Below are 72,089 nucleotides of genomic sequence, written 5' to 3'. Positions count from 1 at the left end.
AAGGCTAGTTATCCCTATACTATGTACATTAGTGGGTAGATATTCAAAAAACAAAAGTTTAAGTGAATTAGCTGCATAAGACTTATCTAGCTAATTTCCACAGGATATTCAGAAGCATGGCTATGCTGCTGAATGTTTGTTTATTTATTTATCATGCTTCTATTCCACCAATAACTTCTTGAGCTAATTATATTTCATTATATATATGCATACAATAACAAACATATCAAAACAAAACAATAATAATATTTCATAATACAAGCATAAAACAGCAATAAAAACCATCAAACCCTAAGGCAGATTCCTCAAAAATAAATATCCCTGAATGAGTTTCTACTTAGCCAGATAAGTCTTTTCTGGCTAAATTTGGACCTACTATTAAGCAGGTCTAACTTATCAGAATATCAGCACTTAACCAGCTATGTTAGTAGGATAAGTAACTCCTCCTGAAATTCCCATTTCCCACCCACCACTTAAGCAGATAAGTATGTATCCTGCTATGTATTAATATGGATAAGTAGCAGCCACTAAACATGGTCAGATATTCAGGCAACATTTAGCTGGATAAGTCCTTATTTATCTGGCTAAGGGGGTCATTTTCGAAAGTTTTCGCATGCGATAGCTAAATCGGGGCGGAGTCCGCACCAGAAGGGGAGGAGTCGGGGTGGCCTCGGGGCGGACTCTGCGACAACTTCGCTGACGGTGCCCCCCGCTTCACCACCCCCGCCCCCCATTACCGCCGGATTTTCTAAAGTCTCTGACCTTAGAAAATCCAGCTCTAAGTGACTTAGAATATCCATCTCCAAGTCAATTGAATATTTACAACTAGGTCGTTTATTCAAAAGCCATTTAGACCAATAAAAGTTTTGGCAAAACTTGCAAATTCTGGGGAGAAATGACATTTACTGGATAAGTAATCTGGCCGGGTAACTTATCCAGCTAATGCTGGTCGGGCCACAGACCTGTCCTAAAGATTACTAGATAAACTTATACAGCTATCTTTAAGATAGCTGGGTATATTCAGCGGCACAACCACACCGCTGAATATATCCTGCTAGTTAGCCGGATAAAAATTATGTGGCTAACCAGCCAAGCTGCACAGCAGCTTAAAATGCACACCATCATTACTACCCAGGTCACAATCTTTCTAAGAGAGGACTTTGGTAATTTTCTTCTGAAATGGGACCGATGGTGTTCATTTTAAGTTTGTTTTAAATTGAGTATTTTTTATTGTCCTGTTTTTATGTATTGGGTGATTATATATATTGCTTGTTACCCACCTAGAACTGAGAATAGAGTGGGATATAAATCTTTTAGAAGATTAAGGAGTCCCATTGTAAAATATATATATATATATATATATATATATATATATATATATATACATATACACACACAGAAAGACTTCTCATAATACAATCATGTTGACATTAGACAATAATTGATTCTATGTTCCGTCAAATGATCTTCTCTAAAGCAAGCAGAAGTCCCTTTATGAATGTAAGGGTTCACAGTGTTTGGAGGAAGCACTGTGGAACATCTCAGATAGGGTTGATGGCATGTCCATCTACACTGGTGTGGTCTACCTGACCTCTAACCCAAATGGAGGAACTAGATAGAGATCTGGCCAAAGACAACAAAAAGGTGGGACTAAAGGGATAACTGTTATTGGTAGGAGACTAACTTTCTGGATGTGGACTGGAGTATCCCATCTGCAAAATCAGCTAGAAATAGACAATTTTTAAGGGACTCTGCTCAGACAATTGGTAACTTGCATGGAGGGGTGTTTACTGTTTACAACTCTTAATAGAAAGCAGAAAGGTAAGCTGCAAACCTAAACAAAAAGTATGGGGGGGGGTAGACTGCACAGTGGTAATTGCAACCCTAAGACCTTCGCTGAGTAGACTGGATGTGTTACAAGTGTGACCTCCGTTGGCCGTCACGCTCCGAGGCACGGAGGCGCAGTCATCTCTAAACAGGGTTGTGAGCCCTTGGGCCACGGCATGACCCAGGGAGGAGCCCCAAGCCAAACCGTGGGAGGTGAGCTGGTGCGAGCATGGGTACATGGCCAGACATGGCAGGCGCAAGGACTGGGATACAAGGTCTGACCCTCAACCGGACCTGCACACCCCGGACAACCAACAATGTTGATTGATGAACAGTCCTCAGACCGTTCCAAGCCCTTTTGGACCTGCTGCTGGGTACGGCAATGGGCGGCAGGCCGGAACGAGGACGAGGGCAGATGGAGTCCTTGGAACATAGAAGACGAGACTATGACTGATGCGATGGCATCGCTGACGAGAGGCCGATGTGACGGCATCGCGAACCAGGGTCGATGTGACGCCATCACGGACCAGGGTCGATGCAAAGACATCGCTGACGAGAGGCTGATGCGAAGACATCGCTGACGAGGGACTGATGTGATGGCATCGCTGATGAGGGACCGATGCGATGGCATCACGGACGAAGACATCACAGGGGAGAGCTTGATGCAACGGCATCCCAAACAAGACGAGAAGCTGGGAAGGTAGACAGTGGCACTGTCTCTCAGGGCGCCCTACTCAGCCCACCTTCACGGGCGGACCCAATGGGCTGGTTGCGGACCACCCTGTCCCACTGCACACCCTACACAGCCCGAGGAGGCTGGTCATGGACCACGCGGAGAGCGGGACAAGCGCAGGGAAGAATCCAGCTGAGGCAGAACTTCGATGGAGCCAGATGTCATCTGGAGCTCCACAAGGGCTTGTAGGTCATGAAGCTCAGGAACGCAAGGACCGGAGTCCACTGCTGGCATCTCCCAAGATGAAGAAGCTTCACCTGGAGATCCATGGCCAGCAGAACAGAAGGCTCAAGAGCACAGGGACAAAACATCCGGAAAGGCTGGAACATCAGGAAGGCTGAGACATGAGGAAACCTGGACAAGGGACCTCTGAAACATGAAGACATGGAACATCAGGTACCGAGAACTTGAAGACATCTGAAAACAGGGACAGGAGACGTCAAGAACCTGAAGACGCTGAAGACCAGGACGATGGACATCTGAAACATGGAGACAGCTGAAGGCAAGGACATCCGGACTTGGCCAACACCAGATGTCCTTGCCTTCAGCTGTCAGGAACATGAAGACACTGAACACGAAGCCATCAAAGCAAGAAGACCATGGAGGACTTGGACCGGTCTGAAGACACAGGCAACTGTGGAACCCGATCCGAAGGCAGACATCAGGACTGAGGACAAGGAACATGAAGACACCGAACACGAAGCCATCAAAGCAAGGAGGACCTGGATCGATGAGGAGCACAGACTACTGTGAGACTCAATCCGAAGGCAATGAGAGACTGACAAAGAATCCCTTTTATAGGGCTGGAGCAGGAAGTCATCATGAGGTGGAGCCAGCAACACTTCCTGTGGCTGACCCTTTAAATGCTGAGAAGAGGCGCGTGCCGGCGCCTAAGAGAAGGCTGAAGCAAGAAGCAGGGCCACGGACAGCGGCGTTCTCCTGCACTCGCCATGGAGACCGAGGAAACCAGCAGGCAGGGCTCAAGACAGCCTCCTGCCATCCAGCGAGGACCCCAGACATGACGACACGGCTCCCTGCCGCGTAGGCCGACCCGGGGCGGCACCAGGCCGCAAAGAGGAGGCAGACAGGCAGGGCCTCCAAGCCGCGGGTCTCGGCAGCGGCACAGGCCGCAGCAAGATGGCGTCTGTCCTGCCGCGAGGGACCCGGCATGGGCTTCGGCGGAGACGGCTGCTCGGCGGGGCCGGTCCTGCCAAGCAGGGCAGGAACCGCTGCGGTCTCCGGGCCGCATTAAATGGGGTTGGGGCGCCCGACTGCGCCAGCAACATCAGGTGGGTGCAGAGGCCTGCTCGCAGAGAGTAGCTCCGTGGGCAGGAATCATAACAAGATGGGCCATTTCAGTCTTTTTCTGCCATCATTTATCATGTTACAAATAAATCAATTAATGTCTGGCTGTCTGCACAGGAGTATGTGCTATTATTTGGTGAGTTGCCTTCCTACCACTTTGGCCTCTATCACTCAAAATATCTGAACAACTATCCAATGACTAAATGTCCAGAGATATTTGATCCACACTTGTACACACAGAGATATGCAGACCTGTCTGTTGCACTGAAATATACTACTGTTCAAACATTTTTGCATGCCTTTGGAATTTGCAGAACAGAGGTCAATGTGTCTGAAAAGTATTAATCTGAATGTGAGTGCCGTGTCAACTGTTCTCAGTTTTTCACTCACTGCAAGACATTTGAATCTGTCGAAAATGCTTCCTGCAGTGCCTTAATCTTATTCAGCCGATAGAGCCATTGCCTTCTACTGTGGCTATTGCTTAGATTGAACCTGAAATATCCATTACTCTTCTACTCTCAAATATATTTTGACAAATGGTCCGTGCCAGCAGAGAGTGAGATTCTGTTTTGTGCGGAGTGCTGTCTCATGCAACAGAACAAAAAGGACTCCCATATACCTAACCTGCAGTTTTCTAATCTTTGGAACAGCAAGAGGAAAACGTGTGGCAAAAAGTAATGCTCAGCTGGAATCTATATAGTTATTTTTAAACTAGGTTTATTAGTCGTTATGAAAACAGCAGTCGTCTGGTCATCAGTGGCCAGAAACAGCTAATTATTTTACTATTCATGATCCGCACACTCATAACAAATAGGGATGGGCAGCCCAAAAATGGTTTGGTTTGTTTTTTGTTTGTTTCAGGGAAGAGGAGGGGTTGGGTTTTTTTTTTTTTGGTTCTTTTAATGTTTGTTTTTTTAATTTGGAAAATGAACTGAAGCAAATTAAAACATTAAAAAAATAAACCCCTAAAACAAACAAATAAAAAAAACCTCGAGCCCCTTCCGATCCCATTTCTGCCACCAAAAGATCTACAGGACCTGATTGTACCTGGCTGGTCTCAGCTGGGCCCTGCCAGAGCCTCTCTGGGAGCCTCTTGCTCTCCCCCTTCCCCATCGCCCTGAAACATTGACCAGGATCAGGGACCTCCCCGGCCCCCAATAGCCCCTTTCCATAGAGTTGGGAATGCGAGAAAGGCAGGAGCGCGATGCTCATTCCCTGTTGCCCTGCCTTCCGTAGATTTAGAAATTGCACTGGTGGCCCGGATACTGGCACCGAAGTTGTATCACTTTGGCACCTGTCTCAGGAGGGGCCGGCGCCATTACGTTATACAAATGCATATCCCTATTAACGCATTAGTCAGAAGGGCAGCAATTTTCAAAACTAGGCAGATGGTTGCAAAGTCCAGAGGTTCTTTTCCCTGCAGACTTGGTGGCAGTTTGCAGAAGGTAAGTATGCATGTACTTTACCTTTGAAAACTGCCGAGAATAAAAGCTCACACAGAAATTGTCACCTGCTTTTTCTGAGGATGCTTTCTTTCGGAAAAACATGCATACGTTTTGAAAACCCATAGCTAAATGTGCTGTTGCCTCCCCAAATACCACCTGCTTTTAGTGCAGGTAAAAACAAACACGCATGTTGTTGATCCCCCATGCATATTTTTACTGGCATACAAGACGGACAATTTTCAGATTGTCCTTTAGACCACATACATAACTTTTCAAAATAGCTCTCCTCATGTGGTATCTCATGTGTAGCATGTGCCATAATACAAGAATAAATAATACGGACAGAAATGTTTATTTTTAGAAGACAGAGTATAGCTCAGTGGTTAAATCACTTTATTTTGGTTTGCAACATCCAACTTGGTGTCTCCATACCTCCACTTACTGTATGATGTTGTACACAGATTTAGATGGTACATTCTCTTGATATGAGACCTGCTAACTGTTGCGTCCTCTTGCGCAGGAGGTGGACACTTGAGCCGAGGTACAGTTGACGCTACCCGCAGGACAAGCCGTATGAGTCTCCACCATCGGTAGGCGGAGCTGGCGAGGCTGGCTGGAGCTTCGCCAATACCAGCCCTCATTCCCCGCAGGTCGAACCCTTGGATACCGGGGCCGGGTGGAGTTAGGTGGGCCTCTGTCTAACGTTTTCTGATGGACGAGGAGGAGGTCAGCCAGGGACCAGCAGTGATACGAATAGCAGGACTGATCTGGAAGAGGCGGAGTCCCAGAGATCCGGGCGCCAAATGGAACGAGAGGCAGACAGAGGGCGCCCGAGTAAGAACAGGCCGAAGCCTGAGAAGCCAAGTCCAGAATGAGTATAGCAGAAGCATCATTGAACAAGCTGGAGTCAGGGCAGGCGACAGGCAATGTAGAGCGGTGAGGCAAGGCAATGGTCAAGTCCAGGAGATAATTAATAGAGATGTGCATTCGTCGGGGGACGCGAACCATGAAATCCCTCCCGCCGGCCATTCATTGCTCCTGCCATGTGACAGGGGCCGACCAATGGTACCGGTGGCCCCTGTGACATCGTAAGGACAAAGGGCCATCAGCACCATTTTGATTCATAGCAGGCCCGACAGCCCAGAGGGAGAGATTGCTAGCAGGACCCCGCTGCTCCACCAGGGCTTTTAGTAAGTCTTGGGGAGGGATCGGGATGGTGGGGAGGGGTTTTAATACAGTAAATTTGAAGGGTTGGGGTGGGTTTTTTTCCCCGATTCGGATTTTTTTTTTTTAATTCATTTTTCCGGGTTCGGGTTCCAGCTTCATTTTTGCCAAAAAATGATCCGTGGGACAACAAGTTTTCCCACGAAGCGCCCAAACTGAAACCTGACCCTACCCAGAAAAATGAAGCTCATCTCTAATAATTAATGGTGTAGTCAGACAAAGCAGGGGTCAGGTCCAGGAAAAAGCATCAATAGTGTGGTAGGGCAAAGCAGAGGTCAGGTCCAGGAGATGATCAATAGCGTGGTCAGTCAAAGCAGAGGTCAGGTCCAGGTGATCGGTAGTGTTGTCAGGCAAAGCAGAGGTCGGGTCCAAGAGTCAATCCATAGAACAAGTAGAGTAACGCAGGATCACAGGAACAAAAAGAATACCAGAACTAGAACACGAACAAGACAGGAACCAGGAACACAAAGGAGTCACCAAGGGAAGCAACGAAGTACATGACCAGCGTGGAGACCTGTTGCAAAGGCAATTAACTGTGGCGGGGCCCAGCCTTATATACCAGGACCCAGTGACGTCATCATCCAGAGCCGCGGGTTAGTTTCTCGCGTGGCCCCTTTAAAAGAAGAGGAGATGTGTGAGCGCCTAGGGAGGAGCGCGGTGCAGAACGGTGGCGTCTCCCCGTGGACCGCACTGGGAGGCCTGCCGTGGAGCATGGACGTCCATCAAGAAGATAGGAGCACCGGGGTTGGCCCAAGGTCGTAGGCAGCGGCCCATGGCCGCGAGAGAAGTGGAGCCAGATGGTGGAGTAGGCAAAAGAGGGTAAGAGGGCCTGGCCGCGGGCCTGCTGCGGCCGGCACACACAACACTAACATTAAAATATTATATTTGCATTTCTAAATCACCTTTCCAATTTTAGCTCAAAGGGGTTAACATGGTTCAGGTATGTTAAGTCCCTGCCCCAAAGAGCTTACAATCTAAATGGATGCATGAGGCAACATGAGATTAAAATGATTTGCCCAAGGTCACAAGTAATGTCAGTGGCATAAATGATATTTGTATCCCGGTTTCCTTTGTTCACTGCTTATTTCTCTAATCACTAGGCCATTCCTACTTTCTTGTTTGTAACAATCTGCTAAAATGTGTCTACGTATATAAGGGTAATTTTGTAGCAGCCCACATACATTACCCCAATTTTTAAAGTGCATAAGTTCACTTTGAAAATTATCCTGGCTAAGCTCCCCATACGAGTTACACCTTCTAATTTGTGCAGGGAAGTTTTTCAGACACAAATCGAAAAGCCTGCTTGGAAATGCAAGCCCTGCGGAGACTCTAGCTCCTGGAAAGCTTTCCAACCACACACGCAATTTTACATGGCTAATGATCGGGCAATTTTCATCAGGGGCCATTTCTGTGCGTAAAGCTCTGTTTTACCTTTGAAAATTACCTTCATAGTGAAAGAAGGCTTTAGACACCTAGATTTGATACTTTAGACACTTTTCTGGCAGAAAGATGTTCTGTGACTTTGGCACATAGAAATAATCAGATGCTAGTTAGAAATAGTGTCACAAAGGTCCAATATATCTATCAGCAGCACTGTACATCATAAAGGAACCGTCCCCTGGCAGGCACCACATTCCCGCTTTTTACTGCTCTGAGGCTTCAGCTTGCCCTTTATCCCTCTTCGGATAGGATGCCTTGACAGCTCAGAGATTATTATCCAGAGCAACCAAATACAAGGGTGGAGAATGAGAAAAGTCATGCTCGTTTAACTCGAAGGTGTCATCCTTACTCTTCAACGTTTCACTGCGACTGAGACACAAAACCTTCAGGAGAAGCACATTGCAAGCTTGATGACTCCAACATAAACATATCCATAGGAGCCAATGTTTCAGAATGATTGGGGATGCTAAATTAAAAAAAACCAATTACCCCTCCTTGGTCACAGTGAAGGAGTTTGCTCAATATTGGAAGTGCTCGAGCACCCACTGTACCCACACAGCTGGCAACCTCTGCACAAATCCCTTCCCCATAATCTTGAAGAGCTATAGATAAGCAATAAAAAAAAAGTATTAAATATTTTTTTCTGTAAATAATTTGTTTATATCATAAGCATATAACATAAGATTTGCCATACTGGGTCAGAGCAAAGGTCCATCAAGCCCAGTATTCTGTTTTCAATAGTGGCTAATCCAGGTCACAAGTACCTGGCAGGATTCCAAGGGGTAGGTAATTTCCATGCTGCTTACCCCAGGTATAAGGAGTTGATTTCCCCAAGTCCACCTTAACGGTTTAAGGACCTTTCCTCTAGGAACTTGTCCAAGCCTTTTTTAAATGCAGTTTCACTAATACCTTTCACCACATCCTCTGGCAATGAATTCCAGAGTGTAATTATGCATTGAATAAAAGAAATATTTCTCTTATTAGTTCTTTATGTATAACTTAGTAACTTCATCATGTGTCCCTTAGTCTTTGTACTGTTAGAAAGAGTAAACAACTGATTAAGGTTTATTCGTTCCACTTCACTCATTATTTTATAGATCTCTATCATACCTCCCCTCAGCCGTCTCTTCTCCAGTCTGAAAAGTCCTAACCTCTTGTTGCGCCGGAGATGGACCCTTGGGCCGAGGTGGGGTTGACGCTACCCGTAAGAGGGATCCTATGGGTCCCTACTGTCGGCAGGCAGAGAGGGCTGATGGACGGAGGCCAGCTGGCGTTTCACCAATACCAGCCCTCGTTCCCCGCGGGTTGAGCCTTTGGGTGCCAGGGCCGGCTGGACTTAGGTGGCCTCCGTCAGCAGTGGTCATCGATGGGTGGATCGAGTACATCTCTACTCCAGAAGGTGGTAGAGATGAACTCCTGCAGTCTTAGTTAGTGTGTTTTATTTTTTGTTAGATAGTGATTTTTTTCTTTTCTGTCAGCGCTTCCTGAGGTGTTAGGCACCTTTGTGGGCCATCCCTCAGTGGAAGCCGGCGTCCGGGGGATTGGATACCCCTGCCTAGGTTTCGCCCACTGCGGCTCGATGGGTGAAGGCCAGGGGCTCCTAGTTTTTTTTCCCCCACCAAAGCCCCTTCATCTGCTCCCTCGAATTTCCCTGCACGAGGCTCCATAAAGTTTAAAAAAAAAAGGAAAAAGTCTAGCGGCTGCATTTCTTTTTCTGAAGGTAAGGATTTGGAGCAGGGAGGGCCTCAACGGCTGTTCAAGGAGTTGGTCGGTGTTTCCTCTCAGCTCCTGGGGCTCCGGGTTGCCTCTGAAGGAAGAGGGTAAGCTGTACTACAAGGCCCGTTTGCCGGCGCGTTTCGTCGCGTTTGCAGGCTCAGCTGTTTTTAATTAGGCCTGCCAGCTTCATTTTCTTGCATCTCCAGCGGCGCGTGCTTTTTTCACTACAACAGCCATTTCTCCTTAAACTTCCACTGCGTGGCGGCGCGGTTTTTTTTCATGGGCCCCCGCACTAAATTGGCGGCCTGCCGCGTGTGTGGGGTGTGCGGTCAGGTGCTCGATTCGGCTAATGTTTGTTCCGTCTGCTCCTCCAGGATGGAGGGCTCATCGGCCCAGAGGCAGCAACTAGTTATAAGATGGCATTAGTTATAAGATGGCACTTGAATGTGATCTTGCTATGTTTGACTTGATTAGATTTGATAACATATTAATTTAATCTTAATGTATTTTATTTTATTAATATGAGATTTTTGTAATTTTTAGTTATGCTATTTTATTTTATGATTTAAATCTATGTACACCGTTTTGACTAAACTTTGTAAAAGCGGTATAGAAACATGTTTAAATAAATAAATAGACAAGGAGAAAGTCAAAAGGATGGTCAGACGAATCAGAACTCTAGGGCTGGAGAGAAGCAACGGCATAGTCAAGCAATGCAGAGGTCCGGGGCTGGAAAGAGGCAATGGAGTAGTCAGGTGATGCAGAAGTCCAACCAGGTCAGCAATCCGAAGGAGAGACGAAGGAACATGGACGCGGCTATTTTATAACATGCTCGCATCGCCACATGTATGTTATAAATAAAATATGATTCCCATGCGCACATGCGCAGCTGATTTTAATATTGGCGCGTACATATGTGGGCGAGTGTCCTCTAACGCGCACAACGGGGGGGAGGGGGAAATTTTCTAAAGAAATGCACAGCAACACAATAGGGCCTTCCCCAATTCCCTATCCCCCTAACTACCCTTCCTACCTTTTCCCCTCTACTCCCCAACCCCTACCTAGCCATTTAAAATATTTTGTTTTAATACTTACTACTCCTTCAGAGCAGAAGTAACTTCCATGCACCGGCCAGCTACCAGCGCACGCTTCCCTGGGACAGGGCCTAATGGCTGCTGTCCCAGTCAGCCCCCCTCCCCGTCCAGACCCCATCCCCTGGCCTGCCCCTTTTGCATGGCCTGGCACTTCTGTGCATATCGGGAGATATGCACATGGCCAGGCCGCTTTGAAAATGTCCTCGGCCCGCACAAGGCTCGGCCTCGCGTGTATCCCCAAAGCTTTACGCACGGGGCCTTTTTAAAATTTGGGCTTTTTGCCTGTCACATGTTCAAAAGAACTGTATATGGCAGAAAATTTGCAAAGCTAAAAGGGATGAACATTGAAGAAGGGTGTGAGAGATAAGTGTACATTAGCTTGAGTGATGGAAAATTGTCTTATGTATTAATACTATGAGTGGTAAGTGTGAGCAAATTTCCTTACTATAAATGTGTGGTTTATGATAGACAGTAAAATGTTAAATGTATGCACATAAAAAGTGTATGAAGTTCAAGTCAGAGTTTCTAAGTGAGAGTAGATATAAAGTTGTGAATGAATAGAAAATATGCTTAGATTAGGATAAGAAGATGGTATGAATTTTGTATTGGGTGATAAACAGTATGCACACATGAGAGTAAAAGCAGTACTGGCTCTTTAAATGTGGCCTTTGGATAGGAAAGGAAAAGTAATTCAAATATTTCTAGGTATCTAATATGATAGAGAAGAAGATTTGTTCCAGCTTTCCCCAAGTATATTGAACTAACTATCCAACAATCCTCGAATAATAATAATAACAAGCTTTTTCTGATTCTTCTAGAAAGATTATTCAAAAGGTTGACAAGGATATATAATGAAACTGAGAACTTGAAGGGTCAGTTGTGGAATTGGAATCAGTCTGGATCAAATTCAAACTCACATCTTCAAACAAGTAGATGATTTCTTGAAGCAGTTATCTTTATTTTTCTAGGATGATCAAACTGGGGTTCAAATACTAGATGCCGTAAAAAAAATTTTATCTATAGTACAGGAGAACTTTTCTTCAACACTATAATCCTTCAATTCTTACTCGGATTTTGCATTTTATAACCACAAGAATAAATAGTAGTCTTTTCTTTTTTATTTGAAATCATATTTTTATTATCTCTATGCCCAAGGCAAGCTTGCAACAAGAATAAAAATAATTGTATTAGAAAATTAAAATAATGAAGCAATATAAGAATAGCATCGAAATCAATTAACACATCAATCAAAAATGAGTCAATTAACCAAAAGAAAACCCAATATTCCATCCTTTTAAAACCCTCCCATAGCCCTACTGCACTTTATCTCAAGCAGTTTAGAAATGATTATCAACATTAACCAAAAGCCAGATGACACATCCGGGTTTTAATGGCTTTCCTAAAGGATATAACAGATCTCTTGAAAACCATCTAGCCTTCGAGAGCTGGCACTATGTGTAGCCAATTACAGAAAGTGTTCTTTTCCGTGTCCTTACATTGGATGGTGCAATGAATTAAAGGGGTCAATGCAATACAGTGCGCTCAGCCGAGCGCACTGTTTAACTCGCTGTCGGACGCGGGTTAAATGGGCGCTAATCCACCCCTAATGCAATAGGGGGGATTAGCACCTGTTTAACGCGCGTCCGACGTGGATTGAATGAGTTAGCGCTCATCACATGCAAATGCACGTGAATGAGGCTATTACTCATTCACCCCAAATGCAAAAAAATAAATGTGCGCCTCAGACGCACCTTTATCGCTCAGATATTAACGCCTGCCTGGAGCAGGCGTTAATAGATGAGTGCACTGAAAAAAAAAGTGCAGAAAAGCAGAAAAAACAGCTTTTCTGTACTTTTTTTAAAGTTAAAAAAAAACGAAAAAAAAAAAAAACCTCTGCCTGCCGCTTTGAAGACCAACGCCGATATGCTCGGCATCGGTTTTCATAAACGGCAGACCGCCGGTAACTGCAACTCTAGCACCTCCTTGCTAGCGCAACCCCCCCTAATTTGTTTATTGCATGGCGCCCCCCCTTGCGGACGCCACGCGTGCGCTAAGAAAGCGCCCACTTTCCGCAAATTTTATTGCATCGGCCCCTTTGAAAGGAAATCCTTAGCACTGGACTGCTCCCCTTCTTCCACAGAGCCTGAAATTACCAGGACACCAGCAATGCTCTCAATCGACCGACCACAAAACTACTGACCTTAGCTCAGGGGGACCAGAGTCTCAAGACACCCGAAAGAAACCACACAAGCAGTAAGGAAGATCTAAACCACCTGAATCAGGAGCTCATTCATACAGCACTGCAAGCAGCCGCTAACCTGCCCTTCCACGTTCTGTGGAATTTCAATGGCTTGATAATTAGAGGGCAATATATTACTTTATTTTCAACCTTAATTATGCAGGGTACTCATAAGAACAGTTCTTTGGCTCTGTTTTCAAATGCAAGCAATGCAAGAGAAAGTGAACAGTTTCTATATTCACAGTCAGTCAAATAACGCTAATAAAATTGCATGCTTAGGAAAAGATTTGTGCGCAAATGGTCAAGATAAATATATGCTTTGGAAACTGTTGAAACATTTGTTTTCCTTCCTTAGGAAATTGGATCTTCTTTCGCTTTTATACTCTTCAGTTCTGCATTTACAATGTGTCCTTGTCTAGTAACTCGTACTGTGGCATTTGTAAAGTATACATCCTGCTAGATATGTTTAGATATGTTATTACTGAAATGCAGATTGTGATTGTTTTATTGTATGGTTTTCTTACCAAAGTATGCAGTTCCAATTTACTCAAAAGCTTTAGGTCAGTCGCTGTCTTGAAGTGACACAAGGCTACTACCAATAATGCTCTTGACTAAAGAATTTTTCAGGCAGTATGCAATATTTTTCAACTCAGAAAAATCCAAGAAGCCATTACACATCATAGTCAAAAACTTATAAAACTGTTATTTCTTCCTTGTTCTTTTGTTTCTTTTTTTCTTATACCTTATTTCTTCTGATCAATATGAAATATCAAACTCTTCAAAAGACTTTTTAAAAAAACTTAACTTCCCATAACTACTTATGTCTTCATAATTGCTGAATTTATCACACCTCACAAAAATGCTTAATATACTGTTGCGCATCCCGGCCTGCTCACCTGGCATTGCCATCCACGAGTGCAGGCTTACCTGCTGCCCCTAACCCCCGGCGCCCCTGTCGCTCTCTGTGGCCTCCCTCGGCGTCCCCATCTCCTCAGACCTCACAGCGGAGCTCCCATCGGAGCTCTGTGTCCTCGGCCGGCTCGGCCCCGCCCTTTAGGTATGTGTGGCTGACCTCATCCTACTTAAAGGGCACAGTGCGGGAATTCTTCGGGAGGCTCGCCCTGATGACATCATCAGCCTTCCATATATAAGGCAGGGATCAAACCTCTGATCCCTGCCTTGGCAATTGGGTTGACACAGCTTGTGTAGTGAGTTTGCCTTCGTGTTCCAAGTATCTCCTGTTCCAGCGTCTCCTGTTCCAGTGTCTCCTACTTCCGTGTCCTTCTCAGGTAGTACCTATCCAGACTGACTTCTTGATACTGACCCTGTGCCTGCCTGACCATTCTTCTGCCTGCCGCTTGGAACTGACCACTGCCTGCCTGACCATTCTTCTGCCTGCTGCCTGGAGCTGACCACTGTCTGCCTGACCCTTCTTCTGCCTGCCACCTGGAACTGATCCACGCTTGCCATGACTACACACGGACTGACTCTTGTATTGACCCCTGCTTTGGCTGACATCTCTTGGACTGATACTCTGGCACTGACCCTTGCACTTCACTCAGACATTCTCTTCCGGCTCCCGGTGACCTTCGGGCCTATGTCCTTGGATAACAACCATGGTTTCCACGTGGCTGGACCAGCAGGCGCTGCGCCTGTCTCATCCGGACGACCTCTACGAACTGTTGCCTTCCCGAGGTCTCCGGAGCTTCCGGTTCTGGGCTAGTCCACTCGCTCTGCATCAGGCGTGCATCCTTGCTCGTGGTGGGCACACCTCTCTGATTCCTCTCTGGAAGACCACCAGAGGTCCACCTAAGTCCAGGCGGTCCGGGTACCTAAGGGCTCAACCTGTGGAAACCCCGGACTGTTATTGGCAAAGCTCCAGCCAGCCTCTGTCTCCTTGTGTGCTCCACCTCCTGGGGACAGGTGCTCAATGGGTCTGACCAGAGGGCCGTACCAATCCTGCACCAGGCCAAGGGTCCACCTCCAGCACAACATATATATATATGATGTGAGAAAGAAGAAAACAAGAATAAGAAAAAGAAGAACAAAGAAGAAACAAAAAAAACAAAGAAAACAGATGTTTTTTTAATATGAGGGGTAATGGTTTCTTGGATATTTCAGAGCTGATATTTTGGGTCACACGGCTTGGCCGATAATGCACTGTATGCATTGTGCATATAACGCATCGGTATTTTTCTATGATTGATGATAATAGAGATGAGCTTCATTTTTACGGGTCTGGTTTCGATTCGGGCGCTTCGTGGGAAAATTTCGTTTTCCCGCAGGTCATTTTTCGGCGGTACGGATCGGGAAAAACGAACCTGAAAAATGAATTGAAAAAAAAAATGAATCAGAAAAAAAACACCCAAACCCTTCAATTTTACTTTATTACAACCCCCCTGGCACCCTCTTAGAAAATGGCGCGGGCCATCCACTGCTCCTTCCATGTGACAGGGGCCGACCAATGGCACCGGTAGCCCCTGTCACATGGTAAGGGCAAAGGTCCATCGGTGCCATTTTGATTCCTGGCAGGCCCGACTGCCCGAGAGGGAGAGATCGCTCACGGGACCTCGCTGGACCACCAGGGCTTTTAGTAAGTCTTGGGGAGGGATCGGGATGGTGGGGGAGTTGTAATAAAGTAAAATTGAAGGGTTGAGGTGCTTTTTTTTTTTTTTTTAATGTCCCTCTCCCCCGCACTAACCCGAAAAATGAATTTTCCCCGAGGTTCAGGGAAAATCCGTTTCGGGGTTCAGGTCCCCCGAACCAGGACGAATTAGGCAATTTCGTTGAAATTGCCTGATTCGTGATAAAAGAGTGCACATCTCTAGATGATAATGCTTTTTTTTTTATTGTGAATGAAGTTATTGGCAAAGACTTTACATCTGCAAAATGCTTAGGGCCTGATTTAACTTTCCTATATGTTCAGGGCTAAAAAAAAAGTACAGAAAAGTCAGTCAGTTTATGTGTACCATTTTGAAATAGAATCTTTTGTCAAAAAATGCACTAATTATTGAAATTAATGGAAGGGTTAAAAAAAGGTGGTGCAAGCAAAAACATTGCTACAAGGAGCAGAGACAGGATATGGTCAAGGGTGCTTTCTCTGATGGTTTATATTTTTATATTCTTTTTCTGCAAAAAGGTTGAGAGCCGCGTGTCATCTTCTGCCAGTACCAGAGAGAGGACTTGGGGTCCCACAGAGTCAATAGAGAGAAACCCTGAAGAAGGATAGTGGGCAAGGGTGGATAGCAAGAAAGAAGAACAGTCATTTTGGGGTTTGTTTTTGGGTGGGGAGAGGTTTAAAATGTAACTGCTCCTTAAGGTACAAGTCGGGTATGGAGGGGGACATAAAGTTATTTGTAAGTTCTTTGGGGCAGGGACCCTGGTTAGCTTCTTCTTCCCATCCCAAGGTGTAGATCCTTTGGACCAGGGGTGGCAAGGAGTCCTCTCCAGTCCCACTACGGGGGGGGGGGACTAGTGAGCTGCGATGGAACCATACTCGGACCCCGTAAGCAGAGACCAAATTAAATGTAAATAACGCTTTACTGGTATGGTTTCCATGAATGGCACAATTAAATATGGTAATTCACAGACCACAGTCCCTGCAGTTTCTCTCGGAATTACAGTTCTTTTCTCCTCTATCTGTGCATCAGTCTTTTATTAGGCCAGGAATCCATCCACACTTCTGGATTAGATTATGCGGTGGTCCCTCTGAGCTAGGTTCCCTTGGATAGGCGGGAAACCCCTCCCAATGGCACAAAAATCTATCTTGGCACAGAGTCAATGTCTCAGGATGTGTTCAGCTAGAAAGAGCTAGCTGGCAAAACCCTTTTCCATATAAGTTTTTTTTACAATATTCATGTCAGTTTCCGAGCACACCTCTGAAACTCCCCCTAGAATGCCTCTGTGTGGCCAAATGTAGGTGCTTTATGACACTTGCCCAAATACGGCTGATTTTCCTGACATAACTCTAGTTTGTTCCACATAAAACATGATTAAGGGACCGATTCACTAAAGGCCACTAAGTTATAGTACACAATGAGGAATATTTAGCATGCATGATAAATAACATACTATTCTCTATAACTTTTGCACGTATGTTAAGGTCACCTAGTAATACTTTAAAAAGAAGACAGTAAACTTTAATATCTAGGCACATGTTAATGAGCATAATAAGCTTGGCAAATCATCACCGTATTCATTAACGGGCAAATTTTCAAAGCCCAGTGCGCGTAAATATTGGGGGGATATGCTCATGGCTGGGCCCTGTGCTCACCAAGCGCTTTTTAGAAATGGCTCAGGCACGCGCATATCTCTGGGTATGTGCAGAAGTGCCAGGTTGTCTCAAAGGGACGGAGTGGGGGGCCTGCTGGCACAGCGGCCATTAGGCCCTGTCCCGGGGAAGTGTGCACTGGCAGGGGGCCGGTGAGCGTAATTTACCTCTGCTTCGAAGGAGCAGTAAATAATTTAACAAAAAAAATTTGCCTAGATCGGAAGAGGTTAGGAGTCAGGGGAGGTCAGGAGAAGGGATAAGGTAAGAAGGGTTGTTAGGGGGATAGGAAAGTTCACTCCTTAATTGTAGTGGACTGGGAGGGAGCTGAGAAAGGCTTGCTACCGTCGCAGTGCGTATTTTTAAAAAAATCCCTCCGTTGTGCGCGTGACACAACACCCGCCTGCACTTGCGCGCGCCGATATTAAAATCGGCGCACAGGAATCGTATTTTAACATTTGCGTGGCAACGCGCACGTGTTATAAAATCTCTGCATCCATGTGCTGGGAACCACACACGCATGCGTTTTTGAAAATCTACCCCAAACCATGAATAAACTAGCAAATGCACACAGCAGCTCGCACCACTCATTAGGAACTGATTTTGCATGCTACAGACACCACCAGCTGGCCGGAGATGGGGAAAATGGAGCCACACTGACTGCTGCAGCAGGAAATGCTACAGTAAATAGGGTGAAGAGAAGGAGAAAGAGAGAAGATGGAAGAGGAGAGGAGGCGGAGGAAATGACGAGACGGGAGAGGGGTTTGATAGAAGGGCAGCAGTAGAAAGTAAGGTGACAGCTGCATTCCTAAATTTTCTAACCCACAAAAATCTGCTGCCATCAACAATTCATTTTCACCTTTATATTCTGCTACTTGCAGTACTAGGTAAATTGCAATTGAGCATAAATAATAAAAATCAGATCTTTTAAAAATAACAAAAGCATGCAAGAAAACATTCTTCAAATTTAATGACTTTTTTTTTTCATTTACCACATGTGCTCTCTCACTCCCTGTCAGATGATTTCTTTGTAATTTGCAAGCATGAACCTCTGCCAAGTGGCAAAATCATTACATAATATAGCAACACTCCACAGGGAACCCATGGGGCCGTATCCAGTTGGCAATGATGCCAACTGTTGCAAGTAGATGTGATGTCCTATGAACGTCGGCATAAAAAAGCCATAAATAAATAAATAAATACATAAGTAACAGACTCCTGCTGGTGGACCATACACAGATGTTGTCGACGAAAGCTTAACAGTTCAGTTTTTAATAAGAAATCTGATATGTGACAGGAAATGTCTAATATTTATTTCACAATTGCAGCTTAGAGCCGTTCTTGATAGGAAAATGCAAGAAAACAATACTATTTTAGCTTGGTATGTTTGTCCTAGCCTCAAATGTTCTACATCTCCCTTCTGAACAACCACCATGGTTGCAGACTTTGATTCGCCCTTTCTAACTCATCAAGTCGTCACGAGGTGGAAGAAGAAGACAAGAGTGGGACCTTGTCCGGAAGCTTTTATCAGGGTTGGTGTAATTGTATTAGGTGCCCAAGGTGAACCGTACAGCCTTGCACCCCTTTCCCTTCCTGGCATCATCCTCCTCACACTTAATTTAAAAGTATGTACTTATAATAGATTTTACATAGAAAAGCACATTCAAAGTGCAGTCTTCAGAGACAAAGGTAGCATTACAACATGTATGTTATTTTTATATGCACAGCTGTATTGCCAACCTGAAAACCCAGCAAAAAAAAGCAAATAAGATACTTGGAGCCCATATGGTGTTAGGCCTCTTTTAACAAGTGTTGTTGTGTGGACTTGGCCCTAAGGAAGCCATGAGTAAACTGAATTATGATTACAATATTGTAAACTTCCCATACCAAAACAGCACTAACTTCCAGCACTCAAACAGTAACAACCCTATCCATTAAAGAGCAAAAATGCAAATATTGCACCAGGCCCTAAAGCACCAATACACTTTCTATTAGGAAAACACAACAAGCCAAGCTACTATAGATCTCTACACAAACAAAAACTACAAGCTAACAGAATATCTCACTTCAGTCACAAATGCAGAACATAGACAGACCCTCACCAAATACAGAATAAAGAGACCATAAAATATAAATAGAAACAAAAAAAAAAAAAAAAGAACTGGATTCCGCAACAAGTCAGATCCTATATACAGTGCAACAATGGAAAAACAGAAACATTACCATTTCTAATAAAACATCAAACAAAATCAATATAAAACATCAATAATAATAATAAAGAATACATATTTCAAAACAGCTGATAAATGGAATAACTAATAATTAAATAAATCATTTTTTTTTAATTTTCCAAACATCAGCAAAATATTTCAGATCAGCAGACACATTAAATAACTCCCAATAATTAAAGCTAATAAGGATAAGCAAGGGATGGGGATATTGTGCACAAACTTTCTCCTCTCTTTCGCTCGCATATGCACATACATATGCTTATACACACATGCACACTCTCTCACATGCTCACTCAGACACATGCTCACATATTCCCACTCACTCTCACACTAGCTCATTCACATACACACAAATACACACGCAATCTCACTCATTCATACTCAATCATATGTACACATGCTCAGTTGTACACATAATCTTTCACATATTTTCACTCACACTCCCTGTCTCACATATACTCTTTATTACTCACACATACACACATGCTTATTCGTGCTCCCTTTCTCACACATGCTAAATCCAACATGGAAACATGCTCTCTCTTTCACACATGCTCACTCACACTTTCTCTCTTACTTGCTCAGTCATATACACATACACACACACATGCCATCTCTCTCAGTAGCATATTCCTGATTAAGCCCCTTGCCCAACAGGTTAATTCCTTCTTTCTGCAGAGGCTGATGCTGCTCTGTCTTCTGTTTTTGCTCTTTTCTTTTGGTCCATGCTGCTCCTCCAATGCCTCTTCCTTTCAGCCCATGTGGGCTGATGCTGCTCCATCAAGATTTCTCTTTCTTTTGGCCCACACAGTGGATACTGCTCCACCTCCTGCTCCTTTCAGTCCATGCAGCTGACTCTGCTCTGCTGCCTTCTCCTCTCAGCCTCATGGGCCCTGCTCCTTCTGCTGATGGCAACGGCATCTCCTTCTTCCCACCTGAGCAGGCCCAGAAAAGGAAATGGTGTTGCATGAGCCTGTATGGGCAGTAAGAAGGAGATGCCGTTACCACCCCCAGAACCATGGTGTTCTAAGCAGCTGCCTAGTCCACCTATTGTTTTCACTAGCCCTGGCTGGTAAAGAGTTGGGATGATAGGAGGAGTGGGTAGCAGCCACTGCTACCCACTCCTCCTATCTGCATACCTGAGGTAATCTCTACTCTACTGGAACATGTCTGGCATACCCCACTTTGGGGGCCACTACCGGATCGTCACTTCTGAGGTATTATCCCGGGTATAACCCACAGCTCAAGAACTATACTTGACAGCATTTCCCGCTCCACGAGTTCTGCTCAGAACTGCACCTTCATTGCATTCCCCGCTCCTCGGGTTAGGATTCCTCTCTCTCTTTTTTTCATAATAAAGTCTGTCTTACTGCTGTGTCCTGATACTGAGACCATGCCTACCGACGGTGAAACCCACATGGCTCCTCCCTGTAGGTGGGGTCATCTCTCACCTTGGCCCAGGGGCCACATCCATTACAAAACATAACACTACTTTTGGCTCTAGCTCAAAGATATCTACCAGGTATGGGTCTGGCATGGGGAATATGGGGGGCTCAGTGGCACCATTTCTAGAACATGAGACTGATCATCTTTCTCTGATTTGCAAGGATGGACTGTATTTTGCCTGCTTCACTTGCATCCTTCTGTATTTGTATGTGATGTGTGTGATCTGGATACCAGTAGTATACCTACTGAAGCAAGAAGAAGCAGCTAAGTATAGAAGATATAATTATAGTCTTGTGACTTGTTCATCTGACACCTACCACACCCACATCCAAGGTTGTTCCCTTTCTGAATAATTTGTCCACCCTCCCTCATCTGCCCTTTCCAGGGAATGAAGCCATCCCAACTGTTAAGAAACACAAGGCTTTGTCCTTGTTTAGGGATAGCAAATTATTGACTTGCTCCCCTTGTGCTAGCCCCATCCCTCATCTTACCTACTCACATTATCAGCACTTGTACCCCTGTCAAGCCCGTGCATGCAACAGTCACATGGCCACGTGCCATGTTCCATCCTCTTCACTGACACACACTGCCACTTCTCTCTTGGAATCCCTAACACTGAGACTGATACCACTTGAAACTGACAGAGCCAAGCAAAAAGACACAGAGACAACAGGACAAAGATCAAGCAATAAGAAGGGAACCAGAAGCAGAGGGCACCGTACCACAGCAAGCATCTTCACTGTCACCTGTCTGACTCCATGCTGGTTACAGCTGTTCTCCACTTTCTGCATGCAGCACTGACAGCTTCCCTTTTATATGTTTTGGAGAGAGGAGGAGGAGGAGGTGGAGCTCAGAGAAAAGCAATACTACATATGCACAAAATAGCATGTTCAAAATATTATTGTTTTTAAGGTAATCAGGAAGGAGAGCCCTAGTTATCTGTCCAGTCTGGTTTGTACATATGAGCCGTGACTAGTCAGCACACGAGTTGATCTTAACAGTGCTTGGTATTAGATAAATATGTCTTTCTCAGGCTCTCTGTAGTCAGTCAGCCTGCTCAGCTATGCTCTATTTCAGATATCAAAATGTTTTTCAAACACTTAAAGGCCATGCTGTTTTGTGAGGCATTTGCAAGAGATACAAAGCAATTGATGCAGTTTCTGATATAGTAAATGTTTATGCAAAGTATATAATTTTATAATTATTTTTGTTCTATTTGTGTATTAGTTGTTTGCTGTATGTATTTTATAAATATTTATGTTATATTGTTATCCAAATAGCATAAATGACTCATTATAAGCGGGCTATACATATTTTAAATAAATAGCCAGTAGATAGAGTGCCATGCAGGCTGTATTACCATTCAATCATTAATTTCATGCTAGGATGCATGATAAACATCAGTGTGCATGTTAAAAAATAACACTTTTTTAAAGAATATGTGCTCTGCATATCATCATCTTAGGGCCTGATTTTAAAAAACATTAACATGCTTAAAATTGGGTTTTACACGTGTAAATGCACATTACTCGAGTAAATGGCTTTTGAAAACTGGTATGATAATACATTACATTTGCTCAAAGAATGCCTTTGAAAATTTCCTTTGAAAATAGCACATTAAATAAGATTTTTAGTGACTTCACGCTAAAATGATTTTAGTGAAAACATTAGTGACTTGGCTGGTGTGTATACTTTGGTAGTAAAGAGAATTCAATAATTTCCTATGTTTCACTTTTCTAGAAAATTCTCTGCCATAGAATTTAATGTAAAATGCTAAGCAGTGAAAATCTAGCAAACTTTTTTTTTTTTTTATAGAAAGTGAAGCTTCATTAGCAAATTGGCTAGAAGAAATGTGGGAAACACAGAATTATGGAGAAATGTAATGCAAAATTACTTGAGGGTTGATTATCAATTGGACCCCCAGCCCCCTAAGGTGCTGGCAGCCATCTTAGAGACATTTTCCGTAGCAACAATTTTCGTCTAAACGCCATATGCAGTAAAGTTTACTGTGCACGGCAAGGCCCTCTTGTGCAAGCTAAAAACAAGAAGCTATGCAGGAAGATCTTACCATGCACATACTCTGTTGGCTGTTCAGAAACAAGGTGCAGTAAGTGGTCCTAAGAGGTGTTAGTGTGAGCATGCACAAATAGGCATGCCTGTGCATGCAAATGAAGGGATGTCATATGCAAATGAGGGGCTAGTGAACTGAAGCTACATAGCTTGGTTTGCTCATTCTCCAGGTTATTTGCTGAGAGCTCACTAAATAAATGCTATTTTAATACCTGCTGGGACCTAATAACTTACTAACTTGACCATGTACAAAAGTGCATGCCATTGCCAAATACTGTGAGCAGGCTAAACTAAGCTTACTCAGTTCTCCACGTCTCTTGGTTCCTCTTGCTGACTTCCAAGTGGTAAACATCTACATCTAGCACCTGGGAATTCCTTGTCAGTATAAAAGACAGAAGTGGAAGATCTATTACACTCAGGGACAGATTTAAGATTTTGCTGGCCCTAGGTACTGTTGGTGCTTTCACCCATCTCCATCTTCTTTAAAGGTCTGTTCCAGAGTAGCAGAGGGCTATTCTCCACTAAGTGAGATTCAGCAGACCTGGAAGGCAGCAAATCTTAGCCAGCCCAGTCTGCTGCCCCTAAATGTTTGCCCCCCCTGGGCACAGTAATAATGGGTGCCTATTGACAAATTCAGGTTATGATTACATTCCAGGGGTGAAGGCGAAAAGAGAGAAGAAAACTGACATTACTGCATGTTTAGACCCTCTGTCTTATGCGTTACAGGACGTGGTTCGAAATAGAAGGGAACATTCTGGAGAGGAATGTGGAAGCCCTGACTCAGAAGGGCTCCACCATCTGACCTTTCTGAGCTCTGTTACCACCCTGTAGTGTAGCCATTGAATTGACTGCGCCACACAGTCTGATACTGCCTCAAACATTCTGACATTTCTATTGCTTATTTTTCTATTACCTAATCCAAGAGTGAAAACATGCATGTGGGCTAAACTTCCTCACAAGCCAGTTCTTTGAAGATTAAAATAATTGGTCCCATGGTTTGCAAATGGACCATGCATGTCATATGACTAAACTTTACCTGTACCAAAATGGTAGATGTGAATAGCTCAAGCTAGAAACAGAGAAACGTGATGGCAGATACAGACCACATGGACTATCTTGTCTTCCCATCCACAACAACTATACAGCTTTACAATCCCTACCACTCTCTCAGCGATCCTCTGTGTTAATCCCATGCTTTCTTCAATCCTAGATAAAAACAAGTGGCTGCTAGCAATTAGCTGCTGTGTTTTCATGTGAAATGTTGAATGCATGCAAAATTGTTCAAAGATTTTCAAGCTGTTTACTTATAGCTGCATAAACTTAGAGGAGCTATCATTTGTAGACTGTTAAACTGCAGAATGGCTGGAAAATTACACCACAATGCAGCAGCCTCGCTTGCCAAACAAAAGGAGGTGATCCATGAAAGGAATGAACAGGCCAAAACAAAAATGTGTCCTGTGCACATCCCTATTAAGTCATGCTTCTGCTATCTCGTCACATTTTCGGAGCTAAGGATCCTCTGGGTCTAGACAAATAACTTGTAACAACAATAGTATCCCAGAGCAGAAGGAGCATTTTCTCAAGCCTCTCACAGCTCTTCTTTAACTAGCATCTGTGTCCTGCCCTATATTCAAAAGAGGGTTTTTGTTTTCCATTCTTTGCCCATGGTAAAATGTGGGGGTTCATAGAACAGCACTAGGAGTTCACACTGCTATTCTTGTATGAAGAGCAGAATGTAAATAAAGTCACTATGGTGGGGACTAGCCCTACTGGGCACTGTGGCTGAGAGCCTAGACATTGTTGGTGACCCCCACCAGCCTCTGAGTAGCACTGACACAGAGGAGGTACCTCTCTAATCCCGTGGCCAACAAAGGTAATTTGAATCATCTGGTCATGTCGCCTTCTGGGGAGAGAGTGAAAGAGACCACTGTGGGGAGAAAATCAGTGTGATAAAAAGACAAAAACAAAACAAACTGCCATTATGAATTTCTGTTTTCCTTAATTTCTCTTTAAAATAAAAAAAAAGAAGAGGTTTGTGAATTAGTGAATGGTAGGTTGGTCGAGGACTATTTTTGATTCGGTAAATAATTTTAAGTCCATGGCATTGTTGACAGTGAGGGGCAGAGTTCCATATTAGCATTGACATGATTCAAAAAGATGCACATGCAGGTTGGGATCCAAGACAATCTAGAACCGGGCCTAACCGGAACTCAGCTGTCACAATTCAAAAACTGTCACGTCTCTAGTCTTCAGTCCAGTAATAGGGCGTCTTGTTCTTTCAGCAACCTTACTGCTGAACAGCGGCATTAGGAAACACGACTCCAAAGGAATTTTGGCAACAAGATCATCTGCTGTAGCAGACTGCCTTTCTACTCTGTTGATAATGTGTGTGTATAGTTAACTGAAAGGCTAACAATGCTTTGCTATTTTAAGGTCATTACATATCATTGAATTTTTATCTATCCTTGATTAAAAAATAATAAAGTATTGATTTTCTGAAGCCTTAATAACTGCCAGCCATGAGCGCATTTGTGATTTAATAACAGCTCAAACATCATCTTTCATTAGAAGTATCATTGTAAGGCTTGCGTGTAATGCTCAGCGAGGAGGCAAATAAGGTCATTTAGCACAATGGTAATTTGCTTTGAAATTGGGATTTTACCAGAAACTCAAGGGTGAGGCGACACGTCTTAGGAAAAGCATGAATTCTGGGATACTAACCCATGCTATAATAAGATAATGATTGATTGGGACCATGTAGTTGAGGACCATGCAGATGGGAACTGAAGCTGTCGGGGTGTAGCATGGTGTCTCCCTGTGTCTGGAAGTGCTAGCCCTGATGGGTATTTGTCTCCTGGGTATTGGACCTGCTTCACTGCATGTGTTTATCTCAGCTCTATATTCCCAAGGTGCTTCCTAGACCATTACACAATGCGACAAGATTTGTCTTCTTAAAAATAAAAGCACTGCAAATGCAGCAAAGGATGGTGTAGGTTTGTTCAGTAGATGCACAAGTGTGTGAAATTACATTAATTCACAGTTTCCCAGCATGCAGACTCAAAACCATAAAGCTTCCATGTAGCAGGGGAAAAAAAAAAAAATCTGAAAATGCAACAAAGCAAGGACTGTGAAGAATGAATTAAGTTGACGTAACCCCACCCTGGGGAGCTGACTGCACTCCGATAGGGCCATAAAAGATTGAAAGTTTCTTTGGGGGCCTGGAACCACTCCTGGCCTGCTCTGTTACTCTCCCTCTTCCCCAGGGTCTGGAGTCTTTGTAGATGGGGGGGAAGAGGGAAAAAAAAAGCTTTCAAGGCCCGCTGTGACGAGGATGGGTGTGCTTATGTTCCCTGGGAGAGCGGCTCTTTCCCCTACACTGTGGACACTGTAAGTGCCGAAAAACAACTCGGGTGAGGGTGCAAAATTCATCTTTTCTGAAAGAGTTCTTTGAATGCTAAATGGCACAAAGGCACATAATCTCTTTTCCCACTGGTGGCTGTTACTGTTCTCTCTCACTCACCATCCAGGGCTTGAATAAACGAGGCTCCCCAGTGAGTAAGGGCATCCTTGCTGGAAATGGATAAACCCCCTCCAGTTGACCAAAAATTTTAATAAAATCTATTCATCTCTGCACAGAACCCCAATTGCCTCTCTCCCAGGCGTGAAGACTCCATTTGGTGATGTCCACGGTTCTCCTTTTCCTTCTTGATCTCACTCACGTTTCTCGAATCCTACGCAGCTCTCGATGTTCCTTCTCAGGGCAGGAAGAAAGGGCAGCAGGCTCTCCCAGATCTTCTAACCAAAAGGTCTTTCTCCCAAAAATATATTGCAAAACCTCAGAAGATATTGCTGTGAGTCACCACCTTCCCTGGGCCCCCCCCCCCCCCCCCCCAGGGAGAGGGTTCCCCGTGCCCTCACCCAAAGCAGCACCCAGGCTTCTTACAAAAATGATTCAAACCCAGCCAGCCAGTTAGTGGACTGGGAGGGCAGATCCCCAACCTTGCCCAGGAACCGCGGCAGGTGGTACCTGCAACCAAGAGCAGGCCCAAAAAAACAACGAAGGCAAAACTCCAACAATTCCTGCAACTTCCAAACGTAAGTCATCCTCCACAGCTCTCAGGAGAGAGCTGCTTGTATTACTTCCCAGGGGACAGCCCTTCCAGCTGCATCTGAACAGCTCCTCCCCTATTCCCCAACCTATGCTGCACTATCCCTCACCAATGGATTTCCTAAGGGCCCTACTGGTGATGAACCCAAAGGCTCACTACACTGATATTAAAGATTCTTTACAACAGTTACCTCATTCAAATTGTAACCTGGAGAGTTTAATGTCTTTGTAGTTTTAAAGTAGAAGCGGTACACCCGAGGAAGATCCCTAATAAAACATGAGAATTATCGTTCTGGGTCAGAACAAGGTCCACTGAACCCAGTACTGGGCAGACTCCTAATAGCTGATCAGTTTCTAGTATCGTATTCCTAGGGATAAGCGCTGGCTTTCCCCAAGTCTATCTGGTTAATAATAGTTTATGGACTTTGCCTTCAGAAACTTGTCTGACCCTATTTTGAACCTCACTAGGGGCGGGATTCATCTTCCCTCGCGGAATGATGAATCCCGCGAAAAAAAAAAAGAGGGCGGAGGCGAAGGGAGGGGTGAGCGTGCGAAAGGCTGCAGCCTTTTGTGCAAATAGTGCCACCGTAAAAAAGTTTGTGCTATTCGCCGCGCTACTGCCGGCGATAATGTTCCTCGCATTATCGCCGGCAGCGGTGGCCATGGCCGACTCCTCCCCGCCCCCTCCCCTCCAGCCTTTTTGCATCCTATCACACGCGAAAAGGCACTTTTCGCATGCCATAGGGCCTAACACATTCGATAAACCACTAACGCACGAGATAAACGTTTAGAAAATAACCCCCTATGTTAGTTGCTTTGACCACAAGCTCTGGCAACAGATTCCATAACTTTATTGTGGTTTGAGTGAAAAAAATACTTCCTACAATTTGTTTTAAATTTGCCAGTTGCTAGTTTTATGGAGTGTCCCCTAGTCTTAGAATTATTTGCCTATTTACTCATTCCACCACTTTCATGAATTTATAAATCTCAATCATATCCCCTCTCAGTGGTCACTTTTCCAAGCTAAAGACCCTAATCTGTTTAGCCTTTTTCCATAAAGGGAGCATTTCGATCATCTTTACCATTTTTCTCATCCTTCTCTGTACCCTTTCTATGTCTGCTTTGTCTTTTTTGAGACGGAGTGACCAGAACTGCACACAAAACTCAATTTATGCTCACACTATGAATCTATACAAGGGCATTATGATTCCTTTCCAGATAATTCCTAACATACTATTTGACTTTTTGACAAGCACCACACACTGAGTCAAAGATTTCAAGATATATATTTATAAAAATTATAACCAGCCTATCAAAATTCCTAGGTGAGGTATTTCACATATATAATCTTAAAAACAAGACTAAACTTACCAACAGCAGCAAACACACTAGTAAACTAAAACCAGACAGCCATAATAAAAAAATCCATAATTGAAAATCAGCTAACGAATGATCTTCTTAAATAAAATATCTTTGACATTTTTCAAAATTGTTTGATGCTCCCCTCATATCGACTATCATTAGATAAGAAATACCACAGTTCTGGTCTAGGATTTGCAAAGGTCTGTTCTCTTGTCTTATAAAGGCAGAAATATTCATTTGATGGAATTTCTAGCAAATTCTTTCCCTGAGATCTTAAAAACCATGGCAAAGTATACATCTTCAAAGAGGTGTATACTTCAAAGAGACCAAAATGATAAAGGGGATGGAACGGCTCCCCTATGAGAAAAGGCTAAAGAGGTTAGGGTTGTTTAGCTTAGAGAAAAGACGGCTGAGAGGAAATACGATAGAGGGCTATAAAATAATAAGAAGACTAGAATGGGTAAATATGAATCAGTTATTTACTCTTTCAGATAATAGAAGGACTAGGGGGTACGCCATGAAGTTAGCAAGAAGCACACTTAAAACAAATCAGAGAAAACTCTTTTTCACTCAATGCACAATTAAGCTCTAGAATTCATTGCCATTCTAAATTAAGACATTTAGAATAACTGGGTTTAAAAAAGGTTTGGACAAATTCCTGAAAGAGAAGTCCATAAACTGCTATTAATCAATAGGGAATAGCCACTGCTTATTGCCGAAATTAGAAACATAGGATTTATTTACTGTTTGGATATTTGACAGGTACTTGTATCCTAGATTGGCCACTGTTGAATGGGCATGATAACCTTTAGTCTAACCCAATATGGCTCATCCATGCTGGAACTATAATGCTTTATAAACCAGGCCTTAAACTTCACATGCCTTATCACTGGCAACCAGTGTAAGATTGCAAATTTGGAGTAATATACTGTTAACTGGATGGCCCAATTACCTTATTTGCTGCTACATTTTGTGCTATTTGAGGTGTTCACATAATAGAGGTAGGAAGGCCCAAAAGGACCACATTACAATAATCAAGCTCATTTAACACTGTTGCCTGAATAACTGATGAAAAATCATCTGATATCAACATCAGCCTCAGCTTCCACATTATATGTAGCTTATAAAAAGAATTCCCTATACATTTAACTACATGTGGCTTGAATGATAATGCTATTATCACCACTCCCAGATTCCTGACTTCAGTTGCAATCAGGAGCTTATGCCTCTCAACTTCTATATTCTTAGGGGCGTCTTATTTTGGACAATGAGCTAATACCATGGTTTCCGGTGAATTTAGAATCGATTTATTAGAGAAGAGCCACATCTTAATCTTACTTATCCCTGACTGTATCTTGGCAATGGTACACTCTATTGAATCCCCAATAGGGAATATAAATTGGATATTGTCTGCATATAGCTTATAAACAAGATCTATATCAGACAACAGATGACAAATAGGTCTTAAATAAATCTTAAACAGAGTGGTTGAAAAGATTGAGTCCTGTGAAATACCAGTACAGAGAGTAAAACTTGTAGAAAACCCATCAGTAATAGCTACTCACTGAAATCTATTCTTTAAATACAAACAAAACAAGTTGTGGGCTTTTCCCTATATTTATATTTATTTATTTTTTAAAATGTTATATACTACCTGTAAATCATGTTAGCCAAGCAGATGTACAATTAAAACACACATGAAGTAATAGTAAGATCAAAATTGCAATTAAAATCTTAATCTGCTAATAACAAATCACAACTAATAATAAAAGGGTAAAATTAAATAAAAAATATAAAATTATTAAAATTATCTATACAATCAAACAAATTGGAAAACTGGAGTCATTACAAAGTGCTATCAAATGCCTAAGTAAAAAAAACAGATTTTTACTGCCTTGCTGAATTTGGCATAATTTGCTTCTGAATTTATTTATTTATTTATGTATTTATGTTTAAAATTTTCTATACCGTCGCTTAGTGATACACCATCACAACGGTTTACATTTAGGCATGAAATAGGTTTGGTTAGGTTCTAAGTTATCCATAGTGTGCCAATATTTTACGGTTACATAGTTCAGTAATATATTCTAAGTAAGAGATGGGTTGGGGTTACTATTTATATGATTTTGTGATAATCATATATGTGTATACTGTTTTAATTTAATATTTAATTACGGGTAAAAAGTAATAAAATTGTCGATTCTTCTTTTTTTTATGGTGACTTTCAGTTGTATATATGTTGAATGAATGTTGAATGTAAAGCATTCCAAAGAACGGGAGCCTGGTAACTAAAGGATAAATCTCTAGTCAACTCCAGGTGAATCACGGATGGTGGAGGAAGAGAACAAACCTTTCTGAGAAGAAAAGAATGAAGGGGTTAGGAGGGGTAAGGGGTTAGGAGTCTAGCAAGATAGAAAGAAAAGTCAGTGCATAAAACTAAAAAAGGCATAGTATTTTGAATCTTATATGGTAGTTAATTGGAAGCCAATGAAGTTGTTGCAATACAGGCATGATGTGATCAAACGTCTTAAGGTTGTAAATCATTCTAAGCTGATGTATTTGAAACAATTGTAATATTTTCTATTGATAGCTATGGAATTCATTGCCAGAGGATGTGGTTAAGGAAACTAGTATAGCTGGGTTTAAAAAATGTTTGGATAAGTTCCTGGAGAGAAGTCCATAAACTGCTATTAATCAATAGGGAAGAGCCAATACTTGTTGCCAGCATTAGTAGCATGGGATCTACTCCACTCCCTCTCCTGCCCAAAACAGGATTTGTGAAAAATATTGCAAATCCCATTTCAGGCATATCACACAGCTTAATGCCAGAGAAAAAAGTGTAGTTAAAGCATACAATAACATGTGTTACACTAACACACACACACACTTAAACATCCTTCATGTTCATAAACCCCACCCAAACTCCTCCCTTTTGACTGAAGTGTCAACATTTGCATACACATCTCGTGATGTGATAAATAACACATGCGTTATGACTTTAGAGCTCTAACGCCCTCGAAAACGCTCTAACACACTTTGCTGAATGACCCTGATAGTGATTTGAATAGTGTCAGCATAAAATGAGGGTCAGCATCCATAATCCTGAATGAGAGTGGCCAGTGTGATAAGAAAATATTAAATAAAAATAGGGAAATTATGAAACCTTGAGGGACCCCTGAAGACAATAACAGAATATTAGACTACTGTTCAGCCCATTCTACTTGAAATGAACAATCTGCAAATTAAGATGCATACCATTTTAAGGCACTGACATAGGTGGAGTAAAGCATTCACACATGAAACAGCCAACACGAGCAATGATGTGTGAAGTGAAATTAAATCCTGTTCGGTCTTTGAACTATCAAAAGGAGAATATTGGAAGCCTCAAAATACTGGCTGAGAAAATTTATTAGACTAAATATTCACATCAATAAACTCCATTTACTATTTTCATTTGTCGCCTCCCACTCAGGCAGTTTCTAATTCAGTCACTCTAGGTTCTCTACCAAGGGTGATCAATTTATTTATAAGCCTCCTGTGTGGAACTGCATCAAAGGCCTTACTGAAATCCAAGTACACAACGTCTAGTTCTCTCCCTTGACCTAACTTTCTGGTCATCCAATCAAAGAAATTGATCAGATGTGTCTGACAAGATTTACCTCTTATAAAATTATTGCTGCCTCAAATCATGCAAGCCATTGGATTCCAGCAACTTCACTATCCTCTGTTTTAGCAGCAATTCCATTAATTTGCTCACCACAGAGGTCAGACTAACTATCCTGTAGTTCTCAGCCTCCTCGTTACTTTTACTTTTATGAATAGGACCCACATTCGCACCGCTCCAGTCCTCCAGAACTACTCCTGGCTCCAAAGAAGCATTGAAACGGTCAGCAGTGGAGCTGCCGGGACTCCTCTAAATTCCCTTAGTACCCTCGGATATATCCCATCTGGCCCATCACCTTATCTATTTGAAGTTTAGTTAACTCTTCATGAACACACAATGTTCTGAAAAGTTTTCCCTCACGTCTAATCTTATTTGTGTTTGTTTTAGGCGGTCCTGCTCCTGGCCCTTCCACAGTGAACATTGAGCAGAAAGATTTGTTAAGCAAGGTAGCTTTGTCTTCATCAGCCTCTACCTATTCCTCCCCTTCACCAGAGTCTCACAGTGCCACTTTTTGCACTTCCTTCTATCATTAATATATCTCCAAAATGTGTTCCCTCCCCCCCAATTTACCATATTTACTATTTTTCTTCTATTTGAGTTTTCACATTCCTGATTCATTTCCCAGCTTTCAGCTTTTCTACTTTCTGCGATCTCTTGTAGTTTATGAATGCTAACCTTTTCTCCCTTACCTTTTCAGCTACTTCTTTAGGAAACTATGGCATCCTCTTTTTCCTCTTTCCTTTATTTACTCTCCTAACAAAAAGGTTAGTTGCCCTTATAATATTTCCGTTTAGTTTTGCCCATTACTCTTCTACCTCCCCTAGATTTTCCCAACCAGCTAACGACTCCCTGAGGTGCTCCCCCATTTTAACAAAGTTGGTTTTCCTGAAGTCTAGGACCCTCGCCTTGGCATGAACCTTCATCTCTTCTGCTCTAATACAGTGGTTCTCAACCTTTTTTCAGCCAGGACACACCTGACAGATGGTTCTCACATGCGTGACACACTGAACAGGTAACTGTCATGGGGCTATATGTAAACTTATACTCTGCATCCACGGGAACCCCCTCGACCCCCAACAATGGGTGCAGAACAGAACTAGGTCATTACCCGTACAACTCACCATACAAAAAAGATATTCTGGTTTTGGTGACATCTCAGTAAAAGCAAAACAAACTCCCTTTACTACCACGCACAATAGCCTTCCTTATGAAAAGACAGTAATTTACCACTAATGCATATCCTATTGAGAAAACACAACAAATAAGATTGATACAAATGCCTAATGCTAGTAAAATACCTCACCTCGGTCACACACATAAAGCAGACCTTCACCAAGGACAGAAAGACCACAAATTATAAATATGGAGACAGAAACGGGAATGGAAAACCAAAAAGGCCACTCTGCATGCAGTGCAGACCTCAAGAAATGGAAACAAATATAGCACCTAACATAGTCCCAGGATCTGCAATAATGCACACAAACTAATCTGCACAAAGTTACACCTGCATTATGGCATGCACTCCAACAGTAAAACCCTATCTATGAAAAGGTAACACTACAAATATTAAACCAGGCCCTAAACACCAATATACTTCCTATTAGGAAAACAGAATAAGCCAAGCTGCTATAGAACCCCACGCAGAAATAATTGTAAAACTATACTAATAATAGTTGATGAACAGAATAACATCCAACAATTAAAAACTCATAAAAATGTTTTAAAAATTGTCCAAATACCAATTAAATATTTCAAAACAGACAGATTACATAATACCCAATAATTAAAATGGTAATCAGTCAAGAAAAATAAACTTTAAAAGACATCGTTACTTACCATCTCCAGCAACTCTCCTACTCCTTTTTCTTGCAGACCAAAATCACTCACCAGAAGTAGCAAGGGCTGCTGAAGCTCTGTCCTCATGATCCTCTTCTTAGGGCCCACAACCAGTCACTCACTCACACACACATACCCCAAATTACAAATTAGACCCCATGACCAGTCTTGGTCTCTCACGCACACACCAGTCATCTTCCTGACCAGTCTCTCCCTCTCACCCAGAAACACATCACCTCCCTGACCAATCTCTCTCTTAATCACACACATGCTCTCTCTTATATACAAGCTCAAAATCACACACAAATGCTCTCGCACCCATTCACACCCACACACAGCAGCATGCACCCATTCACACCCACTCACACCAGCCTTCACCCAGGCACCAGCACGCACCCACTCACACCAGCCTACACCCAGGCACCCATTCACACCCATACACACCAGCCCTCACCCAGGCTCCCATTCATACCCACTCACACCAGCCTTCACCCAGGCACCAGCACGCACCCACTCACACCAGCCTACACCCAGGCACCCATTCACACCCATACACACCAGCCCTCACCCAGGCTCCCATTCATACCCACTCACATCAGCCCTCACCCAGGCACCCATTCATACCCACACACATCAGCCCTCACCCAGGCACCCATTCACTCCCACTCACATCAGCCCTCACCCAGGCACCAGCACGCACCCACTCACACCAGCCTACACCCAGGCACCCATTCACACCCACACACACCAGCCCTCACCCAGGCTCCCATTCATACCCACTCACATCAGCCCTCACCCAGGCACCCATTCATACCCACACACATCAGCCCTCACCCAGGCACCCATTCACTCCCACACACATCAGCCCTCACCCAGGCACCCATTCACTCCCACACATACCAGCACTAACCCAGTCTCCCATTCACACCTACACCCAGGCTCCCATTCACACTCACACTCAGGCTCTCATCCTCACCACCAAACATCTTCTTCCTTCGCTGCAGGAATGGGTTCCAGTTCCGTCATGGCTTTACTCCAGCGGGACTTCTTTTTCACCGCCATGGGAATGGGATCCCGTGGCAGCCTTGCTTAGCTGGGGTCGGACTCCCGTGGCGGTCTTGCTTGACCAGGGTCAGGCTTTCTCTTTGCCACTACGGGGATGAGCTCACATGGTGGCCTTGCTTCATCGGGATTGGGTTTCCTCTTCACTGCCATGGGGATGAGCTCCCGTGGTGGCCACGCTTTGACACTGCCACTCCTCCCAACCCCCCACCCCCAGCCTATGCTATGTTCCTTCTTCCTGCCTCACCAGAGGCCTCCTCCCTTCTTTCTACTCTCACTGGCAGGTAGAAGGGAGGAGGCTCCAGATTGGCCTGTGCAGGGGAGGAAGAATGGAAGAGGCTTGTCATTGGCCCACGGGGGCAGGGAACGAGGAAGCACAACCGGGACAGTGGGACACAAGGAGCTGCGACACACCTGCCGGTGCTTGGCGACACACTGGTGTGTCGCGATACACCAGTTGAGAATCGCTGCTTTAATATTGAACTACATCATCCCATGATCATTAGAGCCCAGATAATCTTCAACTAAAACATAAGAAATACTTTTCCTGTTGGTAATCACTAAGTTCAGTATCACACCCCCCCCCCCCCCTTCCCATGTGAGTTCAGTTATTAGTTTACAAAAAAAGGTGTCCTTGCATAAAATCCAGGATCTCCCTGCTTCTAGAAGAGCCACGGCTTGGATGTCCCAATCAACATCTGGCATATTGAAATCCCCTAACAATAGCACCTCCCCTTTCATAGTGATGTTGTGCATATCCTCCATTAAATATCTGTCCTTCTTCTTTGTCTATTACGGAGCTCTATATATTTCACCAATATACATAGATATTCCATTTTCTGTTTCCAAATTAACCCACAGGGCTTTGTTAGCCCTGCAAGTCTGCTGCTTTAATATTTTTTTTATGTATAGTATTCCCTTCCCTCCTATCCAGTCCTTCTTGAATAGATTACAGCCCCATATAACTATATCCCAGTCATGGTTTTCTATGTACGAACTCTCTATGACAGCCACTGTATCTAAATCAGCTTCTTCTATGACTGTCTCTAGATCCGGGACATTATTTCCTATACTATGAGCATTTGAATACATAGCTTTCCAAATATTGCCTTTTTTTCCATTTCTATATATACAAGTGAATTTTTAAAGAAGTTATGCATGTAACTAACATATTATAATAGCAATTTTCATAAACCATTGACCCACGTTAAATGCACTTATCATGTGACAGCCAATGGCGCCGATTGCCTTACCATGTGAAAGGGGCTAAGGGCCATCGGCGCCATTTTGATTACTGGCAGCCAACGGCCCGAGAGCAGAGGATTGCTCTCCCGGGACCCCCGCTGGACCACCAGGGACTTTTGGTAAGTCTTGGGGGGGGGTTTGCAATTAATTAAATTTGAAGGGTTGGGGTGGGTTTGGATTTTTTTTTTGTTTTCTTTTTTTACAACCCCCCTGTCTGCCCCCCCTCGGGTTTCGGCTTTGTTTTTTTGGGAGGGCCAGACGAAATAAAATCGGCCTGAACCACGGGAAAAAAAAATTTCCCGCGGCAGGCAGATAACAAATGCCGAACCCAAAGGTTCGGTCGAATCACATCTCAAATATAGGGAGTATTATAATGTAAGTATTGTTTTCTGTCAGAGGTTTAGTCTCATTTGAACCTGCTGCTGTAAGGAGAAATAAAGTAAAGACAGACTGACGAGAAGCACAGCATTGCTAGACTGTCTAGGTTTTTTGTGTGTGCTAAAAAGGTTAGCAACAGGGCTAGTGCTAGCATTTTTGCTGCCCTCTGCAAACAGGTACTTGTGATGCCCCCCCGTCCACCCCACCCTGATGCTGGTTTTTTTAATGTAGAATTTTTGTTGTTTTCCAAATAAACAAAACACAATAGAAAATATCAGTCTCATGCTCTGTCTCAGACTCCCTTTCCTCAACTAAAAAAATCCATGCTCCCTCCAGTATTCCAAGCATTCAAAATTGACCCATGTCCCTGAACATATCTTACCCCAGCCACAGGTTCAAAATTCCTAAATTGTGCAGGAATGAACCCCAGGTGTTCTTGCCCCACCTGCCGGTATGTAAAAATGGCACTGGATGGGCCCTGCAGCTGGCACCATTTTGTTGTACAGAAAAACACGCACTGCAATAGAGCCACCCAGAAAACCCTGTAAAAATTGACACTTGAACTAGGCCTATTGTGACGCGTGTTAGGTATATGGTTTTTTTGACAGCCTTGAGTAAACCGAATGAAAACAATATAATAAACTTCCCATACCAAAACTCTTACTGCCAGCACACAAACAGAAACAACCCTAGCTCTGAAGAGGCGACATTACAAATAATACACCAGGCCCTAAAACACCTCCTATTAGGAAAGCATAACAAACCAGGTTGCTATAAATTCCTACACAGAAAATACATGCTAATTGAATACCCCACCTTGGTCACACATGCAGAACACAGACAGACCCTCACCAAATACAAAATAAGTTGGCAATTCCAGCCGCATGGGTGCCGTGACTGGGCCTGCTCACCTAGTACTGCCTTCCACGAGCTCCAGCCTCGCCGCTGCTGCCAGCTCTCAGCGTCCCCAATGCTCACCGAGGCTCTCCCTAGCTTCCTCTATGCCGCAGGCCTCGCAGTGAGCTCCCGTCGGGGCTCCGTGCCTTCGTCCGCCTTGGCCCCACCCCTAGGTGCATGCGAGGCCGACGTCCTCCGTTTTAAAGGGCCAAGCATGGGGAAACCAAGGCGGGCACTAATTGATGACATCACCTAGTTGCTCCATAAATAGCGAGGTCCTGTCCCCAGGACCTCGCCTTGGCAATCGGGTCGACACCTCAGTGTAGTAGTTTGCCTGTTCCTTGTTTCTGATCCTTGTTCCAGTGTCTCCTTGTTCCAGTGTCTCCAGTGTTCCTGCGTTCTGTGTCCTTCCTGTGTCCTTACTCAGGTACTACCTTCTCTTCATCTGCTGCCTGGAACTGACCACTCCCTGCCTGACCATTCTCTTCGTCTGCTGCCTGGAACTGACCCTCGCTTGCCTTGACTATGCTCAGACTGACCTTGGTATTGACCCTTGCTTTGGCTGACCACTTCTGGATGGATACTCTGGCTGTGACCCTTGCGCTTCACTCTGACACTCTCTTCTGGCCTACCGTGACTACCAGACCAACCTGCTTGGAATCTACCCATGGCCTTCACCTGACTAGACCTGCAGGCGCTGCCTGTCTCACCCGGAGAACCTTCCTGAACTGTTACCTCCCTGAGGTCTCCGGAGGTTCCAGTTCGGGTCTAGTCCAACCACTCTGCATCAACTGTGCACCCTTGCTCCTAGTGAGCACACCCCTCCGCTACCTCTCTGGGAGACCATCTGAGGCCCACCTAAGTCAGGCAGTCCGGGTACTCAAGGGTTCAACCTGTAGAAACCCCGGACTGTTATTGGCGAAGCTCCAGATAGCCTCTGTCTCATGTGCTCCACCTCCTGGTGGCAGGAGCTCTCTGGGCCGTTCCAATCCTGCACTAGGCCACGGGTCCACCTCCAGTGCAACAAAATAAAGTATAAATAGATCCATGTAGTCAGAAACTGAACTGGAAACTGCAACAAGCCAGACTCTGCATACAATGCAGCAATGGAAAAACAGAAACATCACCAGACCTCATAAATCAAACAAAATCAAGAAAAGAAAATCAATCATAAGAAACCATACTAATGAAAATAATTTTGCCAAAGAGCTGATGAACAGAATAACATTCAATAATTAAGAACACATATGAAAAAGTTTTAAATTTTCCAAACAGTAATAAAATATTTCAAAATAGAAGACACAAATACCCAATAACTAAAACTAAGGATGGAAAAGTCCCCTGCTCCCCATACCTTAAAACTTTTCTTTTCCAATCACCTTGAGCTTGCCATGGAATACAGGGGGTAGCACAAACATTTTTCACACACACACACACACACACACACACACACATCCTAGGCTGGCAGGCTGCTATTCACACACACACCCCCATTCTGGCATTCACACTCATATATCCCAAGCTGGAAGGCTGCCATTCACAAACACACACTACTCAGGGTGCCATTCTCACACACACACACACACACACACAACTCAGGGTGCCATTCACACACACACACACACATCCACCCAACCCAGGCTGCCATTCACTCACACACACACACATCCACCCAACCCAGGCTGCCATTCACTCACACACAAAAATCTTGGCTGGCTGACTGGCTGGTTGGCATGCTCCCCATTTTCATACTTCCCCCTCACCCAGGCTGACAACAGGACACTTGCACAACAATGCTTTGATCCTTCATCTTACCAGGCACCCTGGATTGCCCAGAGCTTCTGTTGCTAATCTTGCATTTTTTCTTTTTGGTTGGCCCTGTGCAAGCTCATGTGCTTATAGCGGTCCCTGGCTTAAGGCAATTATACCTCTCCCATTCTGATGCAGTCCCTGCCGCTCTCAGCCATGGGCTGTGGGGTGGGCTGGCTCCAACGGCGCAGGATAGAACTGGCTAGATACGAAAAAAGAAAAAAAGCAGCTAGGAGGGTTCTGTGCCTTCCCAGCAGGGAGCGATCACTGAAATCCAATCTAAAAAAAAAAGATACTGACTTCCTTGATTGGCATCGTGGGGGAAGAGGAAGTGGGGGGAGGAAGCAGGGAGTATGCGTGTGATCTCCGAGTCTATAACGTCTGCTGTGGTCAGCACTGCACCCATTGGGAAGACCAGCACATGACTGCCTGCTGCTGCTGCCGCCCCCTAGGTGTGCCGCCCCGTGCAACTGCAAGGCATGCACACCTGGTTGCACCGGGCCTGGTCAGCAGTGCACACATATACACTGTGAATGTGTGTAGGTGTGTACGTGTATATTCGTATGAGTGATAGAGATATTTTTGCACACGCTGTGGGATAGCCCTTAAAAGAAACTGCATGTGTGCACTGGCAAGCTAATAACTGTTTGGCAATGCTGGCATCATCAGCTAAGCCCTGACGTGAACTCAGTCTGCAAACGTGACTGTGTGACAAGACATACTCCTTCAATATTTGCACGGTGCTGTGAGTGCTGGTACAGTATCAATACATTATTTTATGACATCGAAACCCCCCAGCAGGCACTTCAGTTTCCTTCATGCCACTGCAAAGAAAGGGCAGAGGAGGGAAAAGCAGGGGCAGAGGGTTTTTTCTGCAGAGCCAGTCCAGCCTGTCAGAAATACAAGCAGTACTAGTAGCAGTGATTAAAAAAAAAAAAAAAATTGGAAGTCCTGCCCGTAAACTTAAGAGACTTTTTTTTTAGCTGCAGAAAGCCAGGAGAGGAAGTCATTTGAGGCCAGAAATTGGGAGAAAATATTCTACTGCCAATGTTTCCTCTCCCACTTGTTTTGAAGCAGGGGCAAAAGGCAGGCAAGCCATCATAGGCTGGTGTTAGCCAGACAGGGGCCGCAATTACAGCTTGGCTAGATTACATTCGACATTTTCATGTTAGGGATGGTAATCAATCTGTCTGCATTGGGACAAACTTCATGGAGATTTTTGTGATTTTGCACTAATTTTCAAAGTAAAAGTACGTGTGCACCTTCACTTTCATACTTGCTTTTTCTGATGATATTTTTTGCATTGAATTAACATGTGCAGCATTGAAAATGTAATGTACATGTGATTTCCATCGCCCAATTTCCACACATCCTTGTAAATGTCTCCTCTCCTTCTGGGGGAAGACAATTTTCAGACATCTAATTAACGCACTAAGGGCCTCATTTTCCAATATCGCATTGGTATTGCATGCGATACCAAAAAGGGGTGTACCTTATGCTAATAAGCATGGAGAGAGAGAGAGAGCCAAGATGAGATTTGGGCAAGGTTCTCTCAACCTAGCTTGAGGGACTCTCTACCTGGGTAACATCAAGCTAGGTTGAGAGAACATTGCCCAAATCTCATCTTGGAGTGAGTTTCCTCACTCCGAAGGCCAGCAAATCACAAGAGACCACTGTTCTGTTCATACATCTCACGTTGAATGTCAAAGTGGCCCCTACCCCCCTACACTAATACTTAACCCTCACCTCGAGTTACTAAGTGGGCCTCCCATAGGGATACAAATACCTGTCTAGGGAGGAGGCATTATAGCAAGTCTGTCTCTCTTTCTCTCTCTCTCATGTAACACAAATGAAAGAGGTATAGTTATTGGCCACGCTAACACTGCGGCTGTTTCGCGGCACACGATAAATCCTCCCTACTTTACATTAACTCCGCCCCTGAATACAAAATTAAAAATTTGCATTCACAAATCACGTTAACAGCTGTTAGTGCGATTTGCTGAATTATCACCCGCGGTAACTCCTTGGAAAATGACCCCCTAAGAGGCTGATTTAAAAAAAGTACAAGCGCGCGAACAAAAGTACGCTGGATTTTAATAGATACGCGCGTAGCCATTAAAATCCGGGGTCGGTGCACGCAAGGCTGCGCAAAATCGGCAGCCTGCACGCGCCGAGCCATGCAGCCTGGCTCCGTTCCCTCCGAGGCCGCTCCGAAATCGGAGCGGCCTCGGAGGGAACTTCTTTTTTTGTCCCCCACCCACCTTTCCCTCCCTTCCCCTACCTAACCCCCCCCCAGCCCTATGTAAACCCCCCTACCTTTATTCCGTGAGTTACGCCTGCCAGCGTAACTCGCAAGCGCGATCAGGCTGCCGGCAGCCATGTTCCGGTCCGGGGGGCTGGTCTGGAGGCGCAGCCACGCCCCCGGAATGCCCCTGGGCCAGAACCATGCCCGCGGCCATGCCCCCGGACCCACCCCGAACGCTGCATCGCCTCCAACACGTCCCCCAAGCAAAGTCTCGGGACTTACGCGCGCCAGTGCCCTGCGCGGGTAAATCCGGTAGGATTTACCCGCGCAGGGCATTTAAAATCTATCCCTTTGCTTTGAATATTGTCCTCCCTATGTCTTGTTCACTGCAGGTTATTGCTTAAATCATAGGTTTTGAACCCCGTCCCTGGCCAGTTGGATTTTCAGGATATCCACAAGGAATATGCATAAGATGTATTTGTATACAATGGATGCAGTGCATGCAAATTGAACTCTTGCATATTCCTTGTGGATATCTAACAACCCAACAGGGTAGAGGGTACTCAAGGACAGGGTTGAAAACCTTTGACTTAAATAATATTTGGTTCAGAATTGTTCAGTTGTGCTTGCTTATGTACAGTTGAAGCCCATTTTGGGAGACAACATCGTGACAGGATCAGGATGTCCCTCAAATCAGGTTAGCTTATTATTCATAGTTGCCAACTCTCCCAGTTTGGGAGTGAGAATCCATCTTCTGTGTCCAACATTTTACCTTTTATTGGTTACTTCTTTACCAGTAGTGATGAATTGTTCTCACAGTCAGTGATGTGGAAACTACTTCAACACATATTCATGGATCAAACCTTCAAAACAGGTTCAGATTTGAAAAACAAATTGTTGTTGATTGTTTTAAAAATCAAGGTGAATTTCATTAGATTGTGCATCTACTTTTGATTTTTCTAAATATGATCAATGTCACTTCATGCATCCATTAGTAAAACATAGTTTACAGAATAAAGTGGGCAACTAGAAATATATAATTGAACAATTTCATCTTGAAATTATTCCAGGCGTTTTTATACTAATATACAATTCCCTTTACCAATATGGGCTAAATAATTCAAAACACTATTAAATATGTTATGAAACTGAGAGCCCATGTTTTGTTCATTGAAAATGTGGGATTGCTGTATATGCACATGGACAAAGTAATATACTGTGTAACAGAAAGGCATTGTTGTGGGAAAGTTGTTTCATTGGACAAAATAAAGGACTCGGATATCCTAGTCCCCCAAACCTGACTACTTGTAAAATATGAAGGTAGATAAAGACCACAGGGATTATCCAGTCTGCCCAACTACTTCCCATTGCATGATGTAAATCAGTCATAATTGCGATGGAGAAGGTACAGAGAAGGGCTACCAAAATGATAAGGGGAATGGAACAGCTCCCCTATGAGGAAAGACTAAAGAGGATAGGACTTTTCAGCTTGGAGAAGAGACGGCTGAGGGGGGATATGATAGAGGTGTTTAAAATCATGAGAGGTCTAGAACGGGTAGATGTGAATCGGTTATTTACTCTTTCGGATAGTAGAAAGACTAGGGGGCACTCCATGAAGTTAGCATGGGGCACATTTAAAACTAATCGGAGAAAGTTCTTTTTTACTCAACGCACAATTAAACTCTGGAATTTGTTGCCAGAGGATGCGGTTAGTGCAGTTAGTATAGCTGTGTTTAAAAAAGGATTGGATACGTTCTTGGAGGAGAAGTCCATTACCTGCTATTAAGTTCACTTAGGGGCGGATTTTCAGAGCCCTGCTCGCCTAAATCTGCCCAAAACCGGGCGGATTTAGGCGAGCAGGGCCCTGCGCGCCGGTGAGCCTATTTTACATAGGCCTACCGGCGTGCGCAGAGCCCCGGGACTCGCATAAGTCCCGGGGTTCTCCGAGGGGGGCATGTCGGGGGCGTGTCGGAGGGCGGGCCCGGTCATCGCGGCGTTTCGGGGGCGTGTCGGCAGCGTTTTGGGGGAGGGTACGGGGGCATGGCTACGGCCCGGGGCGGTCCGGGGGCGTGGCCGCACCCTCCGTACCCGCCCCCAGGTCACGGCCCGGCGCGCAGGAGGCCCGTTGGCGCGCGGGGATTTACTTCTCCCTCCGGGAGGCGTAAATCCCTGGAGAAAGGTAAGGGGGGGGTGTAGACAGGGCCAGGCGGGTGGGTTAGATAGAGGAAGGGAGGGGAAGATGAGGGGAGGAAACGGGGGTAGGCAGCGCGGCTCGGCGCGCGCCGGCTATACAGAATTCATAGCCTTGCGCACGCCGATCCAGGATTTTAGTGGATACGCGCGGCTCCGCGCGTATCCACTAAAATCCCGCGTACTTTTGTTTGCGCCTGGAGCGCCAACAAAAGTACGCCAACGCGCCTTGTTTGAAAATCTGCCCCTTAGAGAATAGCCACTGCCATTAGCAATGGTAACATGGAATAGACTTAGTTTTTGGGTAATTGCCAGGTTCTTGTGGCCTGGATTGGCCACTGTTGGAAATAGGATGCTGGGCTTGATGGACCCTTGGTCTGACCCAGTATGGCATTTTCTTATGTTCTTATGTATCTAGAGACTTTCTGTATTTATCCTACTTTTTCTTAAACTCTGCTACTTTTAATGCCTCCAGCATTTCCTCTGGAAGGTTATTCCATGCATCTACCACCCTCTGAGGTCATATTTTGTGATGTTACTTCTGAACCTCCTGTATCATGACCTCTTGTATCATGACCTCTTGTTCTAGAATGCCCTACCCAATGGAAAAGATTTGCTTCATGTGTGTATTTTATACTTTTGAAGCATTTGAATGCTTTTCTCTTCTCTCTTTTATGGTTTATTTATTTATTTATTTATTAAGGCTTTTATATACCGACTTTCTTGATACAAATCAAATCAATTCGGTTTACAATGAACTAAGCAGAATATACAATTAACCAATCAACAAGAGATACGGAGCATACAGTTACATTATAACAAGGAAGCCTTAACTTGGAGTAGGAAAATAAAGAAGGGGTGAACGGAGCAATAAATATATAAATAAAGTGAAATAAAATAGAATAAATACTATATACAGAAGAGGGGGCAAGGGGCCAACCTCTCTTTAATGGATATTATGCATGAAAAATTTGGAGAGTTTTGTTTACAGAGATGTGTGGTGTACAATTCTATACCATATATGGTATACATGTTATATACATATACCATACGGTATATGGCATACATGTTAGGTCCTTAAGGCTTTTCTCATGGGACATTTGTGGCAGAACTTGCATCATTTTGGTAGCCTTTTCTGGACTGCTTCCACTATATATCTTTTCCAAGGTACAACCTTCACAACTGACATAATACTCCAGATAAAGTCACATCAATGATCTTTTCAGTGGCATTATCATCTCTCTTCTTCAAGTGGTGATGCCTCTTCCTGTACATCCTAGCCATATACTTGCTCTGGCCAGCACATTGTCTCACTGTTTCACTACCTTGAGATTGACAAATGTCAATACCCTGAGGTCTCTCTCCATATTTGTGGACAACAGTATCTCACTCCCAATTAGGTATTATCTTGAATTTCTGCATCCAATTTGTATAATCCTCCTGCACACATTTCAATCATATCCCTTCTTTAGATCACATGCCCAGCAAATTCATTTAAAAATCAACTTTCAAATCTTGCACTCATCTATCAAAATAATATAGTGCATACAGGAACTGAAATAGCACATTAGAATTATATCAAGAATAGAACTTTTATTAGCATAAAGAAATTAAAATTAAAACCACACCCAATTCCACTTTCTAGCATTTTCTACACATAGGATGTATTTATATTTGCCAAACTGAAAAAATAACTTTCTGTACAAAACTACTCTTATTGTTTTCCAGTTTCCTCCACTTTCATGTTTTCTTTTTTTTTTCAACCCCTATGTTCTAGAAGCATCACCTCCTACCCCTGCCACTTAGATCTCCAAATCTTCCCTTCATACTCACCCCTCTCTCAGGCCTTCCCAGATTACACTCAGGTAGTTAATACTCCAACATTTTTTCCTGACCCTCTTCTATCCACTCACCTCACCTCTTTTGGTTTCCTCCATTTCTACCTCCTGGCATGCTGTGATAATTTTACTAAGATAGATGAAGCTTTTTATTTCAGTGGTTTGTAGTGAAAGTAATTTGTAAAAATGCTAATATATGAGAAACCAAAACACCAACTTGATTTTGAATTGCTTTTTAATGCTCACAAGATATTCATTACCTACTTTTGCTTTCAACATGCACTTCAAAATAACTAATTTCTTGACTTTGTTTACGTAAAAATAATCCAGGTGTAGCTATACCTAAGTGTGCAAAACATGGTACAGTAGTGGCTATGTCACTTTAAAACAATTGGTTTCTCATTTTGTGATATAAACCACATATCATAGAATTTTCCAAATTTCTTTTGACTTTATAAATATTCTCTGTGTTGTATGTAGTCATTTAGTTATTCCCAAAAGCACATTGCTATAGGCATTTAATTCAATGAAATGTTTGATTCTTAAAAGAAAATATAGATGGGAAAAGTGATATTTACATAATCATTGGTTACACAGTTACACTGCTTTCAATTTCTAGTGCATTGTATTTCTATTTCTATTATAAAGCAGGAGAAGAACTCCTATTGCTATGAATGTGATTTTAAGTGTATGAGGCCAGAAAATGGGAACTACACACCAGAGTATAGAGCATTTTAGAGAAATAAAGTCTATTATCTATTCAATTAAATTATTCACAAAGAGGTATACTGTATTATTCAGTACAACTTGTGTATTGCAGATGGGAAAGGAGCTATATGCTTTATTCTTATTACATATCATGTCAGAAACACTGAAGTAGGCAATTTTTTAGATGCCTAGGAAACTTCATGTTTTGAGCCTGGGGAGTTGTTGTTTTTTTTTTTTTTCAGGTAAGCAAAAACTATGTATGCTGGCAAAGGGTATATACTTCACGGAATAATATGGAGGTATAGCATGTGTAGAAATGGAGAACATGAGTTCCTTATGAGTAGTAATAACAACAAAAATCCAATTTGCGAACATAGAATGTTATCAAATGCTCTGAGGGTAAGCACATTGTGCTGACAGATGCATATCATGAGTATGGAGCCCCTGCAGTAGTCCAGCCTGATAAAATATGATGGACAATAATAGGTACTTATTGCATAGATACAAATGCTGCTTGCGAATTAGTTCCCATGTATTGATTAACATTAGAAATCTCATAGATACTGAATACTTTCTTTTACTTTTCACCATGTCATGCGAATGTGATTTTCCTGTTCAGTAACTCTTTAAAGTAGTGATGCAAGCTAATAGGAAATGCATACGGTACTTTTAAGCCATTTATCATCAGAAAAAGGGGCATGCCTTCAGTGGATAAACAGCAGTTAAATTATTACGATGCTCAGACAGCTGCTGATATACTTCTAGTCTTCTCCACATGGGGGAAAATACTATAAACATTCTTGGGGGTTCATAATTATTCAATTAGAAACAAATTTGTTACATTAAAAAATAACTGGTGGTAGGAGTAGGAGCGTATCTGTGCCCTGTAATAAAACTCAAAAAACAAATAAGAAAATAGTCCCAAAATAGATCTGAGCCGTAAATATACTCTGCAGTTCTCTTAGTAGTCAACCAAATTGGTCCAACCAATAGTACTCTAAAATTAAAATGAATATGTTACTTCATGGCAGTCTTAGTTCTCTCAAGTTATATCTACCATGCTTTAATGTAATCTGTGAATACCAAATGATAACACTGGTATAAAATTGTTTAGAAGTTGTCTACTTCAGTAATAAAATGTGCTGTTTATTATTGATGTTGATGGGCTGAATTCAAATATGACAATCAAACCAGCTGATTGGCTACTGTTTCCGTTTTTACATTTTATCTCTATGTCTAGTGTGTAGATGATTCGGGATAGGGCTCTATTTGCCCTGATATTGTTTTTCTATTGCTGCAATGACCTGGTGAAATCGCTCGCCATGCTCATCACTCACTGCTCCGCAGTTTGGGGGAAAAATTATAGATGAGAGTGTAAAAAATGTCTCTTTAGTGACATGTTGCAGCCCAGGCTTTTGTACGCCTTGAGGAGGCTTTTCCACCAGCTCCTTGTTGTCTGCCTTATGGTTTCTGAGAAAATTTGTTACCACTAACTGGAAGGCTTTCTACACCATCTTTTCCTTGCCACACAAACCCACAGTTTTATTCATAGATTCAAAGATGTATATATTAGTCACAGTGCTGAAGGAACTGAGAAATGAAATTGTGAACCTGCTAATGGAAAATTGTAAACTAGCAATAACGTCATCTATGGTACCTGAAGACTGGAGGGTTGCCAATGTAACGCCAATTTTTAAAAAGGGATCTACAATGTACTCTCACCCTAGCTTGATGCACTGTGAGTACACTGTAGAAATCTCATGCTTGTGTATGTTTCCTCATTCCAAATCACATCAAATCTTCACATGTGTACTGTGTATGTCTCACTGTGAATATAAAACTGGCCCCAAAATCCTAGACCACCACCAAAACCTCACCTTAAGTTATAGATGACCTTCTATAGTGATATAAATAGTTGACTTATATAAGAGCCTTATACAAAGTCTCTCTCTCTCTCCAAAAATAAGCAAATGCTTGTCAGGGCACTTGCAGCATGTGAAGTGAAAATATTTTGATGAATCTAGGGGTTAGCTGGATAGCTGCTGTTATGCCCGTCGGTCGCAGATGACTGCGCCTGCGTGTACTTACTTTCTGTACTGCTCTCCTGGCCTCCCCGGGGCTGCTTGCGGCTTGAGCCATCTTTCACCACCATGTTCCCCGGGTCTCCTCATAGCAGCCTGGACGCCACCGCTACATTCCTCTTCAGGCCTTCCTAGGTGCCCTCCTTTGAAGCCTCATCGGCGGGAAGCTCGGGGGCATCTCCGGTTGACGACATCATCAGACCGGCGTATTTAAACTCCACCTTCACCCTCAGCTAGCGACTTGGCAACAAGTTCCGTACATCTTCAACTATTGCCTACATGTTCCTGAGACTACGCTTCGTGCCTTGGACCTGGACCTTGTCTGGTACCCGCTTCTCAGGGGCCAGTCAACGCATTGGGGACTCACTCTCCTCACCTACCCCCGCTCCTCGGGCTGGCTCTGCATCTCCTGGGTTCTACCTGCAAGGCCTCCCATTCCTCGGGATCACCTTTGGAACATCTCAGCTATCAGTGAGTTCTGCATAGGAGCTTCCCTGCTCCTAGGGGTTACGCCCGTAGCATGAACAAGACTGTCCATGCCTTCCGCTCCTCGGGATCGTTCTTACATTTTACAATGACTACCAGGGCTTCCCAGTTCCTCAGGGTTGCGCCTACATACTATATCGAGACTGCTAACATTTCCCCACTCCTCAGGGCGGTGCTGCATCATCACCAGAGGCTCAGCTCGGGCTTCACTGTCCTGTGGGTTGGCCTACAGCGTTACATCATTATCCTACGCTGTGCAGCTCCTCCCCTCAGTGTTGCCCTCCGGAGTACCACCTGAATGTCCAAGCCTCATGCCCCCCGCTCTGCAGTCTGTCTGGCACTCCTCCCCTTGGGGTCCCTGCCCAGGTATTGCCCTCAGTCTACTCTCCACAGGGGACCTCTCTATTGGCTCACCCAGAGTTCTCCGCTGTTTCTGACCTCGCCTCCAGACGGTGCAGACCTGTGGGGGTCCTTCCCACAGCTAGTAACAACTTGCATCTCGGACCAAGGGCCCACATACCCACAAATCATAACAGCTGGGTGCGTCCTGTAATACCCTGTCCCATCCCCAAATTAGCCAGATAACTTTATCTGGATTAAAAGTTACCTGGCTGATTTGAGGAAATCAATATTGCAGGATCTTCAAATTCCATCATTTGTCCAGCTATGTAAGCTGGAACTTAGCTAGACAAATGGCATTAAATTTCAGCCTCACAGAGTCCATATTTATTCCACATCCCCTTTTTTAGGTTTGTCAGTTAAATATTATAAGACCAATATTCACTGTTACAGCTATCTAAGTAGGCAATTATCCAGCTAAGTGAATCTGCTGAATACCTTGTGGGTGGGCAATGGGTATTTTGGGGTAGCACTATTTATCTTGTTAACTTAGCCAGGAAAGTGCCAATATTCAGACTTATCTGGTTACGTTAATTAGATTAGATGGAGAGCAGTTCCAACTTAGCCACACATAGCTTATCTGGCTAAGTGGCAATTTCTATTGAGGCCTACATTTTTTAGGAAACATGGCTGGGATAAGGACAGCATATTCTGAAACAGGCACATTTATAGTTGTTACTTTAAGCAAAACTAAGGCACAAATATTTAACCCTGCTTTGTTATTATGACAACATCTACATTACAAACACCTTGAAATCCTACCATGCCTGTTCATTTGGAGAGGCTTTAGAAAAGTTCATAGTGTACTTTTACCTTTCAGATAAAATTGCTTCATGCCAAGAGCAGAGAATAGATGAAATAAGAAAAGCTTATATGAGTTGCTCATAAACAAAATCACTGTTTAGCAAACAATGCATGAGTCATAGCAGCATGAAATTCTTATTAATAAAAGAAATATTGGAACCATATTGGCCTGGGTAAAATACAAGTTGTGCAACGGAAGAGGTCACAGTACAGCTATGAAATCTCTAGAATTTGCAACATGGAATATTATCTCAATACTATTTCGGGAGGGCAAATTTCAAAAGCCATTTACGTTGGTAAATGCAGGTTCTATTTACTAGCATACATACATTGATTGTCGGAAAATTGCCCTCTGATCCTGCAGGCAAAGGTATGCAGATTGTGCCACAACACGTGAAACTTTACCTGAATTCAGTAGAAGGGTCTGGTGGCGGGGTTAAGGTGCGAAATGCTACAATGTACATAGTTTTTCATTTTCAAAATTATACACACTATTGAGAAGGGAAAAAATATTTGCAGAAAAAAGCAGCTGCAAATCTCTGAAGGTTTTTTTTTCCCCCCAAACAAATTTTCAAAGAGAAAATACACAGTTAGGGCCGGATTTTCAAAAGGTTACGCACGCCGGGCCTATTTTCAAAAGGCCCGGTGATGCGCATAAAGCCCCAGGATGCGTGTAAGTCCCGGGGCTTGCAAAAAGGGGCATGAAGGGGCTGTGTCAGAGGCTCCCGGCACAGTGGCCATTTGCAAATAATGACAAATATATGTCTTTCTTACAATGAACAAGGATGTGAACAACTTGGGAGAACATAACTGGGAAAAAGAACAATGTGTGCAGTTACAACAATTTGGATTAAAGGGTATAAAGCTAAAATAGGAGGGAAATTAACTAATGGAGGGGGGGGGAAGAAGTTACTGTGGCTGAGTAAACATAAACTTAGGTCATGGGTAGTGATTGTGACAGTTTGTGGAGGCTATGGATGACTCAAGAAAATTATGGGAATGCTTGACCGAACAGCCATGTCTTGAGTCTTTTCTTGAACGTGGTAGGGCAATGAATCAGCCTGAGCTCAGGAGGAAGCAAGTTCCACTGTTTGGGGCCTGCAGTGGATAGAGCTCTTTTCCTTAAAGATGATTTGATGGGAGGAGCGTGTAGAGTGCCTTTTTGTGTTAATCTTATCGGGTGGGATGAAGTTGAAGGTCCAGTGGAGTGTTGCTGAAAATGGCTTTGTGGGTGATTGATAAAAGTTTGTAGAGGATTCTGAATTTGACTGGGAGCCAGTGGAGCTTCTTTAGAATTGGTTTTATATGGTCCCTTTTGTTGGATTTTGTGAGACACCTTGCTGTTGCGTTCTGTAGAAGTTGAAGAGGCTTTAAGGTGTTGACGGGAAGGCCGTGTAGCAGTGAATTATAATAATCGATTTGAGAAAATGATTGATTGTAACACTGATCTGAAATCATGGAAATGGAGGAGGGGTCGAAGCCTTTTTAGAACTTGGAGTTTGTAGTAGCACTCTTTTACCGTGGTGTTGATGAAACCCGAGTAATTTAGTTGATTATCCATGACAACCCCAAGGTTTCTGACTCGAGGGGAGAAAACTGGGAGCTGTGAAAGGTGAGAGCTGTTTAGTGGAAGGTTACCGTCTTGAGTGATCAGGAGGACCTCTGTCTTGTCGGCGTTGAGTATTAAGTTAAGGTTTGTCAGGAGGTTGTTAATGGAGAGAAGGCAGGAGTTCCAAAGAAGTATGGTCTTGTGCAGTGACTCTGTGATCGGAATAAAGATTTGGACGTCATCTGCATATAAGTAATGGATTAAATTTAGTTCGGAAAGGAGATGACATAGCGGGAGGAGGTAGATGTTGAATAAGGTGGGGGATAGTGATGAACCTTGAGGGACCCCTAGTGTGGAACTGAACGGTGGTGATTCCTTGCTATTGATCTTTACTTTATAGTTTCTGTTCTGGAGGAAAGATTTGAACCAGTTTAGAGCTTTGTTTTTGATAGTTGATAGTTGCAATCATTTGTTTGATTCATTTAAAACGAAAAAAAAATGTGTTGTGTTTGTTAATTTGTTTCTCATTATAGTCAAAGAGGGAAGCAATGCAGCCTATTTGAGGCTCCCAAATTGGGTTTTCTAATCTTTTTTTTTTTAATTTAATCTTTATTATGTTTTAATCACACAACCAGGAACTGCAGGAAACTGACAATATTATTAAGAATAACTTCCAAATCATCTGAACAAGTCCTCATATAGTGGGATAACAGCATATATAATAAGAAAAAAAAAGAAATCTCTCTGCAAACCAATAAAAATGACTTATCCAGTGTAAAGGTTTCTAAATGCATAGGAGCTAAAAATATAAACTTGTTACCTTGTGTGCACCATAGCTCATTAAGAAAATGGAGGCCCCCTGCAGTTTTAACTGAAGAAATAGTTTCCTCTTTGTCTGCATCTCTCTAGATACATCAGAAAAAACCTGGACTTTTTGCCCATAGAAAAGACTTTTTATATTTGAAATACCGATGAAAAAAAATATGCATTTTCATCATTACTCAAGGCAAAAAATATAACAAGAACAGATCTAGTGCAGGGGTGGCCAACTCCGCTCCTCGAGAGCCACAAAAAAGGCCAAGTTTTCAGGATATCCACAGTGAATATGCATGAGATAGATTTGCATACAATGGAGGCACTGCACACAGATCTATCTCATGCATATTCATTGTGGATATCCTGAAAACCTGGCCTTTTTTGGCTCTTGAGGACCGGAGTTGGCCACCCCTGATCTAGTGGGTATATTGTCAGAAGATGATTGAAGAAATAGAGAGAGATCCAAGCTAGACAAAGGCACCAAAACATTGGGGGCTCCATGCTCAAGACTAGGAATCATCAAGCAAACAATTATTTGACCTGTCCAGGGAAAACTGAAAGACCTGAGTTGTATACTTTTTATTTGACAATTTTTCTATACTGTCATTTGGGGTGTCATCACAATGGTTTACAATTCATATAGTAAAAATATAAAAACAATCTTATCAATCAAATAGTTATAAAATAATACTATAATAATAAATCATTTAAATACTAATATCCAAATAAAAATTATACATAATGTTTAAAAGTCCAACTCAGAGGTAAAATAGTTTATAAGAACAACTCTGATTCTACTTTTGTTTAATATTCTTTATTGTAAATCATATGCTATTCATACACAAAACAGATCAATACTCAGGAAGCAAAAAGTACACAGAAAGCAAATATAGCAAATATATACTTACATAATAAAGAGCTCAGCGCTGGGCTCTGCAACAGATACAGAATCCTTGCCAACCCTACTACATACCAGCTTTGCTTATATAGGTTAAAAATACAAAGTCAGCTAATTATCTGATTTCTGCTTGCATGCTTCACACCACTAAATTTTTTTCGCTGTCTGCCTACAGGCAGCTGTTATTTGTCTCCCCTTAACTTTCTCCCCCCTGCATTCTTTCCCACAGACTATTTGCTGCGTACTCTCTGCGATATCTCCTGCCCCATCCTGTGGCTTAATTTGTTGATTCTCTGGTGTCTGTGAATTCCTGCAAAAACAGTTTTATAGCTTTCTTCTTTGGCATCTGGCCTTCAAGGTCCCAGGTTTGTGTTCTGGGGCCTGCTGGTATTTTTCCATACCAGCAGTATGTTCAGTAATGGTGAAAAGGCCGGGGATTGAACCCGGGTATAATCAACAATAATTAAATAAAATCACTAAAAATATAAAAGACAATTAATCAAAAAACAACATTGTGAATCCTAAAAACCTAGTAAAATGCCACTTATTTGCTCTTTGTTTCTCCTTCCATTTATTTAAAAGCCTGTGTATATCCATGTTTTCAAGTCCTTTTTAATTTGCTTATGATCCTGCTGTAATCTCAGATTGGTTGGCATTACATTCCAGATTTTTGGCTCAACTAGTGAGATGGCCCTTTCCCTGACCTGTGTCAGACAGTCTTTTTTTTTTTTTTTTTTTTAAGGAATCAGTAGTAAATCTTTGTTTGCCGATCGTAGAACTCTCTGTGGAGTATGTAATCATTTTGTGGTATTTAGCCAGGTAGCGTGTTCATCATATATCAATTTATGTAATACACTCAGCACTTTGTATTGTAAGCGGTATTCTACAGGGAGCCAGTGTAGTTCCGCCAACATAAGGGTAATATGGTCTTTTTTTCTGCTTCCTGTTAAAATTTGTGCTGCCGTATTTTATAATATTTGTAAAGGTAAACCCAATAAAAGTGCATTACAATAGTGTAAACTTGCAAATATAAGTACCTGTAGTATAGTTCTAAAATCTTTATGGCTTAATAACGGTTTTAATCATTCAAAAATCATTAATTTTCTGTAAACTTCTTTAACCTTTTGTGATATATGCTGTTTTAAACAAAGCTCATTATCGATTACTACTGCTAAATCACGTACATTTTCATTTAATTTGATTGATAGATTATCATTAATGGTTATTGGTGTATGAATAATTTTTGAAGCTTTTTTTTCTAGATGTATAAATTCAGCTTTCCCAATGTTTATTATGAGTTTCATCTGTGTTAAAAACTGTTTAATTATGTTTAGATATATAGCTGCCAATTTCAAAGTTTTGTCTAGACTATCCGTTACTTGTAAAATCAATTGGATATCGTCCACATAAAAATAATGACTAGTCCCCAATCCCGCTAAAAGGTGGCACAATGGTAACATATAAATATTAAAAAGTGTAGCTGAACGTGCTGATCCCTGTGGTGCTCCAGTATCTAATCCAATTTTTTCTGAGAACTTATTATTTATTTGTACTTGATAAAAACGGTTTTGTAAGTATGATTCAAACCATAAAATAGTCGTGCCGCTGAGTCCGATTTTTCTATAAGTATCTAATAATATTACATGATTTACCGTATCGAAGGCTGAAGATAAGTCAAGTAGAATCAAAAGATATTGTTGGCCATTATCAAAACCCCTTAATATTGTATCTATTAATGATAATAATAACATTTCAGTACTGAAATGTTTTCTGAATCCATGTTGAGATGGATATATCTAAATGTTCAGTCAGTTGAATTTGAATAGATTTTTCAATTAGTTTAGACATAAAAGGTAAGCTTGATACAGGTCTATAATTATTTAAAATCGCTGAGTCCAGATTTTTTTTCTTTTTAATGGGTTTAATAATGGCTCCCTTTAGTATATCTGGAAAAGTTCCTTCCTGTAATGATAGGTTAACAATATTTGCAATAAGTGGGGCTATTGTTTGTTTTAAGAGTTTTAGTGCTGAAGGCGGTATAGTGTCAATTATATGGTTTGCTGGATTTATGTTTATCATATTCTCTATTTCCACTGATGAAACCTCAAATTTATTCCATTTCATTACTTCTCTGGATACCATATGTATTTCCTGTGATGAGTTAGTATTTATGCTTTTAAGTAAATTATCAATTTTCTTTTTAAAGAACCTGGCTATTTCATCACATCTTTGTTCAGGGAGGTCTTGTGTTTGATGGTTATTGTCATTAGTAAGTTTATTTACTATGCTAAAAAGTGTTCTGAGATTATGTGCAAATCTTTGAATCTTCTGTCCATAGTATTCTTTCTTTGTTTTTTCTATAAACTTTTTATATTGTGCAAGGAAGGACCGGTAAGTAGTTAAAGTTTCTATTGATTTATTTTTTCTCCATATTCTCTCTTTATTTCTGAGTTGGCTTCCCTGGTTTGGTTATTAAACCAAAGTTGTTGATTTTTTGCATTAGGAATGTTAACTGATTTAATTGGATTAATCTTGTCAGCTATCGTTTTTGTTACATTACTGCATTATTACTTGTAGATATATCTATTTCATCCATGTTATCTATTATCTTTTTGTAGTTCTTCCATGTTGAAGACAGGTCGGTATTGGAACTTTTTGGGGTGTTTTGATTCTAATTCTGGTTTATGGTTAAAGGGTATATTTGCATGGATCAGAAAGTGATCTGACCACGGTACCGGAGTATATGTTAACTGTGTATTATTTATTTCTGTTGTATTGCAAAATATTAGGTCAAGTGCATTGCCAGCTTTATGCGAAGCTTGATTATTAATAAGATTAAAACCTAATGTTGCGCGTCCCAGCCATGTTGGCGCCATGGTCGGGCCTGCTCACCTTGCGCTGCCCTCCACCTGTTCCGGCCTTGCCTCAGCCGCCAACTCCCAACATCCGACACTCTCCCCAAGTGTCCTTGGCCTCTTCCATGCCACAGCCCTTCAGCGGAGCTCCTGTAGGGGCTCTGTGTCTTCCATCTCCTCGGCCCTGCCCCTAGGCACGCGCGCGCGGCTGACGTCGCTGACTTTAAAGGGCCAAGCATGGGAAACCCAGCTCAGACGCATGCCGATGACATCACACAGCCCCAGTATATAAGGTGAGGCTCTGTCCCCAGAACCTCGCCTTGGCAATCGGGTTGACACCTCGGTGTTTCTAGTTTGCCTGTTCCTTGATCCTGTGTTCCAGTGTCTCCTTGTTCCAGCATCTCCATGTCCCAGTGTTCCTGTGGTTCTCCGTGTCTTCAGCATCTGTCTTGTTCCTGCTCCACGTTTCCTGATAGTATCCTTCGGACTGATTCTTGGTACTGACCCCTGCTTGCCTGACTACAACTGATCGCTGCCTGGACCTGACCTTTGCCTGCCTTCTGACCACATTGACCGCTGCCTGGAACTGACCTCTCCCTGCCTGACCATGTTGACCGCCACCAGGAACTGACCTTCGCTTGCCTTGACTACACTTGGACTGACCTTGGATTTGACCCTTGCTTTGGATGACCACTTCTGGATGGATATCCTGGCTCTGACCCTTGCGCTGCACTCAGACACCCTCTTCCTGCCTTCTGTGACCACCAGACTGACCTGCTTGGACTCTGACCATGGCCTTCCTCTGACCAGACCCACAGGCGCTGCCTGTTCCGCCCGTAGAGCCTTCCTGAACTGTTACCTCTCTGAGGTCTCCGGAGTCTCCAGTTCAGGTCTGGTCCATCCTCTCTGCATCAGCCACTCACCCTTGCTCGTGGTGGGCACACCTCTCCACTACCTCTCCGAGAGACCCTCTTAGGACCACCTAAGTCCAGATGGTCCGGGTACCCAAGGGCTCAACCTGTGGAAACCCCGGACTGTTATTGGCAAAGCTCCAGCAAGCCTCTGTCTCCTCATATGCTCCATCTCCTGGTGGCAGGCGCTCTCTGGGTCCGACCAGAGGGCCGTACCAATCCTGCACCAGGCCAAGGGTCCACCTCCAGTGCAAGACCTAGGGCAGTAATTGCATCTAAAAGTGTCTGACATGTATTTGAAAGTGAACCAACATTCATGTGGAGATTCAAATCACCTGCTATAATTGTGGGTTTAGCTATATTAATATTGGTTGCCAAAAGTTCTATTAGTGGTGAAACATTAATATCAAGTAGACCGGTGGACAATATAGTATGCATGATTGTAAATTAGGAGAATCAAATAATGCAATGTCATAGTTCTGAGAAATATTCAATGGTAATAGTTTAAGACCAAGTTCTTTTTTTGCTATTAGCATGAGTCTTCCTCCTCTCTGGTGTTCCCTAGGTATAGAGAATGTCACATAATTTCCTGTAGCAATTTGATTGGTGATTACTGAGTCTGTAACTTTTAACCAAGTTTCTGTAATGGCAATGAAATTCCTGTTTGTAACCTTGTAATAAGTTTGTCACGACAGGCCATTTTTTTGCTATTGATTGTGCATTGATAAGTAGAAATGAAAAGAATAAGATTCTGTCAATGAGGTTGGATTCTTTTACACTGATATTAAATCCCTTGTATAGAGAGTTCTTTTTTGGTTTTGATATTTGTTCATGGTTCTTAAGTTTTTCTTATCATAATTGCCTCTGTAAATACATACTGGTATTGGTAGTGAATCCTGTTGATTGCAGGCCATTGTTGCAATCTTGTCAGCATCAGATGTATTTTGAAGGGTCATCACAAAGGGGCACACTAAGGGACATGCCCCTTAGTTGCATGCGATGCTCAGCACATGGCGCCTATGGCCCCTGTGCTGCGCTTATGACCCCCTTCGGCACGCGTCGATGATCTCACATGCAGCAGCCGGGGGGAGAACAGCGCAGCATGGTGTTTCCCGGGCCAGAGGGCACTACAACGGCAGGCTGGTGAAGCAGAAGAGCAGCAGGAGACCTCAGATATAACAAGAGGCAGGCAAGTTGTCCGGAGCAGAATGTTTACTCACAGCCCCTGCGCTGCACTTATGACCCCTTTGGCCCCAAGAGGGGCAAAGTGATACCGAGAGTGGCATGAAGGACCTGAGGTTTCACATGCATTGAGTGTATAAATTATCGGATTGCTAGGTGAAGGACAAGAGTTGGCAAGTACTGTAGGGGAAGGGGATTTGGAAAGAAGACAGTTGAAACATAGCAGAAAAAATTGAAAAATTCAATTCTTATCAAGAAACTTTCTAATCATTACTAATGAAACGAGTGAGTAGAAATCATCAGAAGGGTGACATATGCCAATGCTTAAAGACTATGGGCCTTATTTTCCAAGGCTATCGCAGGCTTGGGCTAACAGCCCAAGCCTGCGATAGCTAGCGAAAGTAGCGCAGGCCTATGCTACTGAAATCGGGGCGGAGTTGGCCCCGGAAGAGGAGGAGTCGGGGTGTCACCGGGGCTGCGACGACGGTGTGCACAGCGAAAAGGTAAGCGCCTTTTTGCTGCCTATTTCGCACCCAATAACTACACCTTCTATGGTGTAATTATTGGGCGTGATGCCGGCAACGATCGCACTGCGGCGGTGCGATTACTGCCGGCTAGCGCAGAACCGCCCCCTCGCCCGACCCCCCACAGCGCAATTTTCTAAAGTATCGCAGGCCTGCAATACTTTAGAAAATGAGGCCCTATGACAATGTGGCATCAAAAGAGGTATGAGACCCCAAGGACCCATAATGGGGAAAAAGAGAACCAGCAGTGGCAGGAGTTCTCCAAGGCACTAATAAAGGAACAAAGCAGCAGCAAGAGCACCCATAGGCTCCAAAATTGGGGCAAAGGACACCAACAACAGTGGCATCAATCTTCCAAGGCTGCACAAAATGGCTACATGGGGCATGAACAGCTCAAGGCACCATGAAGGGGGAGCAAAGCAGGAAAAACCCCATGGCATTTAGAAATTCAAAGCAACAAACAGTGGCATGAAGACCCCAAAGCATCATGAGAGTCACAAAGCAGCCACCAAATGAGGGGAAATGGGTACCAACCAAACTGGAAGAAGCCAGAGGAAATCAGTGAAGGAAGCTTGGTGTCATTTCCATATGGCATCATTACATGAAAGAGCTGGATGTTCAGGCTTGAGATTAGTCTTCCCTTTTCCTGTACATAATCTGATTATCAGCCTTGTCAGTATCATCTTTCTCCTCCACTTTCTCACTGGAGGCTAAGATGCTACTGACTAGAGGGACCAAATGCACTTCTACCATTAGCTGCTTAATATCCTGTGAGTCAGAGAATCCAAGACATGATTCTTCTTCTGAATCAGCAGTAATAATGGAGAAGCATTATTCTATTTTTAAGTGCTACACGTTTGCTACCTCTGCCTTTTTCTGTGGTATAATCCATCAAAAATGGTTTCATGCATTAAGTCATAAGAACCGTAAAGGAAGGGAGTTTGAAGACAAAGTCTAAAGAGACATGAACCATTAAACATTACTGGTTAAAGCCTGTGTAAAGCATTGGATTGCCAGGGCAAGACCAAGAGTCTGCAAGTATCATAGATTTGGAGAAATTTTCGATAACATTTGAAGCAGAGGATGAAGCACTAAGGTAACAAGAGTGGGCTGGAGTGGCAGCAACAGCAGCAGTGTGATTAAAATCAGAAATAGTAGAAGAAAAGTAATTCAGAAAGAAGAGTGGTAGCAAGACCCCAAGATGTATCACATGAACTGAAGGAGGAAGAGGAATGGCATCAGAAGCCCAAGGCACCAAGAGGGGCAAAGCGATACCAAGAGTGGCATAAAGGACCTGAAGTTTCATGGGCAATGAGTGTATAAATTATCGGATTGCTAGGTGAAGGACAAGAGTTGGCAAGTACTGTAGGAGAAGGGGATTTGGAAAGAAGACAGTTGAAACATAGGAGAAAGCACCCTAACAGGTACATTTTAAAGGCATTGCTCACACAAATACAGCCAAATACACACATATGTGGGCCACGCGAGCAATGTGAATTTTAAGAAGCCGATAAGTACATGCATATATACCTGTGCATTTGTCAAGAATAAGGAGGCAGAAAGGGTAGGGAATGGGTGTTCCAGGGTGGGGCCAAGACTAATGCACGTAACCCCCAAATTTTGCAAGGCTAAACTTGGCAACACATGGTATGTTACCTGCGAAACTTTACTACTGGTCCTGATGAGGCACAAGTCTAGAGATTTGGGGCCAGAGGGATGCTGAACATTGGAAGGGGGGAGGGGGAAGAGAGAGAGAGAAAAAGACAATCTGACATTCTATATATCTCTCACTAACATGGTCTCTTTCAACTCAGGGTAGGTTTTGGGAGCATGGTGCTATATTGGTCTTCCTAGTGGCAAGGGTCTGTAGACCCTTGTAACACCACTTCTCCAAAATCCACCCTGAGTTGAAAGTGGCCCCTCTTATAGTGGGAGATATATAGAGTGTCAAAATGTCTCTCTCTCTCTCTCTCCATAGACACTTGTGAGTATGCGCATAAAGGCTCCACACATACGCACAGTATTTTAGATAATATGCATGCAAGTACACGCATAATATAAAATCAAGTGTATTTTTGCTTGCATGCCCAATTCACGCATTTATGGGTGCACGTGCGCTCCTTTTAAAATGTACCTGTAAGGTAGCTAGAGAGGCAGCAGCAGCAGTGACACTGACAAATAGAGATGTGAATCGGAACCGGAATCTGATCGGTTCCGGTTCCAATTCAAATCTTAAAATTTTTATTGTCTGGCTCGATTTTTTGTTATCGGCTGCACCCGATCCGATAAAAAAACAACCTTCCCCCACCCTCCCGAACCCCCAAAAAACATTTTAAAATTACCTGGTGGTCCAGTGGGGGCGCGGGGAGCGATCTCCTGCTCTCGGGCCGTCGGCTGCGTTAATAAAAATGGCGCCGATGGCCCTTTGCCCTTACCATGTGACAGGGAATCCATGCCATTGACCGGCCCCTGTCACATGGTAGGAGCACTGGATGGCCGGCACCATCTACTGCATTTGATATAATTGAGGCAGTATTTTCAACAACTGATTCAAAGGTAGAATCGACTGAGATTCCCTGAAGGAGCAGTGCTGGAAGCAGGAAGTAGGCCCCGGCGAAAAGAGGTGGAGTCTGGGCCACGAAGATGCTGACTGAGGTTGGCTCCTGTTGCCTGAAGAAAATTTGGGAGGTCTATTCAGTAATAGCTTAAACACTAGTGAGGTGATGGGAGAAAGAGAAGATACTGAAAATGTTTAAAGCAATTCCCAGGAAGAGCAGGCAGTACAGGTAGAGAACCTATTGTTAAAATCATCCATTGTACTTGAAGACTGGAGGGTGGCCAATGTAACCCAAAATATTGGCCAATGTAACCCAAAAAATATGTAACCCATCCCAATACGGATTTCGCAAATCTCGCAGCATCGAAACACTCCTCATATCATTAACAGACCATATCATAATGGGATTAGACAAGGTCTACTCCTTTCTTCTAGTATTCCTAGACATCTCGGCGGCATTTGACACCGTCAACCACTCCATCCTCCTGAATCGCCTAGCGGACATATGTATATCCGGATCAGCCCTCAGTTGGTTCACGTCTTTCCTCAGCAATAGAACCTTCAGAGTTAAAATTAATAATAAAGAATCTCCCTCAACAAGGTCTTCACTTGGTGTACCTCAAGGATCCTCTTTATCACCCACTCTCTTTAACATCTATCTCCTCCCCCTCTGCCAGCTTCTAACAAACCTTAACCTAATACACTACCTATATGCAGATGATGTGCAGATTCTGATTCCGATAATTGAATCCATCACAAAATCACTCACGCACTGGAACAACTGCCCTAAATCGATCACCAGCCTCCTCAACAGTCTTAATTTTGTCCTTAACACATCTAAGATCGAACTCCTCCTCATCTCCCCCCACCAAGACAACCCAATCTCACAGACCATCCTCAATACACAGCTCACGCACACCCATGTAAGAGATATCGGGGTACTACTCGACAATCACCTAAACCTTAAGAAAATGATCAACACCACTACTAAAGATTGTTTCTATAGACTTCAGGTCCTAAAAAAAACTCAAACCGCTTCTATTCTTCCACGACTTCAGGACAGTTCTGCAAGCCTTGCTATTTGCTAAAATAGACTACTGCAGCTGGGGAGACCCTCTTGGGTCTCCCCAGCTCTACCACCAAGCCTCTACAGTTGATACAGAATGCCGCGGCAAGAATCCTGACCAACACCAACTGCGGAGAACACATATCACCCATCCTCCGTAACCTACACTGGCTCCCAGTGAACTACAGAATCCTTCACAAATCACTCACCTTAATTCACAAATCCATCTTCAATCACCTGCATTTCGACCTTGAATTCCCCCTCAAACTCCACATCTCCAACAGACCAACCAGAGAAGTATATAAAGGAACCCTACAGGCCCCACCTATAAAAGCCAAATGCCTCACCTCAACCAAAGATCGATCCTTCTCGACAGCAGGCCCAGCAATCTGGAACAACATCCCCTACGACCTTAGACTGGAACCCTGCCTCTTAACATTTAGGAAAAAACTGAAGACCTGGCTTTTCCGCCAAGCCTTCTCAGATCCACCCGATACCCTCTAGACGACCGAAATTTCCTTCATGAACTATGGATCCCCGTACTACATTCAAGTTCTTGATAAGAGCCTCACCTGACTCTTCAATTGTTTATAATCTTTTTGTTTACTGCGTTCTTAGGCCTTTCTGTCTTTCCAGCAGTCCTTGCTTCCAAGTTTGCTTTCCTTGTTAAATGTAACTTTGTTCTTCCTTTTCCAAAGTATGGTTTGTGTTACAGTTCCCCAATTCGATGTAAACCGATTTGATATGGTCTTTTAACCATGAAGGTCGGTATAGAAAAGTGTTAAATAAATAAATAAATAATTTAGAAATGGCTCCAGTAAACTATATGTTACACTCCTGCTTGCAGGCCCAGCCGCAAGCAGGTGCTTACCTTCGCGGCCTGGACGCCACTGATGTTTCCTTCTCTTCACCGCGGCAGGGAGCTGCAATCCCCGGCCTCGCTTGCAGCAGGAGCCACCCTCAGTCAGCATCTTTGCGGCCCAGATGCCACCTCTCAGTCAGGGCCTACTTCCTGCTTCCAGCACTGCTCCTGCCTTCAGCGGCAAGAACGCCACTGTCCATGGTCCTATCCCTTCCTTCCAAGGGGCGAGGCCATGTTTCTCTCCTGGATATAAAGGGCCTGGCCCCACCTCCTGGCCCCACCTGGACTCCTCCCTGGGTGTATCTCCTTCAGCCCTATTTAAGAGCCCTGCAGTCACTCTAGCCTTGCCTTCACATGGGGTTAGTCCTCTCTAGGACTCTTGTCTTCTCTCCTGCTTGGCATTCCTTGTTCATGGGATCCCTCATTGTTTTGTTCTAGGTCTCTGCTGATGTCCTGATATTCCATGTTCCAGTCCTGATGTTCCGTGATCCAGTCCTGATGTCCCTGATGTTCGGTGATCCAACCTTGATGTCCTGAACCCTTGGTTCCTCATTGCCACCCTTCCTGGCATGCCATGTCATAGTCTGTGATCAGCCCCACGGGTGGGCTGTGTAGGGTACTTCGTGGTACAAGGCCTTCTTCTCATCCACAGCACAAGCCTCAGGAGGGTCATCCTTACCTGAAGCCAAGCCCGTCTTGGTTCTGTGTCATGAAACTTGTCTCGGCCCTCAGATTCCCTTGTATCTGCTCCGTCCATGCTCCGTCCATGCTGCCTGAACCTGCATCACATTCAGCGTGGTCCGTGACCAGCCACAGGCGGCTGTGTAAGGCATATCCCAGTGCAGGCCTCTACAATATCTCAGACATGTTCCTCGCACGTGCTTCACTTCTCGACTGGAGTCTGCCCGCTTCCAGCGTGGTCCGCGACCAGCCCCGTGGGTGGTCTGTGTAGGGCATGCTGCGTCACAGCCTCAACCTTGAATCCTTGTCTGAGTCTTCCTAGCATTCAGAGTTCTTCTACGTTCCTCGTCTGAGTCTTAATGTTCCAGAGTCTTCGTCTGCCCTTGCCTCCTATCCAGCCTGCCATTTATGACTCGTCATATTCTCCAGATCATTTATTTATTTATTTGAGTTTTTTCTATACCGGCATTCGTGATGGGAATCGCATCATGCCGGTTTACAGTTAACAAGGTGTGACAAAAATAATCTTAAGAACATTAACAAGTGCTCAAAGAAAAAATAGCAGTTACAATAAAACAGGGACATAATGCAACTTGGAACGGTGAAAAAGGCGATAGTAATTTAACAGTGTAAAATAAAAGAATAAACCTGCCAATTTAAAAGAGATTGTAAAAGTTAAGGAATTGTCAAAGTTGTTGATTACCCTGTTGGGAGGTCAGAGTTAATTAAGTTGAATTTAGGTTCCATTGGTGTCTGGAAAGGCTTTCATAAATAACCAGGTTTTAAGTCTTTTTCTAAATGTTGGAAGGCAGGGTTCCTGTCTCAGTTCTGGTGGGATGGAGTTCCACAAAGTGGGTCCTGCTGTGGAAAAAGCCCTGTTTCTAAGAGTCCTATGGTGAAAGGTTTTGGAAGGGGGAACCTGTAGTGAATCTTTGTAGGACTCTCTGATTGGTCTGGCGGAGGTATATTTTTTAAATGGTATTTGGAGGTTAAGCGGAGAGAGTTGATGGAAAGCTTTGTAGATGGTAGTAATGGACTTATATAAGATTCTATAGTGAACTGGCAGCCAATGCAAGTCTTTGAGAATCGGAGATATGTGGTCTCTATAATTTATAAATATATAATTTATAAATATATTGAAAAGCACCAGTCCAAGTAAACATTTTCAGTATCTTCTCTTTCTCCCATCACCTCACTAGTGGTTAAGATATTACTGAATAGACCTCCCAAATTTTCTTCAGGCAGCAGGAGCCACCCTCAGTCAGCATCTTTGTGGCCCAGACGCCACCTCTCTTCGCCAGGACCTACTTCCTGCTTCCAGCACTGCTCCTTCAGGGAATCTCAGTTGATTCTACCTTTGAATCAGTTGTTGAAAATACTGCCTCAATTATATCAAATGCAGTACTCATGAAGGAGTGTGTTGCTGGCTTTGGATATTGTACTTTTGCTGTTTCTGTCCTTACTTCTGCTAATACCATCCTCCAATAGCTCTCCCAACTTTTTCCCCTTTTTAAAACCAAGAGGAAAAGGAACATGGTACATTATCTCCCAATTTCAATTTCTTCTTGCTTAAGCTGGCTTCTATTCTGTCTTTCTGTGGCTAAAAAAGTCTCTTTTAAGTTTAGGGGCAGGACTGCCTTTTTTCTGACTGTTACTAGAACTGCTTGTACTTCTGACAGACTGAGCTGTCTCTGCAGCAAATCCTCTGCCCCTGCCATTCCCTCCTTTTCCCTTTCCTTGCAGTGGCATGAGGAAATTTGAAGGGCCTATTGAGGGTTTTGATACTGCAATACAGTGTATTGATACTGTAGCAGAACTCAGGGTACCACCTTAATATTGAATGAATGTGTCTGTCACAGCTTGCTAGTGGTGACAAAGTCAGTTTATGTTTCTCTAGGGATATCCCTCATAGTGGGAGCAAAGCTGTCTCTGTTACACACATAGACACAGGCATATATGCAGTGTATGTGGGTGCAATATTGACGGATTCCTTTTGCACGCACAACAGAATGAAGACAGCTAGCAAGGTTGTGGTTCTCTTCACTTCAATCTGACTACAGATAAACAAAACTCAGCCTTCACTGGTACTCACACTGCTTCATTCTCCACTCCACCCCTAACCTTCCCCCAGTGAATACAGAAAGCAGTGACCCTCACTTTAACAGTGAGTAAAAGATCACTGACTGCAGCAGAGAAGATTGGAAAAAGCCTGTTGTCAATGCCAATGCATTCTTTTTACAACATTTTCTTCCATTAAGAGAGAGCTTCTGAATTCAGAACTTCTCTGCAAAATGCAGAGAGCAAATGGAGTTTTTTTTGCACATGCTCAGATCTTTCAATGGGAGGATGTCTGTGCCACTTGTATTGGATGGCAGCTATAAGCTTGTTAAAAAGATGCTTCACTGTGATTTGATCTTCATCTGGTCTCTTTGGTAACTTGTCCCACCTCTGCTCCCAGGAGACTGTCACGCATGCAAGAGTTAGTTACTATAGTTACCAGTTAGTTCCTGCTTGCACCTACCATTTGCTGAGTACAGCCATAGACTTGAATAGGAAACATAAATGAATGAGATTAACATTTTAGTTTAAATTTGTGGGCATCTTCCTTTTATTTTAGGGTTCCTTGAATGAATTATAAATGGGCTCATTTGTTGCATTTTGCCCATTCATTTTAAACTAATGCACATGCCTATTGAGTACTAATGCATAGTATGATAAGACCTAATCATCATTATGATACCTTAGTTTTCTGAAAAATTATGTTTCATCACAAAGCATCATTATAGTAACTGGTTATGATGAAATCTAGTCACCCAGAGTGCAGCATAATGATCAGAAATATCAGTACCAACAATAGACTAACAGGTTCATATTTAAAAGGGTTTGTCTGGCTAAGTTCGTGTTTTCATGCCCCTGCAGAATGGGTAAGTTTTATTCAGGTAAGTGATTATCCAGATAAATCTTACCTGGATAAAAAGAATCAGTGTGGAGGTATTCTGGGAATGGAGTTTAATGTTAGCACTATTCAAATAAAGTTATCTGGGTAAGTCTGGTCATACCGGGGAGGTTCAAGTTAGGCAGATAATTTTTATTCAGGTAACAACTTTAGCAGGATATATTCAGCATAACACGTATCCCATCATGTTCCACTGAATATCCAATTAAAGTTAGCTAGAATAACTTTCCTTCTCCCTGACTTACTCACTATGGATCTCATAGTGCTTGACAGCTCTACTGAGCCAATGTCAACCAATATGTATCAAGCATGCTCTAAAAGGGACTTTTCGTGCATTGAAAGAGTAATCAGCACCAGTCTGGAATTCATGCACTAACTCACATTAATATCCACAGAGTAACATGCATTACTCTCTGATTTTAATGCATGCACAACATGGCAGCAGAAGCTTGGCCTTATTAAAGAGAGCACAACAATGTTATCAGGGCCATATTGGACATCTCAGAGTTCCCTATGCTAACTAGGGATGTGAATCGTTTTAGGACGATTAAAATTATCGTCCGATAATTTTAATATCGTCTTAAACCGTTATGGAACACAATACAATACAGATTCTAACGATTTATCGTTATAAATCGTTAGAATCGTGAGCCAGCACACTAAAACCCCCTAAAACCCACCCCCGACCCTTTAAATTAAATCCCCCACCCTCCCGAACCCCCCCCCCCAAATAACTTAAATAACCTGCGGGTCCAGCGGCGGTCCGGAACGGCAGCGGTCCGGAACGGGCTCCTGCTCCTGAATCTTGTCGTCTTCAGCCGGCGCCATTTTCCAAAATGGCGCCGAAAAATGGCGGCGGCCATAGACGAAAAAGATTGGACGGCAGGAGGTCCTTCCGGACCCCCGCTGGACTTTTGGCAAGTCTCGTGGGGGTCAGGAGGCCCCCCACAAGCTGGCCAAAAGTTCCTGGAGGTCCAGCGGGGGTCAGGGAGCGATTTCCCGCCGCGAATCGTTTTCGTACGGAAAATGGCGCCGGCAGGAGATCGACTGCAGGAGGTCGTTCAGCGAGGGTTCCGGCGCCTCGCTGAACGACCTCCTGCAGTCGATCTCCTGCCGGCGCCATTTTCCGTACGGAAAATGGCGCCGGCCATACGCGTATGGCCGGCGCCATTTTCCGTACGAAAACGATTCGCGGCGGGAAATCGCTCCCTGACCCCCGCTGGACCTCCAGGAACTTTTGGCCAGCTTGTGGGGGGCCTCCTGACCCCCACGAGACTTGCCAAAAGTCCAGCGGGGGTCCAGAAGGACCTCCTGCCGTCCAATCTTTTTCGTCTATGGCCGCCGCCATTTTTCGGCGCCATTTTGGAAAATGGCGCCGGCTGAAGACGACAAGATTCAGGAGCAGGAGCCCGTTCCGGACCGCTGCCGTTCCGGACCGCCGCTGGACCCGCAGGTTATTTAAGTCATTTGGGGGGGGGTTCGGGAGGGTGGGGGATTTAATTTAAAGGGTCGGGGGTGGGTTTTAGGGGGTTTTAATGTGCCGGTTTTTTCGATTTTTCGATTTTACGATTTTTCACGATATTTTACCCCCCCAAACGGCAACAATACGATTCCCTCCCCCTCCCAGCCGAAATCGATCGTTAAGACGATCGAGGACACGATTCACATCCCTAATGCTAACTGTTCCCAAGTGGAAGGGGTGATTAGTATAGGGAACTCCCTATCTCCAAAGTACAACCTGAACCTATAAACAAGAGTGCAAATCAGTGTCAACTATAAGAGAATGTTATGCATTATTATATGCAAAAGTGAGAGGAAATTATAACAGACCAAAGCAATACAACATTTAAGCAAAGACTAGGAGGTCCATCTAGTCTGCCCATTCCTAATGCAATACTACAATTTTGCATACACAAATTCCAGCTTTTTGTTTACTTCCTTGCATCCAAGGATCATCTCTACTTATCCCGTGCTTTCTTGAATTCTGTTATGTTTTGGCTTTATTACCTCTACTGTAAGACTATTCCAAGTAATCAAATAAGCCTCAGTTTGGAATGTATATATAGGCAAATATCATGTGGTATTCACCAGTCATACTTTTTTTTCTTATGCTGCCAAAAGGATATTCACTTTAAATTTCTGCTATTCATTTCAGATGTGCACAGAAAGACTACAGCTGTCAATTGTGATCTGTCCATAATTGGGTGGATTTTATTTGATCATAATTGGAAAATTGCTGCAAAAGCAGTCTGAAGAAAACAGGGTAAATATAAAGCAGTTGCTAGCTTTAGAGTTACCCTGAATTTTCACAAACAGGTGAATTTTCAAAAGAGTTATGCATGTAAATGTAATATATTAAAGCAATTTTCTAAAGCCATGTACCCACGTTATGTGCACTTAGGGGTAGATTTTAAAAGGTGCGCGCGGGAGTAGATTTGTTCGCGCAACCCGGCGCGAACAAATCTACTCCCAATTTTATGCATGCACTGCTGCACGCATGTTATAAAATACAGGGTCGGCGCATGCAAGGCTGCGCAAAATCGGCAGCCTGCACACGCCGAGCCGCGCAGCCATCCTCCATTCCCTCCAGCCCCCCCCACCTTCCCCTCCCTTCCCCTATCTAACCCACCCCCCAGCCCTAACTAATTCCCCCCTACCATTATTTTACAAGTTACGCCTGCAGGCCGGCTGCCGGCACGCCATGTTTCGGTCCAGAGGCCGCCGCCATGCCCCTGGAATACCCCTGGGCCAGAACCACACCCTCAGCCCCGCCCCCCGGAACGCCTCCAATGATGCGCCGCCCGCTACACGCCCCCCCGACACGCCCCCCCAGGAAAGCCCCGGGGCTTTCGTGCGCCACCGAGCCTATGCAAGATAGGCTCGGCACGCGCAGGGGGTGGAAGGGGCAGCTTTTCGGGGGTTACGCGCATAACCCTTTGAAAATCTGCCCCTTAATGCGAGTAAAACCTATAGACAATTCAATGACATATATTCTAGCAATTTTCAAAAGCCGATTTACAAGGGTAAAGTGCAGTTACATGTGCGAAATTCCAGTTTTAAGCGTGTAAATGCTTTTGAAAATCAGGCCATATGGTTTTAAATGTGTTCCAATCAGCATGGTTGCAGTTGATGAAATTCAATGTGCCATTGTTAGTATTGATATGGGCATGGGCAACAATCACCTAGTCCACAAAGGGAGACAGGCAATGATAGGGAAATGATTGGTTGTCTCCTGTGAAAACGCTCTGCTCTGTTTAAATAGGTTTACACCCAGAACTTACATCAGATGCCATGGCAATATGAAAATGGCTGACTGATCACGTGAGAGACCTTTAAGTCCTCTGATGCAGATGTTATTTTTGTTAATGGCGAAACACAGTGTGTATTGGGTCATAGGATAAGACTGTAATTTTACATATGGCCAGCATTTCTGGAGTCATCAAGTTATTGTTGCTGGGAATATTCGCACTGAACTGTTATTTATTTTATTTTATTTATACCAATATTCGGGTTCATCATCATGAAGCCATCATAACGGTTTACAAAAATATGAAGGTTACAAGGTTAAGGGATTAACAGGGTTTCAAAAAAGGTTCAAGCATAGGGGAATCATATACAGCCTTCTCTGAGAAGATGCGTTTATGAGTTCATGGGTTTTTAAGTTTATTTGGAAAATACTGACTTATGATTAAAGCAATGTGTGTAATATAATTGCAGTACAAATGTGACACACAGTCATAAGATAAACATGGGGACAATAACTTTCACACCAGCTCACAGGCACACTTTGGTTGTATATACTGGCGCACGGCCAGATACGCAGCCATTTTATAACTTGCGCGCACATTATAAAATAGCTTGGCCACACGCACAGTTTAATAACCCAGATACCTTATATCCTTTAAACCCCTCCAAGATGGCTGCTGTTTTTGTTTTTTTTTAGAGCTACATCTCCTCCATAGCAGGAGAGGACCTGGATGCATGCCAGGGCCCTTGAGTATTTACCGCACATCTCTTGGCCATGCCCTGAAATGCCCACTCCCCGCCCTGACAATGGGCATATCATGCCCTTTTGAAACCGAGTGAGATGTACCCGCATCGGGAGATGCGTGTGCATCTGGGCGGCTTTTCAGTTTTGGTTGGCGCTCGCAAGCCTGATTTGTGCACGCATTCTCCAATTGCTGCACGTGCCCGGTTTTCAAAATCAAACTCATAGGCTGTCCACTAGTAGACCACTGGTGGGGCATAGTTTTGAATAAGCAGGAAATGCAACATGCGTGCAAAACTGGCAGATAATATATACTACACCGGAAGATTTACATGCCTAACACTCACATTTCACTCGGAACATTCAACCATTTACATCAGAGCTTTGTTTCCTGTGGTGGATTCTTAAAGATCCTGCAGCAAGAGTTTGAAAACTTTCCACCGAATTTGCAAAGTTCGGTGGCAATTATGTGGCAAATTTTCCCAATTTAGCATAACATTTCACACTGCAGAAAAGTCAGGTTTTTTTTGTTTGTTTTTTTTTTAAATTGAACACCATTCATATTGTTTGTTTTTAATCTTTATTTAAACTACATAGAAATTTTAAAAATGTACCAAACACAAAAATTAACAACAGAAAGTTCAGATATTCGTTCCAAGCCTTTAATTGTGAAATGTCACTTATTTTTAATTGAGAGTACAAACTTCTTGAGTAAGTCCTTATCTTTCCGATCACACAAGCTTCTCCGTGGTAAGAGTGCCTTCAGCATCAGCACTTTGTCATGCTGTTAATTACCCAGAAATACTTGTGCACATACAGTATATTGGACACTTGGTAACAGATACAAAAAGGAGATGAATTCGCAAAAAAGCTGAAACTTGTCAGTAACAGTGCCATTCATTAAGGCTTCTGTGACTTGAAATCAGTTCCCTCTTTGCTAGCTTTGAGATACCAGCAATTTCAGACATCCAAAAACCACATCTGGATCTTTGTAAATAGCCATATATGCAAATGCAAGGAACTTTGTATAAAGATGGAATTCTTCTAATGGATCTCACTCCATTCAGGAATTACATCAAAATCATCTTGAGTTTG

The sequence above is a fragment of the Rhinatrema bivittatum genome, chromosome 7 (assembly GCF_901001135.1).
Source record: "Rhinatrema bivittatum chromosome 7, aRhiBiv1.1, whole genome shotgun sequence".
NCBI lineage: Eukaryota > Metazoa > Chordata > Amphibia > Gymnophiona > Rhinatrematidae > Rhinatrema > Rhinatrema bivittatum.
This window is presented reverse-complemented; position numbering follows the sequence as displayed.